Here is a 72,089-nt window from a genome sequence, read left to right as displayed (position 1 = left end):
AAACTCTACAAGAAGGAAGAGGAGAAACTGTAGGACTCCTTGGCACTGGAAGAAACTTCCTCAACAAAGACCAAAAATGCAACAAATCAAACTGTATCAAACTACAGAGCTTTTGTAGGGCAAATGATATAGTTTCCAAGATAAATAGAAAGCACACAGGGAACAGATCTTCACCAGCCATAAAATGGACAAAGGCCTGTTATCTAAAATATACACAGAAATAAAAAAGTTAAATTCCCCCAAAGCAAACAATCAAAGAACCAACAGCACTCTCAAAAAATGGGGTAAAGTCCTGAAAAGAGATTCTCGTGAAGAGGAAATGAGAATGGCAAAGAGTCACATGAAAAAGTGCTCTACATCACTGGCCATAAAATATATGCAAATCAAAACAACATTGAGATTTCACCTCACCCCAGGAAGAACGTCCTTTATCAGGAAATCTAATAATAACAAATGCTGGAGAGGATGTGGCCAAAAGAGATTTCTTCTACATTTTTGGTGGGAATGCCAACTTGTTCAACCCCTCTGAAAAGCAGTGTGGAGGTTTTTAAGAAGGCTAAACATAGAGCTCCCCTACGACCTAGCAGCCCTACTTTTAGGTGTCTACCCAGAAGACTACAAGCAAGGCCACATTAAAGCCACCAGCACAACAATGTTCATTGCAGTACAACCCGTCATTGCAAAACATGGAATCAACCAAGATGTCCCTCAGCAGATGAGTGGATCAGGAAAATATGGTGCATATACACAATGGAATTCTATGCCTCCGTCAGAAGGAACGACACTGCCACATTCATAAGGAAATAGAAGCACTTGGAAAAAATCATACTAACTGAAGTAATCCAGACCCAAAGAAACATAAACCCTATGATGTCCCTCATCGGGAATAGCTAGTACATGAATATGCTAGTCATGGTAGAAGATCAAAATAGTCCAATAGACCAAGGACAAAAAGACCAACCATTCCAAAAGCAATACTTACAAAACCATTTGGTATAAATCAATTACACAACTCGAGGGGAGAGGTAAGGCAGGAGAGGGGGAATGAGGGATGAGGTAAAACGTAGAACAACAAATGTACCCACTGCTTTACATATGGATCTGTAACCCCTCTATACCACACTTTGACAATAAAGAAAAAAATTAATTAAAAAAATACACCAATAGCTACACCCATGTAAGAAGATGCCCAATGAAATGAACTCCATGTTATGGAAACAAGAGTTATACCACTGTTGTAATTATTTTCAACATGCCATATGAACTCGTATTACTTTTTTTTCTCTTTTTCCATGTCTGTTTGTTTGACTGATTGGTTTGTTTAGTTTTGTTCCTCTTGTATCCCCTTCCTGTGCCTGCACCCTTGCTATCACTGTATCACATCTGAGTACCCTGGATACTGTTTATACGGGTATTAGAACTGGGGATGGGAGAGGAAATACCAAAATCGAGAGACAAAGAAGAAAAAGACAAACCTTTCAAAATTCAACACTTACAAAACCAATTGGTGTAAACCAACCTCAAAACTCTTTGGGGGAGAGCAGAAGGGGGGGGGGAGGGGGGAAATGAGGGAGGAGGTAACAAGTAGAACAAGAAATGTACTTACTGCATTTTATATGTATCTGTAACTTCTCTGTATCACACTTTGATAATAAAGATAAAAAATATTAGAAGAAGAAAGACAGCTGAATGGTCATCTTCTGTAGTCAGAAAGTACAATTAAAGGAGGTTGCATAACTTCATATTAAGGACATATAAGAACATAAATTTGAATCCAGAGTACTTTGCTTTTCATTATAGGTAAATTCATTTTCAGTGGTATGCCTCAATACTCATCTACAAAATGAGGATATATATATATATATATATATATATATATTATATATGTATGTATATATGTATGTATATATATGTATGTATGTATATATATATGTATATATATACATATATATATTCTGTACACACACACACACACACACCACCACCACCACCACCACACCATACCACACACACACCCTAGCTTGTGACTCCACTTGGATACAGGCCTTGGTAAGTTAAAATGATGCAGTGAAGGTGGACTTGAATAAAACTGAGTGGAAACCAATTTCTGTTAAGATGCGCACTCTGTGTTTTTTGTCATGGCAGCTCTAGGAAACTAATACATTGTCGTATGGTTGGAAGGCTTGGGAATAAAGAATGATTTTATATACAGAGCTTCCCTCTGTGAAGCATAATGTGTTAATGAGGGAGAAACTTTTTGTGATGTTAAAGTTTACTATGTTTTTCATTTATTGTTAAAGTGATGTACAGAGGGGTTACAGTTTCATACGTCAGTGAATAAATTTCTCATCCAAAAAGTTTACTATTTACAATTCTCTAAGTGAGGTTATGAGTATGATGTTTTCCTGTCAATTTCACTTTTTCCTTTCCTTTCTCCTATTTTCTCCTCCCATTCCTACTTTCAAGTTATGTCATTCAGTTTTTACCTAATGTACATTGAATTCGCCTTTGCTTACCTTCTCCCTTCATTTCTATGCCTCCACTTGCCCTCCCCACTAAATATGTAACATGTTTCTGCTTCCAGATATTCATTTTTGCTCATTGAAAAAAAGTTTATAGAAGTCATATATATATATAATTTGTTTTTTGTTGTTCCCGTTATGGAGCTTGAATTCATAGGTGTTGTCACTGAGCTTTTTTGCTCAAGGTTAGCACTCTATCAATTGAGCCATGGATCCACTTTCAGCTTTGTTGGTAGTTAATTGGAGATAAGAGTCTCACAGACTTGCAGACTTTCCTTCCTGGGCTGTCTTCAAATCCTGATCCTCAGACTTCAGCTTCCTAAGTAGGTAGTATTGTAGGCATGACCTACCAGCACTTGAAAAACTATATACTTTTATAACATTGACCAAACTGCGCATTTACACACACAGAGAAGTCTATATTTAATAAATCAGGAATATCCATTGTGCCTTTCACCTGGGCAATTAAATTTCAGAACAGAGTCTTTCAAACATTTTGGACATTTGAGTGTTTATATAAATTGCCATCCCATAAGGACTCACTGCACTCTGAGCACTTATGATCAATTTGAGATGAAAGCGGGTAGTTAATATACAGGTCACTAATTGAGACTCACTGTTTCTTGGGGTTGGGAGGGACTGAATTCATCAGTAATTTAGAAAGAATTGTGATGACAATACCATGCTCTTATAATTACGCAGGATGTCATGAATGAAATATCTTTTTTTATGTTTCAACATATTTTCCTTTGAATGTCTTCTACATCATCTCCTGTGGTCCTTTGTACATTTTTACCTTAGAGAAGATAGTATAAATTAGTTTGCTTTTGGCTGTGTTTGTAAAATAGAAACAAATGGCTCTAGGTAGGCTCTCTATCTTAATTATGTTTTGACATAATTAAGGACCAGGTTTGTTTTTTCTTAATTCTTGGCTTCCCCACTTAACCTGTTGGCTATTCTCCTCCTAGCTGCAAAACAGCCATGGTTACAAGCCTTGTGTCTCATAAACAGTATCCAAAGTGTGCTTGATGAAAGTGGATGTCTATCTTCAGGTCCCTCTTTAAGGAGCCCTTTGCCAGAGCCTGACCATGCCATTTCTCATATCTCAGAGGCCATAATGACACCACATGGATTTCTTACAACAGCTTCCCAGAGTAATGGAATTTCCATGGTTTGCTTAATTCAAATTATATTTCACTTTCTGAAATTGCAGCGGGGCTCAATTTCCACATTTCCGCGTGGCAACAAAGTTGTGATTATGTTATGAGTTTTCAGGGAGGTGAAGGCTACATGCCACATGGAGAAAGAAAAGAAACCCGGGGCATTTTAGAGACAATTCTGGTCAGAAGGACAAAGTAAAGGAGACAGATAAAAAGAAAAGATAGAGACTATGTTCTGGATCCCTATTTATGATATGATCCTTGGGTAGAGCACTGTAGTCTAAGTGTGAAAGAAACATCTAGATTGCTAGAAGAGACTTTTTAGTTTGAGTTTCTCAAGACATAGCTTGTCAAGTTTTAAATATTTTAGAGGAATCCTGAAATTAAAAGAAAGCATGTCTCATATAGCATACAATGGTGGAGGGATGGAGCCAGTTGAGGGGGTCTTATGTGATGTGCGGTTTTATGCTATCTGAAGTTTCTACTGAAGTAGACTTTGTGCCTGGATAGTGGAGGACAAGCACTGTCATGACTGCATCGAAAAGAACTGACAAATCATTCCGGACCAAAGAGGCTCCTATTGTCTTTGTTTGAGGACATGGAAAACTTCATTTATCTGGTTCTACTCTTGCCAGCCTGGAAAGCAAGGTGAAAAAACAGTTCTAACAGGGACTTTGGGCTTTGAATTGACTGAATAGTTATGGTGTTATGTATAACTGACAAGTTTCTGGTGGAATGGAATGAGATCAGTTGCTTAAAAAATTACTGTTTTTCCTCATCCCACATTACTTGCATTTTGGCCTTGAAATAGTTTACATATTTCACTATAATCTTTTTTTTCACCCTTTGTGGATTATTGTGGGAAGGCAGGAAAAGAAAGACATGCGAAGATGGAGCTATAAGAAAACCTATTGATAATGTTTAACATTAGCTTAATATGAATTCTTTAGGATTATGTAAACAATAATATGAAATTATTTAGCTAATTGACTTTTCCCTAAAATTTTAATAGTGATAATGTACTTTTATATAAACAAACAAAATATGAACTCATTTAACTGGGATTTAAAAACACATGAATGAAAATGGTTTTTTTTTTATTATGTAAAGATAACCATGATTCACACAGAAACAAGCAGCAGGTTACATATATTTATTTAGCTTGCACTGTGTTTTCTCTTTCCTGCATATGCTTCAGATGGAGAACAACAGAAATTTTCCATTTTTGAGACAAATATAACCTGGTCAGGGATGAAATTTACATTCATTGCATAGGAATGTTTTAGTTGCATTTAGCACCCAATTAAAACTCAACCACATGTATAACAATAATAAGAAAATTTGTTGTCCAAAACATTGTAGTAGCTACTAAAATACGTGACTAAAATTTAATATCCAGACAGGAAAAACAACCAAGACATGCAGAGTGTATTTGAAGCACATGCATCATTTGAACAGGCGCTAGAGTTATGAGCTAAAGATTAAAGTGTGATTTAGAAATATATTCTGATTTGTGTGCATGTGCATGATCTCCATTAGCATTAATAGAACTTGCATGCACACAGCTAGAGGAAAGAGCTGAAATTAGTTGAAAGCATAGGAGAAATGATTTTAACTTTGCTTATATTTCAAGGAGTGCAGAACTTTATTATTAAAAGCTCTGTGAAAGGCCTTAACTTAAGAACTGAGATATAAAAGCTCTATATCAAGCTACTACATGCATACTTCGTTTGTATGATTAGAGGAAAAATGAGCTAGGAAGCCAAAGGCTTTGCAAAAGGCTGTTGTGGGCTTATAATACTATGTAGAAATGGGAAACAATGCAAGAATTTGGCATGTGGATTAATTGGAGAAATATGAAGTTTTTATTTTGGTACAAAATCTGATTAATATTATCCTGGTCTCTAGTGTTCATGTACACACACACAGGTATCCATCTATGAGCATGCATTTTGCAACTAGATTTTTGAAAAGTGCAAATGTGTTTTGGCCTATTTAGTGCATTTCTCCTAGCTTCATGATTATCAAATAAATCAGTAAATCTTAATTTCCTAGAAAAGCATTAGGAGAATTGAAACTAAAAGTAAGCTTGTATTTTTTCATGTACTTCTCAAGAAATGGATTCTATTAAATATATCTGTTCTTTTAGTAGCAGTAAGAAATAAATCAGCTAAATAATGAATCAGACCAAGATGTTAACAAGTGATAAACTTAACTTTATGTAGGAATAATTGTATTTTTAAGTGGAATATAGTTTGAAAAGCCGGTGGGCAATGTGCCTCAAGAACTCTGAATAATTTGTATGTTAGGAGTTAGTTATTACATGTTTAAATGAATTTAATCTGAGACGTATTTAAGATTCACACAAAAATTAATAGATATTTAGAGATGTTCACAAAGGTATATATATGTACATATATTTTTCATCACATCATTATGCATAAGTTGAGGAAACAAACATGCATCAGTTGAGAACCGTGTACCATATGAGTGCTTCACAGATGGGGGTGGTTAGGGATTAAAGTCCAGGCCTTGTGTATGTGAGGCAAGCACACTAGAACACAGTAGCTAGGTGTTAATGTACTTGAGCCTTAAGTGATAAGAGCAAGAGTGTTTTTTCTTTATCAAGAAATATGAATTATCAGGTGTTCAAATGCAAATACTTGTGCATTCACAAGTATTCCATTCCATTTTCAGAGTGAGCTTAGTTGGACAATATATAGCAAGCATTGCTACATACCAGTATTTCAGAATGGTTGGAGAGTTGAAATTCCTTCACCTTCTGCAGTTAGGGAGACAAGGTTACATGTTTTCACTAAGGGAATCTGATCAGAAGTACTCTGCATCAACCAGAGGTCCACATGAGTGAGAAGAGCCAATATATATTGTCCTCCAAGTTCCGCTGTCATGATGCTCATCATTTGTATGTAAAGTGGAGATTGATTGTAATTGCAAGCTTGGAAGGCTTAGCAACCTAAGGTGGAAATCTCTGGATGGGAATAGTGGTACATATTACAATCCTAGCATTCAGAATGATCGTAAGTTCAAGGTTATCCTTTGTTTCATAAGGAAGTCAAATGATAAAGGATTGAAGGAATAAGATGTTAAAGATCAGTTTTAACATTAATCAGCATGGAATTACTGAATTGGTTGTGATAGGTTCCAATGTTTTGGAAGGTATTTATTATTACATCATAGTCTAGCTTTATTATGCCAGTAAAAGAAATAAGCAGAAACCATGATCTTTAGGTATCATATGAGTATATGTTTAATTGAAAAGTCATTCAGTGAATTCAAATAAATAGTCCGCTTACCTCAGATGGTTATTACACACAAATGAGTTGTGCATAATGTGTTCTTTAAAATATTAAACATAGGCTATATGTAGTTTATCCTCTCACATGTTTCCCTTTTGTAGAGTCTAGATTTTAAAAGATATTAAAATAGAAGTGGGCTACTTGGGAAGAGGAAGGGAACCAGTAGGAGGGAGTGGGAACAAGAGAAAGTGTTGAGAGCAGAATATATGACCAAAGGTTATTGTGTACATTTATGAAAATATGATTCAACTCACTATTTTGTGCAATTACAATACACTACTAACAATAACAGTAGAAAGTATTTGTTCCATATCCATCTTTTCTAAGCAGCAGAAGTTCATAAGTTTTCATGTTAGCTTTCTTGGAGGGTCCTAACAGTCAAATAGAAGTAGTTCCAGTAAAGTCTGTTGCACATAAGCCAAGATGCTAGTAGGATGGCAAGGGAATATTGTGGGTTCTTTTGTAGTTCAAGCCACTAAAGCCATGTACAAACAGAATTTTTTATTTAGATTTGGACAGAGTCTTTGAAATCTTGGAGAGTATTTTGTGTTTCCTTCCGTCTTTTCTTCATTCGCTTGTTCATTCCTTCCTTCCTTCCTCCCTCCTTCTCTTCCTCCCTCCCATCCACTCTCTCTTTATTACTTTATTTAGTAAATCTTAAACTAGAAGCTACTAAGTAAGATCTGTGACTCTTTTTTTTTTTTTTTTTTTTTTTTTGGCCAGTCCTGGGCCTTGGACTCAGGGCCTGAGCACTGTCCCTGGCTTCTTCCCGCTCAAGGCTAGCACTCTGCCACTTGAGCCACAGCGCCACTTCTGGCCATTTTCTGTATATGTGGTGCTGGGGAATCGAACCTAGGGCCTCGTATATCCGAGGCAGCCACTCTTGCCACTAGGCTATATCCCCAGCCCGATCTGTGACTCTTAATTTACTTATTACTCTCAAATACTCCTCTTCTGTTTCAGGTAAGTTGTGATGAACTGAAGAAACATTTCCTTATTAGCCTGCAAAGTACTGATTGTAAAGGAATATCACAAGCATGTAGAAAAGAAAGATTTGAAGCACTTTTTGAAGATAGTGCACATTTTGTTTATCATATCTGATTTACTGCTTACTCAGCAGATAAATTTTTTTTCTAAAGTAATTAGCCCAAAGTTCCAACATTTACATAACCTCAGTTTTCTTTTATTTTTCTTGTGATTACAGTTTTGCTGCAGCAGAAGGATGTTCATCAGAATCAGCCAAAGCAACAAAAAATGAGGTGACATATGGGTATCTAGTATCCAGTATTTCCTTCCTCTGCAGTCAGGACCACCCCAGCTCAGTGTGATGTAGAATACACACAGGAGAGTGGTGAACTATGAAAGTACACACAGGCTTCCATGCCCAAAGTTTTTACTGGGACTGCATTATGCAGGCATGATTAATTGAGTCACAGGCCACTGATGGAACTGGAACTCACTTTTTCGGCCTCTTCCCTTTAGGCTAATCTCATAGGGTTAGAGCACCATCTCTCAAATCACCAGGTTGGTTTTCATGGAAGAGCAATTTCCTTTCCTGACTACTTAGAGGCATATCATGAGTCATCTCATTAGAATAAATTGTCAGGGCCCAAAGGAAGTAACAAAGTCCCTCTATCACTTGGAAATTTTCCACGGTAAATGCTCAGGAAGCGAGGAAACAGATCAAGTAATTCTTTATTATACAGAATTTCCCCCTTCTTATTGCCCCTCTTTCAATCATACTGTTTCTATTCTTAATTATTGGTGATTGTGGTCATGTGGATACTTTTTTAACATTCTTGTCTGTCAGGTTAAATTTTTTTGGTTTTAAAAATTGTGCTAGCAAGAGGAAGGTGGCACTGTCACAATAGGGAGGCACTCCAACTTGCTCCAACCAAATAGTGAGCTGGGAACTCCAACATCCAATGCCCCATCAAGAACTGGGCAAATCCAACAACTAGAACAAACAGAGAAACACAGGAAATGAAAACGAAAAAAAGAAAGAAAAGCCTATAATGTGCATGGAGCCGGAAAATCTCCGGGGTACCCCCTGACACCCTGGCCCAGGCAGAGTCAGGCTGGGAAAGTGGCCCTGGAGCCAGTGAATGGGACCACAGATCCTCAGTGACCACAGAAGCAACAGTAGAAAAGACCTGCTGCGAGTGCAGAGACCAGACAGCAGGCGCTCCATGGGCCCCAGATTGTGTACAGGCCAGACCAAGCCAAATGGTGCAGGACTAGTGGCACAGGACCAGACAACAGCATGGGAGCTGGGCGCCAAAGATGTGGAGAGCTGGGGCCGCTGCCACCACCAAACAATTGCCACACCCCAGCCCAGAAAAGCCTAAAGCAGGGTGAGTCACATACAATCCAGGACCAGTAAGGCCTCATTGTCCCCCCCCCCCCCAAACAGGAGATTAGCTCTGCCAGAGACCCAAAACCTGATGTAGAGTTCATCACAAGGGGACAAAGAAACTGGAGCTTCCTCCCTCCCCCTCCTCATCCCCAGGGAACAAAAGAGTCCCATATCTGGTGGCTCTAGGACCCTACAGCTCCTGGGAGAACACAGGAGCTAGCAGTGGGTGGAGAAGATCCCAACAAAGTGGCCAGGATACACATTAGGCCAGTGTCCCCCAAACCCCAGATGAGGAGAATGAATCTGCCTCTACCAGCCCCCCAGCAGGGACCCGGAGACTGGTAGGCATTTGATCTCCAGTTGAGGTGTCCTGGTTTCCACGGACTTCTTGAACAACAGCCGCAGGCTTGCTGGTGTGCAATACCAGCCCAGCAGGGTCACCTGGGCCCAAGCAAATGCCTCCCTCACAGCGGAGGTGAAGAGAGTCCATGGGCAACAAACCATGCCCAAATACTGCAGCCTGAGGGGGCCATCATACTGCCTCCGAAGCAGATTGACAAGAGGGCACAAGCACATTCCAACAATCTGGGGCAGTGCGCTCCCCAAAAGAAGCATAAGATCTCACCTGCACGCCCCCCAGACGACGGCCAGCCTGGGTCAGTGTTCTAGCCCTCCAGTAAGAGGGTCCTAGATCCACCTCCCTTGCACACAAGTGGGCAACCTGACCCTCAGTGGCAACATCTGCTCTGATAGGAGCACTCTGCACAGATGGGCAGGGTATACCTCAACATCAACACCTGCTCTGACAGGAACACCCCTCACAGGTGGGTGAGCCGCCCCTCAGCAGCAATACCCAATATGTGAGGCCAGCTCTCTTGACCCACAGCAACTGCTTCATTCAAGATGTGTAAATCACAAAGAAATATTACAAATTTTATGAAAGGCCAAGCCACCTCACCAGCTCCAAAAAGCAGTACAACTGAAGAGGAGATGGAGAATAAAAAAACAACTGAGGCTAAGATAACAGAAATGATCATAAGCCTCAGGAATGAATTCAAAAAACAATTCAAGGAATTTAGAATGGAACTCGAGAAGGATCTTCAGGAAGTCAAGAAAGAAATGGAAGCAAAAATATGTCGGGCTCAGGTCACCTCCCCTGGTGTGGAGATCAAGGCTCAGCTACTCTTCTCACAACTCCCTTTCTCACCCTCTCCCCTGGTCACCCGGCTGGCAGGTAGGGCCAGGATGGGGCGGGGGAGCCAGCACTGACCTTACGTGCACGCGGCCGAACGAGAATGCTTACCCACCTCCTTACCAGTAAAGAAAGCCAGGCATACTCGAGTCTCGGAGAAGCTTCAAGAGCTATCTGATTTATTAAGGCGGGGGTAAAGGGAAGTGATAGGAAGGGAAGGCGATCGGCCAGGAGGCTGATAGGCTGGGAGCTTATCACATGACCCCCTCATGAGCTAATGTCACTCTAAAGGGCAGCGCCAGGGAGAGGCTGGGGGCGGCTGGGCTGGCGAGAAAGTTGGGGGCTGGCTGCAAAGCCGGTTCTTCTGGTTCCGGACCCAGAGAATTGTGGCCTGCTTCCGCATTCCCCCAGGGCTGGGGGAAGGGTGGCATCAAGTCCCCCGTCAAGTCCAAAGGCTGGATCCCAACAAAAATAGATACATCCTACTCCTCCATTAAAGAAGCCCTTAACATTCTGAGAAAAGAAATGCATGAAAAAATAGATTCAAAACACAACTCATTAAAAGAAGAAATTACCACAATGAGAGCTGATGTGGCAACCATAAACAGCTCACTTGCCTCAATGCAAATCACACTCAAAGCCATATCACAAAGAATTGATCACCTTGAATCTCGAGGCTCTCTTTTGGATGATGATTCACCTGATTAGGACCAGAAGATTACCACACTCCAAGACACTGTCAAACACCAGGGCAGACTAATCCAGTAGATAGTGGACAGGGAGAAGAGATATAATCTGCATATAATCAGAATGGATGAAGGAGAGGAGTATCAGAGCAGAGGTATACAACACATACTCAATAGAATTATTACAGAGAATATCCTCAATCTCAAAAGGGAAACCATCACCCAAATAACAGAAGCATATACAAAACCTGGCAAACTGGACCCTAGAAGAAACACCCCCAGACACATCATAGTCAAGGCCTCAGTTTTCAACAGCAAGGAACATATTTTGAATGCAGTCAGAAGAAAGAACGAACTGTATTAAAACAGAAAAAAGATCAGAAGCATGGCAGACCTCTCCACACAAACTTACAATGCACAAAGAGCCTGGAAGAACACAATGCAAGTGCTGCAGGCGAACAATTGCCAACCCAAAATTACATACACAGCAAAATTAGAATTTTCCTTTGAGGGAAAAAACAGATCTTTCCATAGCAAAGAGGAACTAAGGAAATATATGAACAGAAAGCCAGCCTTACAGCGAATATTACCACCATCAGAAAATGTACAGGACCTCCAGACAGAAAGAGAAAGAAACTACAATACCCAGAGCCCAACAGGAAGGAGCAGCTCTCTAAAGACAAGAAAGAAGGCAGAGGAAACACAGCCTAAGGGAAAAATGGAAGGTAAAAAACCACACATATCCATGATCTCTTTGAATATAAATGGTACAAATTCTCCAATAAAGAGGAGCAGACTGACAGAGTGGATCTGTAAAAAAAAAAAACTGTTATCTATTGTCTTCCAGAGACCCATCTTACAGCAAGGGGCAAAAACAGGCTCCTAATGAAAGGATGGAGCAAGATCTTCCAAGCAAACACACCTACCAAAATAGCAGGGGTAGCCATCTTGATTTCAGACAAGCTAGACTTCTCATTAAAAGCAGCTCAAAAAGATAAAGAAGGACACTACATTTTAATACAAGGAAAAATACAAAATCAAGATATCACAGTGATAAATTTATACTCACCAAAAAAAGAGGCCCTAAATATGTCAAACAAATTCTTCAGTCCTGCAGAACAAGGTAGATCCAAACACAATCATAGTGGAGACTTTAATACTCCACTCTCTCCAAGAGACAGATCCAACACACAGAGGATTAGCAAGGGAGCCAAAGACCTAAGTAATACCATATCCGACATGGATCTGACAGATCTGTACAGAGTTTTTCACCTACAGAGACCCAATACATATTATTCCCAGCAGCCCATGGAATATACTCCAAAATTGATCATGTCATAGTCCACACAAAGAACCTCAGCAAACACAAGAGTACTGACATTATCCCATTTATTCTATCTGATCAAAGTGGATCAAGGTAACTCTCAATAACAAAGGGTAGCACAGAAACTACACAAATACTTGGAGGCTAAACCCCTCACTTTTATCTTACACTTGGATCACAGAACAAATTAGGGACAAAATTAACGAATTCATAAGCCACAACGACAATGAAACTACATCACAAAGAAACCTACGGGATACACCAAAGGCAGTGCCAAGAGGCAAGATCATTGCCTTCAGCGTGCACATTAAAACAATTGAATCCGAATTGGTAAATAATCTCATGTTGTAGTTAAAACAACTGGAGAAACAAGAAAAATATGAATCTAAAATGACTAGGAGGAGAGAGATCACAAATATTAAAGAAGAGATAAATCTGATTGAGAGTAGAAAGACCATCAACAAATAAATAAAACTAAAAGCTGATTCTTTGAGAAAATAAATAAAATTGACAGACCCTTTGCAAGACTTACAAAGAAAAGAAGATAAGAAACTAATATCTGTAAGATCAGGGACTCCACTGGAAAAATTGCAACAAATACACAGGATATTCAAACAACCATAAGGAACTACTTCCAGAACCTTTACTTACGACATAATGAAAATTTTACAGAAATGGATCAATTCTTAGAGAAGTATAAACTGCCCAAACTGAATAAAAAAGAAATAAATCAACTAAATAAACCAATAACATACAGCGAGATAAAGGAGGTAATCAAGAGCCTCCCAACAAAGAAAAGCCCAGGCCTGGATGGATTCACCAATGAATTCCATAAAACCTTCAGTGAGGAGCTAATACCAATACTCCTCAAACTCTTCCATGAAACAGAAACAGAGAGAGAAATCCTAAACTCATTCTATGAAGCTAATATTATATTCATCCCCAAACAAGGCAAAGCCCCTCCTGCAAAAAAGAGAACTACAGACCAATATCACTAATGAACAGATACAAAGCTCCTCAACAAATATTAGCTAATAGGATCCAGAAACTGATCAAGAAAATCATACATCACGATTAAGTAGGGTTCATCCCACAGATGCGAGGATGGTTCAACATCCACAAATCAATAAATGTAATTCACCACATCAACAGAGCTAAAACCAAGAACCTCATCATCATCTCAGCTGATGCCCAAAAAGCCATTGACAAAATACAACACCCATACACGTTAAAATCCCTGGAGATAACAGGAATAGAGGGAACATTCTTTAAAACAATAAAAGCCATATACAACAGACCAACTGCTAACATCATGTTAAATGGGGAGAAACTAAAACCATTTCCCCTAAACTCAGGAACAAGACAAGGATGCCCACTCTCCCCGCTTCTGTTCAACATAGTGCTGGAATCCCTAGCCACAGCAACAGGCAAAGGCCTAATATCCATCATCTACAGAGAACTCAACAAACTAATGCCCTCCAAGCCCAGTAAATCAATTATTAAATGGGCAAAGGAGCTAAAGAGAGACTTCACAGGAGAAGAGATAAAAATGGAAAAGAAACATATGAGGAAATGTTCAACATCCCTGGCAGTAAAGGAAATGCAAATAAAAACAACCCTGAGGTACCACCTCACTCCAGTAAGAATGGCCTATACTTTGAACTCACCAAAAACAAATGCTGGAGGGGATGCGGGGGGGAACCCTTCTCCACTGTTGGTGGGAGGGCAAATTAGTACAACTATTTTGAAGAACAGTATGAAGGTTCCTCGAAAAGCTCAGCATAGATGTACCTGATAACCCAGCCATACCACTCCTAGGCATCTATCCTGAACAACAGGTCTCAGGATATCAAAAAGACATCTGCACATCCAAGTTTATTGATGCACAATTCACAATAGCCAAAATATGGAAACAACCCAGATGCCCCTTTACAGAAGAATGGATCAAAAAATGTGGTACCTATAAACAATGGAATACTACACAGTAATTAGAAATGATAAAATATTGGTATTCGCAGGGAAATGGTCAGAACTTGAACAAATAATGTTGAGCGAGACAAGCCTAGAACACAGAGAACAAAGGGGCATGATCTTCCTGATATATGACTGTTAAGAATGGGTGATGGAGAGACAGTAGAGACCAAGTCTGTGAAACAAAAAACTTCTTTTCAAATGGTATTTCCATAGGTTTGGGTCAGCGACCTTACATTATGTATAAGCAAAAACAACTCCAAGAGAAGGACACAGGAGGATTCTATTGTTGATGTTACATTTAAAATTCTAGGTGAATTTCCTTTGGTGTACGCTACGTGGTTACTGTATATGATTTTGGTACAGAGGTATTGTATATATGCCTACCTGATCTAGTGAAGGAAAAGAAAAACATATATAATGGTATTAGAACTAGGAAAGTGAAAGGGAATATCAAAATCAAGAGACAAAGGATAAAAAGACAAATGACTCCAAAAGCAATACTTGCAAATCCGTTTGGTGTAAACCAACTGAACAACTCATGGGGTGAGAGGGAAAAGGTGAGGGGGGTAGGGGGGAATGAGGGAGGAGGTAACAAACAGTATAAGAAATGTACCCAAGGCCTAACATATGAAATTGTAACCTCTCTGTACATCACTTTGAAAATAAATAAGAAAAAAATTGGAAAAAAAAGAAGAAATGTACTCACTGCCTTACGATGTAACTGTACCCCTTTTGCACAACACCTTGTCAACAAAATTTAATTAATAAAGATATATTTTAAAAATTTTTCTATAGGTCTGGGACTATGGCCTAGTGGCAAGAGTTCTTGCCTCATATACATGAAGCCCTGAGTTCTATTCCTTAGCACCACATATATACAAAAAGTCCAGAAATGGTGCTGTAGTTCAAGTGGAAGAGTGCTAGCCTTGAGCAAAAAGAAGCCAGGGACAGCACTCTGGCCTTGAGTCCAAGCCCTAAGCCTAGCAAAAAATAAAATAAAACAAAATTGTGCTATAATACACATGTTTTCTCTAATATATGGAAGCTAGATCTAAAATACGGGGACATAATAAGTTACACAGGGGGCTGGGAATGTGGCTTAGTGGTAGAGTGCTTACCTAGCATATGTGAGGCCCTGGATTCAATTCCTCAGCATCATATAAATACAAAAAACCAGAAGTAGTGCTGTGGCTCATGTGGTCCAAGACCTAAGACTGGCAAAGAGAAAAATAAATCACACAGGATTCTAGCACTCATACACAAGTGAGAACAAAGAAGGACACTTTTAGGAGAAGCACAGAAAGGTACAATGCCTATGTTCATTTGCTCACACAAAATAATATTTATTGAATAACTCCAGGAAATGAAAACAAGAAAGTTTTTCTTATTTGCTCTTCTTTATTTTTTGTTCTGTATGTTCATTTATATGTCTTTGAGAATGTAAGGGGAGGCACAAAGGTGGAGGGACAGAGTGAACAAATGTAGCAATGGTACTCACTACATACTATGTTGAAAATGAACTCTATACAAATTGTGGATGGGGATGTGAGGGAAAAACTGGGAGAGAGTTAGGGGAGGTGTGATATATTTCACAACAATGTACTCTTTACCTGACTTATGCAATTATATCCTCTGTATATCCCCTTTATAACAACAGAGAAAGGCTAAAAAAAATGATTGTGCCTAAAGTCATTACCAATGTTAATTTTCATAGGAATACTTCAAATCTTGATCAGTAACTGCATTCTCTACAATTTAGGTTAATGCATCCTGTTCTGCAAACATCACTTCCTCTGTCCTTAGCTGATATCAGTCCCTTATATGTACCTTTGCTGCCATTAGCTCCTTCTTCATTTATTGTCCTGTTGAGCCAAAATCACATTTCTCCTTAAATCCAATCTTCCCCCTATTATACGCTTGCATCATAAGGCTGAATGTGGTAGACAAAAACACACAGACTTTCAAATGTTTTTGTTTAAAGCTTATGATTAAAAAATGCCATATGAAATTGTAATGTTGCCAGAAATAACGATACATATCATTAGTCTAGTAAATGGGAAAGTAAATGTATGATTATTAATGCTTTCTATTCTTTTGCTCAGCTAATGACCTTCATTTCTGATATACTAACATTTTTGATAACTTCTATAGAATCCTAGGTTCCATCCACCACCATTTTTACACATGATCTTTGTTTTCACTACCATCAGAAACTGAAATTTGATTCTTCAATATTATACCTTCTTCGAAAAGAATCTGATCAGAGAAGTTTTTTTTTCCTGATTATTTATTTATTGTTGAAGTGATGTACAGAGGTGTTACAGTTTCATACATAAGGCAGTGGGCACTTTTCTTGTACAACATGTTACCTCCTCCCTCATATCCCCCCTTCCCTCTTCCCTTCCCTTCTTTCCCCCACCATGAGTTGCTTACTTGGTTTACATAAAATGGTTTTGTAAGTATTGCTTCTGGAGTCATTTGTCATTTTATCCTTTGTCCCTCAATTTTGATATTCCCTTTCCCTTCCCCAGATCCAATACAGCAATAATAAAACACTCATTTCCATAACATGGAGTTCATTTCACTTAGCATCATCTTATGTGTTCATTAGGACATAGCTATTGGGCTCTTGTGATCTTCTGTTATGACTAGCCTAAACCTGTACTAATTATTCCTTATGAGGGAAACCATAGAGTCCATGTTTCTTTGGGTCTGGCTCACTTCATTTAGTACAATTTTTTTTCCCAAATCCTTCCATTTCCTTTTGAATGGGGTCATGTCATTCTTTCTGATACAGGCATAAAATTCCATGGTATATATGTACCACATTTTCCTGAGGGGCATCTGGGTTGACTCCGTATTTTAGCAATGACAAATTGCGCTGCAATGAATATTGTTGTTTTGCTGGTTTTAATATGTTCTTGCTTGTAATCTTTTGGGTAGATGCCCAAGAGTGGGGCTGCTGGGTCACAGGGGAACTCTATGTTTAACCTTCTGAGGAAACTCCATACCACTTTCCAGAGTGGCTGAACAAGTTCACATTCCCACCAACAATTTAGTAGGGTTCCCTTTTGGCCACATCCCCTCCAGCATTCATTATTGTTAGTTTTCCTGATAATGGACATTCTTACTGGGGTGAGGTGGAATCTCAATGTTGTTTTGATTTGCATTTTGTATGGCCAGTGATATAGAGCACTTCTTCATGTGTCTCTTGGCCATCAGAAAAGCTTTTATCTAGCATTTATAAACTGTCCAATTAAATGTGTTACATAGCACCAAGCTACTGGTTATTTCATGGCTGCCATGACCTCTCTTTCCATTTAGTGGACTATTTGCTCTAAGAAAAGGTGACTGATACATTAGTGTTTGTGTGTGTGTGTGTGTGTGTGTGTGTGTGTGTGTGTGTGTGTGTGTGTGTTGTAGGTGGTGCCTACAGCACTGGAGTATGATTTCTTTGCATAAAGCAGTTTGAAGTTTTTTCTTAAGATTTTTTGAATCAGAATGAGCCTTGAAGTCTACCTTTAGACATACAATATTTAAAATAGATTCTCATAAAATTGAGCTAAAAAATCTATTATCACATGTTTCCCAAGTGATTGTTCTGTACAATAGAGTTTTCTGTGCTTAGAATTGGAGTTGGAAAGATTTTCAAGTGCAATCTTGTTTTACAAAACAAGATTCTCTCATTTGTGATTAGTGCATGGTTTGCATTGGAGCAATCTATATAATTGGTGGATTCTGTTTTGAGGATTGTATTTGTGCATTTTCGTCAGACAGTAAATAAGGATGAATATCCAATGACTTTTTTCCCCTGCCAATCAGGGGGCCTGAATTCAGGGCCTGAGCACGGTCCCTGGCTTCTTTTTACTCAAGGCTAGCACTCTACCACATGAGCCACAGCACCAGCCCTGGCTTTTTGTTGTTAAGGAATTGAACTCAGAGCTTCCTGTATATGAGGCAAACACTCTACCACTAGGCCAATAACTTTTGAAAAAAATCACTTAAGCTTTATGTCCACAGTGTAAAGGTAGATAAGGTGCATTGTATAGTATGGAACCAACGTCTCCTTTTAGTCTAGTATTATTTGTGCTAGTTTTGACTTTCTAATATATATATATATATATATATATTTTTTTTTGCCAGTCCTGGGCCTTGGGCTCAGGGCCTGAGCACTGTCCCTGGCTTCTTTTTGCTCAAGGCTAGCACTCTGCCACTTGAGTCACAGCGCCACTTCTGGCCGTTTTCTGTATATGTGGTACTGGGGAATCGAATCCAGGGCTTCATGTATACGAGGCAAGCATTCTTGCCACTAGGCCATATCCCCAGCCCCCTTTCTAATATTTTTTGGTTCTCTATTCTGTTTCTATTTCTCATATAATGGAAAATCATGAATCTTCTTTGATATTAGTATTTTAGTATTTCTTGTTGTAGTGTGGTAGAAAAGATATTAACCATAGAATTAAAGTGATCATGCATTCTATTTCTACAATCTAATAACCAAGTGCCAGCAAATTCATTGAGGTTTTGAGCCTCAAGCTCCTCATCTGTTAAATGGAGAGAATGATGTTCTCTCATTGTTATTGTAAGGATGAAAAAACCAGATATGAACATTTTTAGTTCCTTGGTGTTTTTTACCCCACAACTTATAACTTTCTTTGCTTAGAACAAATTTGAACATTTATCATGTTCAAATTTCCACTTGTGTTTACGTTTTTGTTTGAAGATGATTAAAGTTGTTTTTCTAATGAATAGGTTGTCTTTTCTATTCCTAGTGTGTGACACTGATCCATCTTTATATGTAAGAAAATCATTCATTTGAGCTGCCAAGTAATGAAGATTCTTACATTCTTACAGTCCCTCTTTAAGCCAGTGCTCAGGCCCAGAGTGGCAGAGAATAGAATTACAAGGCATGACCTTGGCCCTCAGGTAAAGATCATTGATAGAGAAATTGTAAACAAGAGGAAAAGTAAATAAAAATAGATGATGTAATAACACTTGAAGTGTCTATAGAAGAGATGTCCCCAGTAAAACCTGACTAACCTGACTCATTGTCAGACCAGAAATATATAATAATGTAGTTCTCTGAAGAATGGCCAATTTTTAGATAATTTAAAGGTAAACATCTGAAGCTGACATTGGTGAGAAAAATTACTTACCCTCTTCTTTTTCCATGGCAACCCATGGAGAGAAAAATGCTGTAGATATTTACTTTTCTCTGTTGCAAGGTCATCATATCGAAAATAGAACTTTTCTTCTTAGAATTAGAAATTATTCCTGAGGATAGCATTGAGTTGTTTGATAATCAATCTTTATTTGTAATCATCATAAAGGAGACCTGTCTTTAAGTAAGTGATGAGTTATTAAAATAATTGACATTGTCAGATTTTTCCCTCCATCTTTTCTTTTGCTATTAACTAGTGTTTTTTTTAAATTCACCTAATTGCCATTATTTTATTTTACATAGGTCTTGTGATGTGGGTGTGTGTGTGTGTGTGTGTGTGTGTGTGTGTGTGTGTGTGTGTGTGTTCCCTATAGAGGGCAATATGAGGAAGGGTTAGGGCATTAAGTATTCACCACAAAGGGGTATAATTTAGAATAGAATTAGAAAGAACAAGTATAATTAATTTCTAAAAGCTGATTTTTGACTTAAAACTTCTGATTTACTGTAATTGTATTTACTTAGAGAAAAAAAGTGAGCTAAAGGAACAATAAAGAGTGCTAGCCTTGAGCAAAAAGAAGCCAGAGACAGTGATCAAGCCTTGAGTTCAAGCGCCAGGACTGGCAAAAAATAAATACGCAAAGCCATTGCAAAAAATAAATAGCTTTAAAAAAAGAAGTTGTTCATATCAGGTTGACTCTGGCTCTTTCTCAGTTGTAGCAGTCTTGGAAAAAAAATTTGAAATTTATCTGAAAAATTATGTCCAAAAATCTATGACATATTCACTTTACTACACTTCCAATTCCTATCTCAAATCATGAGTTACTATTTAGAGTAAATACATCTTTTGGGTTAATATGACTTCTTAATATAGAGGACCTTTCACATAATAAGAGGTAGACAGTGGTGAAGAGGGAAGAAAGGAGAGAGGGTGAGCTGTAGACATAACTCTGTGTGGTAACATTCTTTAGTGTTGGAAGAAAAACCTTTTGCTCAGGAATTGCAGACTTAGAAGGACTGGGATTTAGACTTGATATGTGAGACACTCAGAGATGCAGGCTTTGAGAGAGGTACAGAGAGATACAAGGTTCAAGAGATGGGTTGAGAATTTTAGATTTCAACCAGAGATAAAAGGAAACATGGCAGTTTTTCAAGCAGAATAGTATTGTGCTCATGATTTTCATTGTGGGAGTAGAATGTGTTTAAAGACCTTGAGATTTGTTCTTCAAGAGTTAAGCTATACCTTCTACATAAAAATATGCTAAATTAGGTTAAAAGAGGAAGGATCAGTAGGCTAAGAATTGACTGTAATCTGAATTCATGTAGCCAGTAAGGTAAAATGTCAACAAGGTAAAACGGGGAGAGAAATATTACAGCAAGTTTTGCTTATGCTGTAGCTGGTAGTGAATTCTTGTGTGAGAAAGGCTCTGTGGTGAAAAACATTAGCAAGACACGTGCTGTGGCTCACAGCTATTATAGCCACACATCTTACAGCTTAAATCGACATGACCTTACAATTAATATCATGTTTTTGATTTCACTGTCTTCAACAGCTTGATTCTATTGTTCCAGAAAATGATTGCCTATGAAGATAAAATTGTCAATAATTTTGTTGTTCTTAAAAATCCACTTAAGCAAATAGTGTACTACACCAATTAAGGCAATGTCAAACAACCCTTTAGTCTTCAGTAATTGTTTGAAAGCTCTTTTGTGTCCATATGGCTAACGTAGTAAACTAATAATTAAACATTTACTCAATCATAATCAGGCCTCCTTTTCCACAGCAAAAGATTGGCTTTAAACTAGACCATCACCTCAGTATTCTCCATCTTTGCCTTTCCTCTTTGTGTCAAGAAGGTAGCTGCTCTACCATGAAGAGCAGAAGACTTAGGTTTGCTTTATGGAGAAGTTATCTTAATGTTTAGGGAGTAAATAAGAGTCATAACTTACTTGATCATATTATATATTTTTTCTAAGTGGTTTGAAACCATAAGCCTCCATTAGCAGCCAAAGAACATCTTACTTAACTTTTTAATTGACTCAGGTCCCTTCGAGGTGACACATGGAATATATAGTCCGAGAGCCCATAAGGAATGTCATTCCTAAATTGGTCAAAATTATTGTTTGTCCAGTTAGTGCATTCAATAATGTATTGTGAATACAGGAATAAATAAGGGAACTGTGATTCCAAGCCAGTCAGCCTACATCAACCAACATAGTCTTTTGAAAAAGCTATATAGATTTTATGTAAATTTGATATTTACAAGCACCAAACTTTTCTCACTGACATCTGCCTGGGAAGAAACTTCATCTACAGCAGGGGCAGACATGAAGTTTCTTGTGAACTAGTTTTGGATACCATATGCTTTAGCAAGCTGAAGAGAAGGGAGAAAGAGGCATTTTAAAAACAGATTTTTCTTGCTCTCACCACGGATGATGTTGCACGACAACATTATGACATCATAACTGACGCTATTTTTTTTCCTGGCTGTTGCCCCAAATGGAGGGGGAGAAGAAGCACCTGAGATGCCTTCCTTCCATGAAGCTGAAGGCTTCACAGGCATTTTCCTTCTCAACCTCACATCTCTCTAAGGTATTGCCAAACTGGAGACAAATTTCACAGTTTAATCATGTGGAACACATTGGTAAATATAGATGTGCCTTTTAGAAAGTTGCTTCAAAGTGTATTTTGCAGCTCACAAGACGTCTCTCAGGGTGTAAACCACTGGTGTAATGTAAAACTTTTGGCCCTCCCCCATGTGTGCTGGGAGGAGCCACGTGTTTGGCTTAACACAGTGTGCTGAAGGGAGAGGGGGGGTATGGAAAAGGCAGTTTATTTTGCTACCTGACCTCCAGCTTCTATTTTCAAGGCCACAAAGCAGTGCCTTCTGTACCTCCCTCTCATTCTTTCCAGCATCAAAAAAAAAAAATGATTGAGCTATAAGCCTTGAATTTTAATTAAGAGTTTGCTTAGATACCGAAGGACAAGTTAAAAAGCCATTTAAAATAAAGGTCTAAAACACTGGCAATCAAAACAGTACTCAACATTGTGGATAGATCCATTTCTTGCTATAATTTTACCAAGTTTACAGTAAAGGGGAATGGGATGATTTTCTGAGTATTTCTCAGCTTGGCATGGTGGTTCAAGTCCGTAATCCCATCAAGAGGCCAAGGCAGGAGGATCATGAGTTTGAGGTTGGCATGGTTTGAAGAGCAGGCCCTTATGGAAAACAGAACATCGAAACAAAGCAAATAAGCAGAATAGTTATCCAACTCATATCAACCTCCTTCCAAGACCCTGACATTTCCTAATTCCCAAGAAAAGATACAGAGCAGAGACTTAGATATGGAAGTCCTGTTGCATCAGGTAATAACTGTCAGAGCCCCAAGGAAGGTATTAAACCTCTGTGTACCTGTGAATCCTCTTTTCTAATTTATAGAGAGTACTTAACACAGAGTTGTGAAGATTCAATAAGGCCATCCATGTATGTTGTAAATTCTAAAGTGTTATGCAAGTGAATTTTTCCCACCAGTGTTGAAGGGCTGTCCAGCAGCTCATAAGGTCAACCAGACACATTTGACTAAACAGCTTTCTGAAGATTACTTACTTGATTCTTTGTTTTTTTTTTGTCTTCTCAAGATTTCAATGTACAGATCCAATTAGTGACTGCTACATTTTAGCTCCTTCACGTAAAACCTGGAGGCAGGGACTGCTTCAGCTTCTCTGCCTTCTCCTTGTCTGTGGTGACCAGAGTGTACAGGTACCTGCTGCAGCGGACATTGAACTTCACGTTGTCTTTGTTTTTGTTGATCTTGACAGACTTGGCATCCTTCCTCCTGGCCGTGAGCAGAAAACCCTTGATCTCTTCGATTTTGCGAGGCATGGGCACAGGCAGGAACCAGCAGAGACACTTACAGCAAGCGGCTGCAGCCAAAGAGAAGGTACAGTACTTACTTTATTCTTTTGAACATTATTCAAATGATGATGTGTCTGACAGTGAGAGGCTGGAAGTGTGGATCCAGCACATGATTAGGAAATCTTGACTTCTAATTCCATGTCTGAGACACACACACAAATGTACTCCAGGAAAATTGGAATATTTGTTCAACTTGTGTATTGAGAGGAGAAGTAGCAGATGGCATTATAGATAGGGATGTTTGTGTCTCATGAATGAGACATATTTGTTACAGTGCTTTCCATCTCTGAAAATCACCTATTCCCACTATACCACTTTAACATGGCGTACACATCTCCTGTTCCCATATTTCTTTGTATACCTTACATTTATTTCCCAAACTTTTGTTTAGTAAACAAGCATTATTTGTCTTCAAGCTATCAAATCTATAATTTTGCAAGCAACTATTTTAAAATAAAGTTAGTTAGGGGAAATTGGAATTGATTTAAAAAAAATCAAGCAAATCATATATTAGATGAAATACAGATCTGTGAAAGTTGACCTAGGATGACTGAGAAGTGAGCAAACTTGTTTGATAAGCTGCAACCAAAATGCAAACCTATTACACTTAGTATTTGAAGAAGCTGTATAATAATGTGTCATCTTTTATTCAATGGACAGTTCTCTGCCAGGGTGGTTCCAGGGAAAGGATTAGAAATGGAGAGATGGCAGTGGAAATTAGCCTTGGACGCACTTCCTGTGTCCAAGGGAAGCCATCACATTTTGCACATTATTAATATATGAAGAATTGACCCAAAATGGCAAAATTTTATACACATGCCAGCAGACTTGCAGTAGAGGAATTTAGTGCATGTTGACTTTTGAGTGACATTATTTAGGACAAAGGGAGATGGTCTTGTCTTGAGGATTTCAAGAATAGAGATTCTTCAAACTCTGGGTAGCTAATAAAAGGTCTGGTAATTAAAAAAAGACTTCTTCCATATAGTTGGCTCTAAGCTCCTCTACTTTAAAGACAATCTCTAAAGAAATAGAAAAATTGAGAAGATTTTGCAATTCTACCTCTCCATATTTGGTTAAAGGGACAATTACAGCAATATACTTTCAAAATCAACCTTACTTTGTTTAGACTCCATTTTCTTTGTGTTTGTGATTTCTGTCAATGGGAAATAGGAGTGTTTCCTATTGTTTCTGTTTGTTTGCTTAACATAGAGATAATTGAAATAGTGGTATGAATGATCTGTAGTCAGTTATTAGCAATTATCAGCCTTTCCCTGAATACAACAAAATATTGGAGAGATGGCCATGCACAGGTGTCTCTGTCCATGGGAGCTCAGGGTTTGCAAAGGTTTCTATGTATTTATGCATAATTTTATGTATATTTTCAGAGGTTCCTTTTCTTGTGGAACTTTGAAAAACGAAGAGAATTAAGTTGTTTCTAAAAAGCCAAAGCATCCTGCCATCTCTTTCTTTTCTGGGCTACCATCCAATTTGCACAGCAGTTGCAAAGAAAAAGCAAACGCATCACTAGATTCAGCGAGAAATATTGTAACAGTATGTAATCTCTGTCAAGATAAAATTGCTTTGTGATTTACATTACAATAAATCCTGACCTTTAAGTGCTGCAGACTAAGCTAATCTGTGAAGTACTTTATTCCAACACTGAATCAGCGAGTGCAGCTAAACCAAAGTGACTGTATTAGTCCCACTGTGGTGTGGTTAAAGAGCCTATATATATATCAAAGCAGAGCATTGTTCTATGTGTACTATAATAAGTAGAATAATTGAAATATTCAGTCTGTTTCATCACTGTGAAATAATAGAATTATTTTAACCTCCCTTTTGTTTGCCTATTATGGGAATTACAAGTAGCTACATTTAAATATCATTAGGGAGGCCCTGATTTAGATTGATTAGAACAAGGAAATTCAGAATTAAGGTGAAAATACCACAGGATATTTCAGCCTTAATTCACTTTTTAAGGCTGTTATTTCTATTCTCTCTCTCTCTCTCTCTCTCTCTCTCTCTCTCTCTCTCTTTGTAAAATAGAGAATAGCATGTTGAACTTCTTGTTTCCAGTGTTTAGAATTTTTGGCTTTCTTTTCTGTCCAAGATGAAGATTAGATTCAGCAAGCACTGCAGTATGTTTCAGAGTTATCATGATGTTAAACAAAGCAGAATTTATCAGATTTGGGAGGTTTTAAGCCACTGTTTCATCCATTTTTTCCCTCTTCCCTCTTACTAGGCTGGGCAGTATGACTCATACCTGTAATCCTAACTACTCAGGAGGCTGGGAACTGAGGATCATGGTGCAAAGTCGGCTCAAGCAGAAAAGACTATGAGACTCATCTCCAGTTAACCATCCCAAACCCAAAAGTGAAGGTGTGGCTCAAGTGGTATAGTGTCAACCTGAAGCCAAACAGGAAGCTAAAGAATAGCATTCTGGCCCTGAGTTCAAGCTCTACTACCTGCATACAAACACATATGCATGCACAGCATGGTACACACACGGACACACACACACACACACTAAACTTATTAGAACAAATTTTAGATGAAATAAAGTGTCCTAAGTGTTAGTTAGCTTACTGTCTAATTCCAAAGTCATATAAATGACTCTATAATGCTCTTTAAAATTTGTATTGTCAAGGTAATATACAGAGGGGTTACAGTTACTCATATAAGGTTGTGAGTACATTTCTTGTCAAACCTGTTACCCCTTCCCTCATTTTTCTCCCACTTCCCCCCCCCCCACCGCCTCGAGTTATACAGTTGGTCTTGTGAGTATCGCTGTCGCATTGGTTTGCCCTATGTCCTTTGTCTCACCAGGTTGTTGTGCTTCTCTTCTTTAATTCAGCTAAATGTATATACAATACCCAGTGTAACAAAATAAAATACAGTGACAACAGGGGATAAAAAACAAGGGGGAAAACTAGAAAAAAATTAAATAACTTCACAGTAAGATATGTACCCAACCCATATGTCCCTCAGTAGTTGTATGGATCAAAAAAAATGTGGTAGATATACATAATGGAATTCTTTGCTTCCACCAGAAAGAATGACATTGCCTCATTCATAAGGAAATGGAATAGTTGGAAAAAATCATTAAATGAAGTAAGTCAGACCCAAAGAAACATAGATTCCATGGTTTCCCTCATTGGTAATAATTAGTATATGTCTAGGATGGTACTAACAGAGGATCACAATAGCTCAATAGCTCTGTACAAATGATCATATAAGATGAAGATAAGCTGAAATGAACTCCAAGATATGGAAACAAGAGGTTTTTCTTTATTGCTGTTGTTTTTAATGTTCTAAAACTCTTCAATGCTATAAAAGATGGAAAGTTTGACTTGAGTTAGACAAGAAAGTGATTGGCAGTGTGTAAAAAGCCTCTGCTATTCTTTATTATGATATCTGTCGCTCTGCTCTACTTAAAAGTTACATTGAGTGAATGGAATAGATTTCGTGTTAGTAAGACAAACTTTTTTGTTTTGTTTTGTGTTTTTAAAGTTTAGATTGTAGTAACAAGTTTACAAGGTGCCTTCAGGGCAGCTCAATTTGCATCGTAGGGGGACACCTGAGAAACTCACTAGGGAAGACCACTAGGTTCTGCCTTGGAGCACTGCTGCCTGCAACCAGTATCATTCATGAGATGCTTCACATTATAAATAGAGAGATCCTCAGGGCACCCTGCCAATTTGAACTGGGTGGGGGCTCTCCATTTTAGGGGTGAAAGCAGCAGTTTTCACATTCCCAAGAAGGAGCTGAAACATCAATATGGAAAGGCTCACTCCATAGTTCCAAGCTGTTTTCAAATTAAATGCTAGTGATTCTCATTTGTTTTGTGGCAAAAATAACCCCAAGGAATTGTTTTTATATGAAAGATAATATGAAAATTGTTGATCCATATAGATAAGGTTATATGGCTCTTATTAATTAAAAAACACTAATATCAGTTTGTAACATACCAATATTCAAATATTCTATGACTTAATCATCAAAGTAGCCATAAGAATATCTCATATTTTTTTGTGTCAAACAGGACCAGACATTTAAAGTGGTAATTTAATTTTCATTAGGAAGAAGTTCTATTTTTTTTGTGATACTTTTCAATGATTTATAATTTTTCTTTCCTCATGTTTTGTCAGCTACCCTACACCTACCTCATTACACACCACTGTTGACACCACACAAGCCTGGGAGTTGTTGACATTTTGTCTCCTGTTTAACTTGGGAGTTAAGTTGGTTATTTAGTCTTAGATGTTGGGTGTGTGTGCATACACATGGACATGTGTATGTATTTACCTTATTCTCAGAATTTAAATTGTTTCAAAACTCCCATCTGCCACCACAGTCTCCCAGAATTCCCCCTGCCCAAAACTTGATTACATAACATTTTTGTGTTTTTACTGATTAACGTAAGGACATCTGAATGATTTTCTAAGATCCTTTCTAATACTGAAGTCTGAATGTGTGAATTAACTCTACTGGGAGCCTAATTAGATCCAAACTTACAGAGTATAAGTGGTGCCTCACTATCATGTTTTTTAATTTTCCATGTTGACATTTAACTTGCTATTTGTTATATTATATTTTGTCTTTTGAGTAAATATGCATATTCATCCACCCACCCATCTATATATTCTAGGAACAAATAATTCTTGGTCTTCTATGTATGAGCTGTCATTCTCGGGTACTTATTGAGTTTATTGTGCTCTTTGAAAATGCAAGTTGCTATACTATAAATATCAGAATTATGTGAAGAACAAATATGAGCTTTGTCTGCTTTGCTTTTTAACATGGAGAATTTCTTGCCTGCTAACAATCCTATACTAATTTGCATAATTAAATTAAGGCCTGAGATTTCTCTAAGATGTAATCATCAGTTAAAAAAGCAAATGGAGGACTGGAGGTATGGATCAAGTGGTTGAACACCAGTTACGAGTAAGCAATCTAAGAGTCCAAGGCCCAGATTTCAAGCCCCAGTTCTTCCACATGTAACAACTAACGAAATACATAAAACAGGAATCCAGGGCCCCACAGGTGTCAATTCACCACATTTCTTGAGGTCAGGGAGAAGGGGAGACAGAGGATAAGGGGAGGGAGGAGAGAGGAGGGGATGGGAGAGAGGGAGAGAGGGGAAGAAATGGAGAGAGGAAGAGAGGGGGAGAAAGAAGAGGAAGGAGAGCAGGAGAGTTTGAGAGAGGGGGACAGATAGAGAGGGAGGGAGAAAGAGAAAGAGGGAGAGAGAGAGAGCGACAGAGAGAGAGAGAGAGTAAGAGATAAGAGGAATCTGATTTATTCTAGTTTACAGCACCACAGGAGCCATTAGAGACAGTTCTGCTCTGGGTTTCAGCAGCAAGTGAAGAATGCTGCCATTGTAAAGTTCAGAGGGGAGGAATGGGTATGGCTGGTGTTGGATAAGGTATACCATTGCTATACCATCTCCAGAGCAGACTTCAGTCTTAAGTCCAGACAGGGAGGAGATAGGTTTACAGTATTCTCTGTGTACCTCTTCACACCCAGACTCAGTGTGGTTTGCAAGCCAACTCCTGAGAGTTTCTAGGTTTGATGGCTTACCTCAGTTGTTGACTGTGTTGTATGGTAGATTCAGTTTCAAGAACAGAGAAGCCACCACTTAAAAGGCCAAATAAGGAATCTTTCTGAGGTGCTAGCAGGCAGTAGAGGGACTCTAGTCACAAAGCTCCCACCCCCCACCCCCCCACCCCCGCCCCCAACTGCCCCGCCAGGCAATACAAGGAACACATGGTTTATATAGGCCCCAAACCATACAACTTACATGGAATTCATCTTAACACATTCAAAGTAAATTTAAAAAACCAGTGAACATTCAAATCTAACAAAAATGTTAAATATAAGCCATAACAAATCAAATGTGGACACAAAGCAAATCAAGACTGATCATCTAAGTAAGACATTATTAAGGCCTTTTGCTTAAAGCCAATCTGCTTACTTCAATAGTTTCTTTGTCTTTCTAATGTTTATTGGTAGTAACTTTTTGTAAATTTATTGTAGTTTTACTGATATATTTTTCACTATTTTTTACATTTCAAATTAGTAAACCTAAACTCTGGAGAAACTGTTTTCTAATTGCCATCTTAAGTCAAATTAATGTTTATTAGTAGACTATACTATATGCTTTTCATTTTATAGAAAATAGGAATCCTTGTTTAATCTTTTACTTTATTCTTTGTTAAAGTCTGACAATATGTAAGTATTTTCTTGTTCTGTTTCCCTTTGGGCTATTGTGGAATTGTCTTCTGCTTCCTCTCAGCATATCATTGGCCCTGTTCCTGGAAACAAGTTTCCCCATGTCCTCAACACAGTTAATTATTTAAGCTTTCTTATAAGAAACAAAGATCTGTGTAGAATAAGCAAGAGCTTTTTCTGAAAGACAACTTACACATTTAACAATAAATTGAATATAATGATTAGAAAGTTTCTGAAACATTTATATTTCTAATAAGACTAGAAAAGGCACTTGTTTTTAAAACAGCTTCATCTAAACAAGTTGATCTGTATATGTCATTTTCAAACACCTTTGCTCCCTGAAAAGTATAATGAATAATATTCCTTTTTAAAGTTGTAACCTAGTTTTAGAAAAAAAAAAACAAAAAACACCTGTGTTTAAATTTCTTACCACTTTCAAGAGGCGCATGGCTTAGATCTGCTAAACACAAAATGTCCATACTTTTTCTTTTGTCTGTTAGAATAAAAGCTAGCATGGCTTCCTGTTGACCTGCCTGTGTAGCATTCTTTCTATCTTAATCCAGACTTGTGGGACTGAAATTTAATATTAAACACAGTACTCTAGAGATCTCAGCAAAATTGAGAAATGGCATCTGGTAGCTCAGATGATTAGACTAAGACATGGGGAGATAAGTACAATCAGGTTACTATCAGATAGCAGAATCCAACAAATAGATAATAAAAGAAGGAAAACTATTATGGATGCCGGATGAAATTGTTCCAGATTTGATTAGTACATCCACATAGATGACAATGCTTTTCCAATCCAATTCCCCCTGCCAAACACTAGGCATTTTGTATGTATTTAATTTATAGAACATCTTTAGAAACGAAGTATTTTCTTCAGTTTACTGATTAGTAAACAAAGGGCTAATCCAGGAGCTCTCAGCCAGTAATCAATGAAGACAAAACTGGAATTCCTGTCTTTCCAGCCACAGAACCTGAGATATGCTGCAGCATCATGCTCCCTCTTCTCCCTGAACCAAATGAGCAAAGTATGTGAAGAAGCCTAAAACTGAACTCAGCTGCTTTCACAAATGCTTCTGCCATTTTTCTCTTTCATTATAGATAATGAATCTACCCAGAAACCTGTGAATATTTCTGTTCAGATGGAGGCTTGAATCCTGGGCTCTCTACTGTATGAAGTCAGGTCCCCTTTCTCTTTTTCCTTCCTTCCTTCTCCTTTTCCTTCCTTCCTTCCTTCCTTCCTTCCTTCCTTCCTTCCTTCCTTCCTTCCTTCCTTCCTTCCTTCCTTCCTTCCTTCCTCCCTTCCTCCCTTCCTCCCTCCCTTCTTTCCTCCCTTCCTCCCTTCCTTCCTTTCTCCCTTCCTTCCTTTCTCCCTCCCTCCCTCCCTCCCTCCCTCCCTCCCTCCCTCCCTTCCTTCCTTCCTTCCATCTTTCCCTTTGCTCAAGGCACTTTGCTCTATGCCTCGAGCTACAGCTCTACTCTAGCTTTTGCTGGTTAATTGGAAATGAGAGTTACACCAGGATAATATCAAATTATCATCCTCAGATCTCAGCCTCCTGAGTAGCTAGGATTACAGGTGAAAGCCACCAAAGCCTTCCATGGATTCTCTTTTTAATGCCTACTGAAATGCCACCATCATCTCACTTTCTCTCTGTGTTACTTCAAGGTTTGATTGGTTTTGTTTCTATCTTCAATGCAACCTCAGCATTGCGGTGGGAATAATTATTCCTGCTTTAAAAACTGCTGCCTTAAGGGAAAATAAAGTCTCATTTGCTTTTGCAACTTTGTTTCCCCCCTGTTCAGTACTGAACAAACATATCTCTAGCCAGGTTTGTCTTCAAAGCTTATAAATAATGCTTTCAACTTGATCTGACTTTCCCACTCTGACAAGCACATCAGTTACCATTTCTACCAATTCTTCCTGGATTGGCCTCATTTCTGTCAATTTTCATTCTTACTGCTTCTATTCTGGCCTAGTCTTGTACTTCTGTAACAGACTGAGCCCCTAAAGCAGCCTTGACAACTGCTTTCTGACCAGTCATTCTTTACTTGTGCTTTCTCACTTCTAATTCATGTTCTTTGCACACACATTACAGTTTCCAAACTATTTCACACTTCCTTTTAGCATTCTTTTCACCTCTGACATCAGAGTGCATCTTACCAATTTTATAAATAGTTTTATTAAGTACATTTTTGCATATGATTATACGTCTTATAATTAATGGCATTTTAGAGCTACTGAAATATGACAGTAGAAAAATATCGTTCTGCCTATATTTTCATGCATAAAAGCTTCAATAATTTCACTTTTTCCTTAGACAGTAATTCAACACTCTTAACATTTCTGTAATGCCCTGAAGATTCTGCACTTTTCCTACTTATGCAGAATCACTTTGTTACTGCTCTCATAGTTTTCTCTCTTTTAGCTACATACATCCAATAAATATTTGTTGGGTGGCTACTATACACTATAATGACTTGTCAATGAGCCAAAGAAATAGACAGGGTGGTGCTGAATGTACAAAAGAAGCCTTTTGAACCCATCTGGAATTTTTCATGTAATTTTTTAGTTGCAGACCCATAAATACTTTCTTGAGGGAAAGAAAGAACTCTTTCAGACTTTATTTTCCACAGAGCTTCTCCCCATCCATCTTGTTAAATACTTTATAGTTCTTGCATTGCTGTGCATGGCACTCAAAGTGTTTGCATTTGTGTTATCTTTCTTAATCTCCACATCTGTTTGGGAAGGCTAGAATTGCATCCAAGCTTTCACTCCAGCTCTATTCCAATTCATGGTCTACAGTAGGTCCTTATATAAATATTCATGGGATGAATATATAATGGATCAAGAACTTGAATTAAAAATTTAACTGTTCTGAAGTATTTTGAATTTTCTGCCATTTGAATGTATTATTAAAACAAAACAATGCATAAAAAGGTACATCAGTTTATGGGGTTATGTGATAAGTTCTAGGTTGGCCAGTAAGCTGAGATGAAAATATATCATCAATCTGTGATGTGCAGTCAATGACATTAAATATCATAAAACGCTTTTCTTAAAATAATCTTGTAATGTATGTTTCATTATAATCCTACATTGACTAAAATCTTTATTATAACATTTATGTTCTGACAAATTAGATCATATTCCTTCTCTGCTGGATTTAAAAGTACTTTTTCAGAGTGAGTAGGACTGGCTCATGTACCCAATCTTCTTGGGAGGCTGAGATTGGGAGCCTCACTGATTGAGGCTAACCTAGGAAAAATGTTTGTGAGATCACATTTCATTACTAAAAGATGGGCATACATTTCTGTCATTCCAGACAGAGTAAGAAGCATAAATAGTAGGATTATTATTCTAATATCTACATAGAAAATGCAAAGCTTTGTGTTCTATAGCAAAAACAGAATCTATAACAAAGACAAAACAAACCTTTCCCTCCTCTTGGACTACCCTTTGGTCTGAAGATGAACTGCCCTTGTATATCATGGTTTGGCTCAATGGGTTTTTAAAAATAAAATATTGATTCCATTCCAAGTGGTAACTCGTCAACAGTTAGGAGTTGCCAGTTCTTTTGTAAACATGAGTCTAGTTATAGCCCAAGAAAGTAATTAAAAATGAAGCTCATTTCTATCATCTTTAAAAAAGTTTTTTTACTAAAAAATAATCTTTTCTGTTTGCTCTTGGTGTAGATATGTATTTTTCTTCAGTTACATATACTGTAGTCCGCTATGCAATAGTATGTTTTTTTGTGATTGTTTCTGCATGTATGAGTATAATCATCTGTGTTACCAAAAGAAAACATTGACAAATTGTAAGAGAAAGAAATCATATTCTTAAATTTCTCCACAATAAGTAAAGAAAACCACAACTTCAGCCTTTTTAGTTGTTGAATTTTAGCTCTCCTATTTTTGGTGACATTTTGCCAAATTCTGGGATATAAGAGCTATAGAATTTGAAATATTATTACTACAACCTGTAGCAACAAACTACCTCAACATAGGTATAATCAAAAGTAAAATTCTTGTAAGTATATTCATAATCAAAGATCTTGTGATATAAGCCAACCCCTGTGGGGGTATTATTTTCAAACATAAGAGGTTGACATTATATAATTACACACTGCGGGATATTGAAAAATCAAAAAGGAAAAAAGCGCTTATAGTAATACTTGCAGCACATTGTTATGAGTATTCAGATTTATCCACACATTTTTAGAGAATTATTTATAGTTACATATTGCTCAGTTGCTAAATAGATACTTCATATATGTACATGACCTGAGTATCCAAAATTTGAATTGAATATAGTATCATAAACTTGAATTGAGTATTCAATTATTCTTATAATTTCTACTTCAATTGTATTCATTTTTCTATTTATTGTTCTTTCCATGTTTAATAGTGGCATTGCTTATTTTTCAGGTAAATTCTTTAAGCTCCATTTTACCACCAACTTCCATTCCATTCATCTCCCACAGATGTGATGATTTCTTAGATTTTCTCCTGTTTAGCTCTTCTAAATTCCTTTGTTTTCACCTTTGTGCCATTGAAAGGTCAGGTTTCTAATGGTTTCAACCGTTCCCCTTCACATGACCTTTTTGTTCTGACTGGGTGGTACACTGTGAAATGTGGTTCCATTGACATTCTGGCCCAAATGACATAATTCTTGGAATTTGCTTTCATGAGGTGAGCAGTTTGATAGTCTTGAGGCTCCTTTCTACTATGTTAATCAAGAGTAATCTACTGAGTGCTTTTGAATTTCTCTTCTATCCACCTTTTCTAAAATAGAATATATAATTTTAACCACAAATTATAAAAATTCATAATATTCTGGGCACTTTTTCTAAAGTGGGTTACTTATGGAGTGAAGGGATAAGTTAGAACTGGAGTAAGAGTTTGATGGCTATAATCTATTTTGGGGAAACTGTTAAAGTAGTATATAAGAACTAGCATGTATAGGTGTATAGAGAATAGGGCAACCACCACCACAACAAAAATCAAGACATCAGTGTATCATTCAACCATGTAAGAACAGAAGGCTTAAGCAGCTATTTCCTCAATAAAGTTGAATTTAAACTCATCTTGGTAGTTATGAGATGAACCAAGAGGCCCAAGGTTTTACTAGACTAGTCCTATTTATTAACTCTGATATCTCTCTTGGACCTTCCTTACTCTTACTCTTACTATTATTGGTAGGAGCTAAGGAACCATATTTTAGGATAAGATGAAAATCTTTAATTGTGAATTCTTTAACTCTACTTCTAAGCTCTACTAGAGCAGATTGATAACCACCATAAGGCTTGTTTTTGTTTTGTTTTGTATTTGTGCTGTTACTAAGGCTTGCACTCAGGCCCTCACAATCTCACTTGACTGTTTCACTCATGGCTGGCACTCTGCCATTTGATCTATACCTCTACTTTAAGTTTTTCACTAATTAAATGGAAATAAGTCTCTTAGATATATCTGCTTAGGCTGGATTTGACCTTTGAGTAACTTAGATTATAGACATGAGCCACTAGTGCCATGCTCACAATAGATATTGAATAATTCTTTGTGGATGAGAATAGGGACTTTCAATAGAATCTCAACTTGTTTATTTGATTGGTTGCTTATAATAAATTATAGTTGGGGAGTCTTTTATTAGGAGAACTTCTACTTCTCTTTTAAATATTCTGTCACCTTGAGATATGCAGCTGAAATTGTCTTTTGGCAGAAGTAAAATGGGAGAATCTTGTTATCACTAGGCAAGTAGAAAGAAATGAAACTAAGGACAAAATGAAAACCACATGGAAATATGGAAATGAAGTGTAACTATTCTGCTTCATCTCTCCCAAAATCTGCTCTTCACACCCTTTATTGCCTCTTTGGGGTGTTGGTGTTCATGAATAAAAATATTACTTGAAAAACAAAACAAAAATTTCTTTGCTCTAATTAGGCAAAATGAAAGCCTTATGTTACAATTTATATTATTAAAATTTTGACATTTTCTAATGGCATAAAAGAAATTCTAGTTTGAAAAAGTCCTACATTAGAAAAGTGTTTTGAAGAGACTTTCAAGTTGTAGAGATACTTGAATTTTTGTAACCAGGACTTGATGTCAAAAATTAGGGTGTAACAAAATGATTGTAATAGTTTTATTTTAAATAGGAATAAATGCCTCAAATGGTAAACATCCAGAATATGTACCTAGTGACTAACGTTTAAAAGATAATAGTCAGTAGAAGTCACATACATCACAAAATGACTAACTGTAGTTTTAAGTAACAACTTGGCCATACAGATGGACAAGAATGAATTTATTATATATATATATATATATATCAAATTGTTTACATCTACTTAAAAGGCTACTCAATAATAAATTGCACAACATAAAATGAATTTGGAGGGAACATCATTTTTAACAAGTTAGAGTGTTTTGGTGTGTTTTGACAGAAAAAAACCAATTCACTAGGTAGCCATGAAACTTATTTCATAAGCTGGTTAGAAATATGGCTGGTTTCTTGGCACACCATTGCTGGTGTGAAGTTTTTAGATCCTGTGGAATCAGCTTTTTGTCATTTGACTCAATAACAGAGGGGAAATAAACCTCAAGTTACAGATGTTTATTTTGGCTTATGGTTTCAGATGTTTCAGTCTGTGGTTAGCTTGGCAGCATTGCCAGGAAACGTCATGGCATAGGGGATCAGAAACTGCTGCTCACCTATTGGGAGCCATTTATGATAAAAGCTTTGGAGAAACTAGGATTCCAGGGACATTCTTGAATATAATTAAAGCTGTCTATGACAAACCCACAGCAAACATTACTCTTAATGGGGAAAAGTTAAAGCCATTTCCTCTAAAATCAGGAGCAAGACAAGGTTGTCTGCTCTCCCCTTTCTGCTTCAACATAGTACTAGAATTCCTACCCAGAGCAATAGGCAAGAGGAAGACATAAAGGGGATCCAAATAGGAAAATATGAAGTCAAACTCTCTCTCAATGCAGACAACATGATCCTGTTTCTTTTTTCTATTATTAAATTTTTATTGTCAAACTGAGGTACAGAGAGGTTACACTTTCATACATTAGGCACTGGATACATTTCTTGTACTGTTTGTTACCTCCTCCCTCATTCCCCCCTCCCTCCTCGCCCTTTCCCTTCCCCCCCATGAGTTATTCAGTTCATTTACACCAAACAATTTTGCAAGTCTTGCTTCTGTAGTCATTTGTCTTTTTTTTTTTAGCTTGTGTCTCTTGATTTTAGTATTCCCTTTCTATTTCCTAGTTCTAATACCAGGATACACGGTTTCCAATGTACTCAGATAAGATACAGAGATCGTGCAGGTAAAAGCATAGGAAGGGGATACAAGAGGATCATCAATAATAGAAGATATAGTTTCACAACACATGTTGAAAGTAATTATAACAGTGATATGACAGTCATTTCCATAACATGGAGTTCATTTCACGTACCATCATCTTATGTGTTCATAAGGGCTATTGGGCTCTTGTGATCCTCTGCTGTGACTAGCCTAAATCTGTGCTAATTATTCCCTACGATGGAGACCATAGAGTCCATATTTCTTTGGGTCTGGCTTACTTCTCTTAGTATAATTTTTTCCAAGTCCTTCCATTTCCTTACCAATGGGGCAATGTCATTCTTTCTGATAGAGGCATAAAATTCCACTGTGTATATGTATCACATTTTCCTGATCCATTCGTCTACTGAGGAGCATCTGGGTTGGGTCCAAATTCTCACTATGACAAATTGTGCTGCGATGAACATTGTTGTGCTGGTGGCTTTAGTGTGTTATTTTTTGTGTTTTTTTGGGTAGATGACTAAATGTGGGTCATAGGGTAGCCCTATGTTTACCCTTCTGAGGAATCTCCATACCATTTTCCAGAGTGGCTGAACCAGTTTACATTCCCTCCAACAATGAAGTAAGGTTCCCTTTTGGCTACGTCCCCTTCAACATTTGTTATAGTTAGTTTTCTTGATATAGGACATTCTTACTGGGGTGAGATGAAATCTCAATGTGGTTTTGATTCACATTTCTTTTATGGCTAGTGATGTAGAGCACTTTTTCATATGTCTCTTGGCCATTCTCATTTCCTCATCAGAGAAGTCTCTTTTTAAGTCTTTAGCCCACTTGTTGAGAGTGCTCTTGGTTCTTTGCAGTTTTGTTTTGGAGGAATGTAATGTTTTTAGGTCTGCATATATATTAGATATGAGGTCTTTGAACATGCTCCTGTTTCTAAATAACTCCATTATTCTCTACTCCCAAGGCACCTGAGCTTATCCAAAACTTTGGCAAAGTAGCAGCATATAAAATAAACCCTCAAAAATTAATTGCCTTTCTATATGCCAATGACCCGAAGACCGAGGCTGAAATCAGAAAAGCAACTCCTTTTGCAATAGCCTCAAAACACATAAAATGCCTAGGAATAACCTTAACCAAAGAAGTGAAAGACCTCTTTGATGAGCACTTTAAAAATTTGAAAAACAAAATTAAGGCAGAAATAAATAAATGGAAAAACCTCCCATGCTCCTGGATTGGGAGGATTAATATTGTCAAAATGGCAACGTTGCCAAAAGCGATCTACAAATTTAATGCAATACCCATTAATATCCCAACACGATTTTTTAATGAAATAGAGGAAGCAATCCAGAAATTCATATAGACGAATAAAAGACCCCAAATAGCAAAAACAATCCTAAGTAGAAAGGACAGTGCTGGAGAAATTACAATACCAAACTTCAAGTTCTATTACAAAGCTATAGTAATAAAAACAGCTTGGTATTGACACAGGAACAGGCTTGAAGACCAATGGAACAGAACTGAATACCCAGAAATGAACCTGCAGAAATATGCCTACTTAATATTTGATAAAGGAGCTAAAAATGGGATGGAAGAAAGGAAACAATGCACTGCAAGAGAAAGTATTCAGATAGATAATAAACATAATTGCAAAATCAGAGACAGGAATTGTCGTGGCCTCATGCTCTTAGCAAGGACAGCACATGAGAAGGCCAAGCACTTCCCACAGTAAGACGAACCAAGAGAAAAAAGACATTTGTACAGATGGATAAGACCCAAATACATTCTGATGCAGCTAGGCGTCGGTGGCTCATGCTTGTAACCCTAGCTAATCAGGAGGCTGAGGTTTGAGGATTATGGTCCAAATCAGGTCAGTTCTGAATAGTTCTTGGAACTCTTATCAATTATACAGCAAAAGATGGAAATGGAGGTGTGACTCAAGTGGTAGAGAACCATCCTTGAATTTAAAAAAGCAAGCAAGAGTACAAAGCCCTGAGATTAAGCTCCAGTAATGCACTTTAAAAGAAAATTATCTTCTCATTGATGGGACAAGAATGGTACTCCTACTGAATTGTTTCCATTTTCTGCATTACAACTTTCCAGAACTCTAAGGATTATGATTCTTTTTGCTTCTTTTTGCTCAAGGCAAGCACTCTACCACTTGAGCCACAGCACCACTTCTGGCTTTTTCTATATATGTGGTGCTGAGGAATTGAACCCAGGGCTTCATGTATGCGAAGCAAGCACTTTACCACTAAGCCATATTCCCAGCTCCCTCTTAGGATTATGAAAGACAAAACTTCATTCATCCTAAATGTATCTAGTGGAAAGTGAGGGGTGCATTTCACTCTATTTAATAGCAGTTCGTCCCCCAAACAAAAGGCTGTGTAGTCAGAAACCCAATAAAGTTTTTCTTTAAAAAAATAGGATGGAAGAAAGATAGCCTCTTTAACAAATGGTCCTGGCAAAACTGGTTCAACACTTGCAACAAATTAAAACTAGATCCTTATATATCACCCTGCACCAAAATCAACACCAAGTGGATCAAAGACCTTGAAATAAAAACAGATACCCTGAAAACACTACAAGAAAGGGTCAGAGAAACACTTGTCTCCTTGGCACAGGATGAAACTTCCTTAACAAAGGCCCAGAAATGCAACAAATCAAAGAAAGGTTGGACAGATGGGACTGCATCAAACTGCAGAACTTCTGCAGGGCACAGGACATAGCTTGCAAAATAAACAGAAAGCCCACAGACTGGAAAATCTTTATTGGCCATACAACAGCCTCACATCTAAAATATATGCAGAACTAAAAAAAATTGATGAATAATAATTATATACCTTTACTGGATACAATGTGATATTTTAATATATGTTTTCATTGTGAGAGAATTATATAAAGCTAATTAACATCAATCACCTCTCATGCTCATCATTTTCTAAATATCCTTTTAAGTTGTATTCTCTACTTCAATATCGTTTGCAGTAATTAAATATAGGACACATTAAACACTATTTTCTGCAATAGATCCATAAATCTTATTTTTCTTGTCTAGCTGGTATTTCTGGGTTTTGAGTGGTTAATTGGAGATAAGAGTCTCATGGGGACTTTTCTTTTAGGGCTGGTGTAAAACTGTGAGTCTCACATCTCAGCTTCCTGAGTGGCTAGGATTTTAGATGATTAGGATCTCCTTTTGCCTAACCCTTTCTCTATCTAAGCCTTTAGACATATTTCTGTCCTCTACTCTATAAGATTAACGTTTACTCTATAAGATTAACTCCACATGTAAGTGACATCACATAAATTTCCTCTCTACATTTAACAGTGGAGAACCAGACTCCCTATCCCCACATAGAAATTACTGCCTTCAGTCCACCTGGGGTAATTAATGCGTGACTCACCTGGACAGAAAAGTTTTGTTTGCTCAGTGGAAATGTAAAGAGAGTGTGAGGAATCAAGTTATTTTCCCTGAGTCCCTGAGAAGAGGCATAGATAGCTGAAATTCATAACTTTATTGGGAAGGATGGAAATGGAGATGATGTAGGCAAATAAGTGTGTCTGAACACATTCTTTGTTGTTTCTTCATATTTGGTAAATTGAAATGGAAAACAATTTATCAACCCAGTGGGAGAAATTAACTATTTCATATCACTGGGAACTCAAGGATGGGATTCTAATGGTTTATAATTCTTTCAACTACGTGTGGATTGGTAATTAGGGATAGAAGAAGTAAACATTAGGAACTGCTGTTTTATCTTTCCTTCCCTTAACTTCTTGAATTGCAGTTATCTACATGGGTTTCTGTGGTCCATATTTTTCAAAGAGTAGAAAGAAATTGCAAGCATTTATTTTGCAGTGAAATATTTTTTAGATATTTTCTGAGCTGTGTACCAATTACTATGTGATATAGAATTAAGGAAGGGATGTGCAAAATACATTTATCAGCCTTTATTTTTAAAACATTTGATTCTGACATACATTTATAAATATGCAGGTTAAATCTTCAAATGGTTACACATTAGGAAATCTACAAAATAAAAACATAAAACTCCTTAACAAAAATGCTTTCTTTGTTTGTTTTTGTTGCCAGTCCTGGGGTGGGGACTCAGGGCCTGAGCACTGTCCCTGGCTTCTTTTTTGCTAAAGGCTAGCATTCTACCTCTTATGCCACAGCACCACTTCTGGCTTTCTTCTATATATGTGGTGCTGAGGAATCGAACAGGGCTTCATGTATATGAGGCGAGTACTTTACCACTAGGCCATATTCCCAGCCTCAACAAAAATACTTTCTTAAAACACAGACTGATAAAAATTTCCCCAGATGAAAAATACATTGTGGTTGCTCCGGTTTTTGTTTTCTCTTCTTCTTACTTATTATTTTTGTACTTTCTATATAAGTGTAGTTTTGAGGGATATGATAATAGAAACAGAAGATGGGAATGTCAATTGGATGACTGACCCTTATTTTTTATTTACTAACTTTCCCTCTGGCCACACAGAATAGAGTGATATGCTTGCCAGAGGCTGGGCAAAGATAAATACATTTCCTTCTGAAAGGTGCAGAGAACAACTGCATAAACAAATGCAAATATTTACAAGTTTGTGCATGACAAACTTTGATGGACAAAAGGAGATGAACAAATATTAGAAAATACTGATTTGTAGCTTTTTGCACAGTGTCATAGTTTTTCAAAGTTTTTACACCTTATTCTATACAATGGAGTGGTCCTGCTATGGGGGGTGGATGTTGTTATAATAATTTTCCAATTAGGAAATCCAAATGGGTAAGAGTTGAATGAAGCGGGGGGGGACCTATTTCAAAAACTCAAATGTTTAGTTTCTTTCTTCCATGTGTGATGATTAGCAAAATATTTCACTGTCTCCTCTTTCTGTTTTAAGAGAACAAAACAAAATACAAAGAAAACAAAAGGAAAAACAGCAAGTAGAAAACAAATAGTGGCAATTTTTAAAGAATATACATTTGCTCTATTAGGGGTTCTTGCAGAGTTGAACTTGTGGATAAGTAGAAAGGAATGACTTAAAATTCTTTAAGAAATATCTTGAAACTGATTTTCATCTTTTGCTTTCCTTAGAAGCAGAGATTAACCTACCCAGTTCCCTCAATATATTTCATCTGTCTTTGCTTTGATGTTGTCTTCCTCCCCAACCACTCACTCCAAAATTCACTCCACTCATGGAGTGAATTAGGGCTCAGATAACTTGAAAGTCTTCTCCTTAAGGATGGGGGCCCTCTCCTATTATTTTAGCAAAAACATGATAAGACAAAGAGGTATTTTCCAGGTTTCCTTGAAAACTTCAGTGTCACAGTGGTCATCCATTCCTGGATTACTCCCACATAGATTATTCAGAATGTCTGATTGACACGTAGTTGGCCCACAAAATGTAGTTATAGTAACTATTGTGTTTGCTGCTTGTAGTGACTGTTATGTAATTTTGTGCTTTCTGAATTCAAAATAGATGTTTGAGTATAGCGTGCTTTTTGAGAGCTGTTGATAACATCTGAAAGACTATTTAATTTTTTTGCAACCAGAGCATCAGTAACTATGAGTGAAACTCCTGAATGAATTCATAAGAGCCTATTTAGCAAATTTTCCGTGTGCAGACAATGGGTACACTGCATGATTATGTTTACTGAAATAAAAGAGCGCAATATATAAATGGGGAGAATGAGGATGAAGTTTCAGTGACAACATCATGTAATACTCATAAAGTGCCTGTCATATGGGTGTTTGAAAGTGTTTTAAGTGTCTTTATAATGCCCTTCATCTGCTAGTGGGTGGTAAAGAAATATCAACTCCATTTGAATTAAAATGGACTCTGTAGAGAAAATTGGATCTCAGATACAGAGGCTGTGTCTATCTGTGGAAAGTCTATTGTGTCACTTGTCCCCAAACAATTTTTTTCTAGATATGTATAAATTATTTACCTGGCAAAAAGAAGTCTGAAGCTGGAAGCAAAAATACACTTCCGTGGGTGTAATTGTATTCGTGGCCAAATAGAATTTGGACTTCTTCCATTAGCAGGAATGCCTGGTGGTAGTACTAACTTTAACACCTAAGTTGTCAGCAAACAGTAGACTGGTTGGGTAGCATAAGAGAAAAAGAAATGTAGAGAGTAAGTAAATTTATAGGAACTCACAAAGATTGAACCTATAACTCCCTGGAGGAGGAAGGATATAAAGGAGGAAATTTTTTTCAGGACTAGGCTCATTCCTTTTCCTTCCTCCTCCAACTATAATGCCTCTCTACCTGCTTTTAAGACCTTTTTTTCAGAGGCTGGGAATATGGCCTAATGGCCTCACATACATGAAGCCCTGGGTTCAATTCCTCAGCACCAAATGTATAGAAAATGACCAGAAGTGGCTCAAGTGAGAGCCTCCATGTTGCTGAGAACACTGAAGTGCTGCCACAATAGATGGCCCAGAGACAGCATGGAAATCTCATGTAGTACCCACACTACAAGTTTCTCTCTCTGTTCCTCCCTTCCATTTAGCTATTGTGTTCTTATCCTTTATAATAAACCAGCCAATGTGAGATATCCTCCCAATGTCAGTATTCTATTAAATTATTTATTTATGTATTTTACTTCAAATATTACAAGTTTAAGACAAGTTAACACATGAAATTTTATTTAAGGACTAAAATGATGTGATCATGTCTATAGATACTGAGAAGACATTTGACAAAATTGTTTTCAGCTCTAATTTATTAAAGAGAATACAATGGAAATTTATGGTCCAATTATACCATGTGCACTGTTTGAGACATATATTTACACATATATGTGGACACCTTTCAACATCTTCTTCCTCCAAATAAAACTTTACAAAGTATGTAAGTTTTGCCACTGAAGCTAGAATAGTACAAAGATAATTTTTCTTCAAGTATTTAAATATCCAGTAGTAATGTCAATTAATGCTATTCAATAAGAGAAAAATACATTATGAGACTAAGAAAGGAAAAGTCAATTCATGAATAGCCAGTTAACATGATAAAAAATTAGAATACACAAATAAATAACTGATGTTAATTAGTTTCAAGGTAATTGAGGACAAAACCCTGCTATTTCTTGCTTGTAAATAAAAATAAGCAAGCAAAAGATGTTCAACAAAAGTTCAGCACTGTTTTGTTTCAGGAAAAATCACAATTTTTTTCTAAAAGTTTTTGCTCCAATTATATGAATTTGTCATTTTTCAGCACAAAAGTTATTATGTTTTTTTGAATCTGTGGATTCTTGCAATGTGTAATTTTTAATGCCTCATATATTTACTGATTATTTAATTTTTACTTATAAACGTAACCTTGTCACTGCAAGCAAGACAACTTGCAAAATATACTCCATTGTACAGGTGAATCTGGAGACTGCTGTTTAAATATGCTTGGCTTTATCAGATGAAGCATTTGGGCTTCATCTTGCTCTGCTAATGGAGGAGGTGGCAAAAGATGCTAAGAAATACCCCTTTCTGCTCCATTAGATTGTGCTGCATGCAACTAATGTTTTGGACAGGTAGAGATTTTTTAGTATCTTACATAGAATGATCTTTATTCTTCAACTCAGAGTCAGAGACATCAAACTGGAACAAACAAAAAATTACCAATAGAGGGGCTGGGGATATAGCCTAGTGGCAAGAGTGCCTGCCTCGGATACACGAGGCCCTAGGTTCGATTCCCCAGCACCACATATACAGAAAACGGCCAGAAGTGGCGCTGTGGCTCAAGTGGCAGAGTGCTAGCCTTGAGCGGGAAGAAGCCAGGGACAGTGCTCAGGCCCTGAGTCCAAGGCCCAGGACTGGCCAAAAAAAAAAAAAAAAAAAAATTACCAATAGAATGGTAATTTGGCAATTTGGGGCCTTTTCTGCATACAGGTAACTGAATGTAGGTAAGGGTAAGGAGTGCCCTGCTAATCTCTGCTTGGCACTGGTCATTCCCAAATGTACCATAGCTTGGTTCCTGGTCTGTTTCTACAAATGTAGGTCAGCTTGTTTCACAGTTGTGGACAACTTCTGGGATGACTTGATATTTAAAGCCCTGTGCTGAACTATAAGGGCCAGAATGAGCAGAGAAAATGTCATCGTGGTAGGTGTACATGTGCTAGTGTTAGCCTGTCTTGAGAAGCATTCATGTTCCCATTTTTACTTTTCAGGGCAATTACAGTACTGGAGGGTTATTTCAAACAATCATACTGGGACAGAATAGCCCAATATTCAGATTGCTTATCAAGTATGAGGTATGTATCTTTTTAGTAGTTCTAATTCTGACTTCCTGCCATTAGACTTATCACTCATTCTCATCCAGAAGGAGACAGGTATGCAACAATAAAAAGTCAGAGTTGTAAAATAAATTTTCTTTAACAAGAAGAGTCAGTAGCTGCCGAACTCAGTCTTTCTCAGTATTTCAGTGAGCATTTTATCTCTTTGGAACCACTTTCTTAATCATCATTATGTAATATTTTTATGTCAAAGGGATTCTTTTCACTACTTTTCCGAAGACAAAAGAAAAAAGTGGCAAATAACTCTCTTGTCTTAGAGAACACAAAGTTTCTTACAGTGTTGCAGGAACAGGTATTTTTTTTTCTCCCATTTCAGGGATTCAAAGAGTTCAGAGCCTATGTAACTCAAGATACTATAGATACCTCTTGTCTTCCTATCCGTTCTAGAACTGAGGACAGGTCATGAGAGTATGAAATTGAAGCGAAGTAAGAAAAGCAAATAACTTAACAGAACAAGTAGCAATGTTCTTCAAACTATTCCATAACATGAAAAAGGAAAAGATTGTTATCAAACTCATCCTATAAAGCCAAGAATATCTTCGTATAAAAACCAGGTAAAGATCAAGTTGGGTTTACTACAGGGATGCAAGTATTTTTCAACTTATGCAAATAAAAAGATGTGAAGAAGTACATAATATAAGCAGAATAAAGGAAAAAAATCACATGATTATTTCAACAGATGTACAAAATAACTTTTGACAAGACTCAACCTCTCTTCACAATCCAATCAAAGCTCTGAATAAAGTAAGAACAGAGGGAATGTACCTCAACATAAGAAAGCTGTGTGTACATGATACATAGCTAAAACCATCATAAATGGGGGAAAAATGAGCATCATTACTCTGTAAAAAAATAATTCAGTGTGCTCATGGGGGAAAGGGAAAGGGGGAGGAGGGAGGGGGTATGAGGGAGGAGGTAACAAACAGTGCAAAAAAATGTATCCAATGCCTAATGTATGAAACTGTAACCTCTCTGTACATCAGTTTGATAGTAAAAATTTGAATAAATAAATAAGTAAATAAAAAGGAGAAAGCAAAATAAAAACAATTCATTCTTCATGTAAAAAAATAGTAATTCAGTGTGATCTAAATGGAAGGCAGGCAACTCTGAAATATCTAGAAGAAAACAGAGTGGTACTGAGAAGTCAGTATAGCCAAGCAACCTCAATCCTTGTGTCTGGCCACAAGAGAATCCAAGCAAAACTTGACCTTAGTGAAAATCATCAGAAAGATTATTAGATAAGAAACATGGCAGAGTAAGAGGTTGCATGTTATAAACATGCCACGGGAAGACAGTTCATCTTTAGGAGTAGGGGATAAAGATATACATAGCTTGAGTCTTGGTTACAGATGCTGTCTGGCTGCTAATTCTCTGACTTCTGGTTTTTTTGGTAGGTTATGAGGAAGTTGTTGCTCATCACTTGAGGAAGTTACCTGGTTCTCATGGGATGACTTTACTGGCTACACGGTGAATTCTGTTTATTATAGGCATTAGGAGTTAATCTCATACAAGGCTCTGTTGTTTCTATTAGTTTTAGTCTTGTTTACATAAAGATTTTATTAATCACTCAAATCTTTCTGAAAACTCAAGGTGACTTCTAAATGATTGAACTAAATAGGTTTTAAATGACTAAACTAAATAGTTTTTAAATTAAAAGTTATAAACAGTAGAGGTACCTGCATGCCTGTGTTTATAGCAGCACTATTCACATTAACCAAACTATGGAACTATTAACTAATGAATGGATAAAGAAAAGATAGTACATATCTAAAATGGAATGCTATTTAAGCAACAAAGAAGAATGAAGTTATATCATTTCTAAGATAATGGAATGACCTGGAAAACTTAAGTGAAATAAGCTGGACTGCGAAAGAAAAACATCATATGTTTTCTCTCATTATATGGAATTTAGACCTGAAAGAAAAACGAAACAGACATAATAACTTGGTTGTAAAATGGGGGAACTGTTTAAAGGTGGAAATCATTGAGACAAGTAGAGTGAAAGGAGAGTATGATAGGGGATGAATATTATCAAAGGCTTTCATAGACATGTATGAAAATACAATAACTAAGCCTGGTAAAACTGTGTTAAGGAGGGATTAGAGGAGATGAGCTTGACTTGAATACTATATATATATATATATATATATATATATATATATATATATATATATATTATATATATTATATATATATTTGTAAATACTAGAGTGAAATCCCTTTGTACAACAAATAAACACCAAGAAAATAAGAGACAAAAAGGGAAACAAAGCGAAAAACCATGGAGAGTTGACAACCCAGTGGGTGTTAAGACAAAAATGCTATTCTCTGTTAGACAATTAACATTTTGCAAATTGTGCCAAAATATGACTCAAAATAAATGCTCAGAATCTTTAATAAGAAAGAGGGCCCTAAAAAGAAGGCAGGGACAGTGCTCAGGCCCTGAGTCCAAGGCCCAGGACTGGCAAAAAAAAAAAAAAAAAAAAAAAGAGGGTCATGAGCCACATTGCCATTCACGTCTGTAAATGGCAGAATGGTGCCAGTGAAGAAAACCAAGTCATTTTCTAAAAGTCAAGGGAAAACAGCCAAGAATAGAATGCACACTAGTGAGAAACCTTATTGAACAAACAACTTCCTTGAAAATTGAGAATTTTTTTAAAAAAACCTTTTAAATTTCTAATATGAAATTACAGAAATTTTGACAAGTAGATTTGTTTTGGAAAGCAAATTCACTGTTACATACTCAATAGCATGCTAAGCATTTTAGACCACTTAATTTTTAACATCACAACTCATAATTTTATATGACTATATCAGTTCAGTTTGTTTGAATTTTTTAAAATCTAGAATCTATATCAAGTTTTATAGGAGAATCTCTGTGTGTGTGTGTGTGTGTGTGTGTGTGTGTGTGTGTGTGTGAGAGTGTGTGTGTGTACATTTAGTGTTGGAGATTGAAGCCAGGACCTTGTGCATGGTCACAGTGAGCTGTATTTCCAGCCTCAGAATAATTATTTTTTAAATTAAGTTTTTTTAAAAAAAAATAATTAAGGAAAACTTTATGAGAATTGTTGAATTTTACTGGAATCAATTCTTTTCAGTATGGATTTCTTCCTAAACTTTCACATATGGAAATATCTCTACTCTGCACTGGCTAGGTGTGCTTCTGTGTTAATTCATGGACTAGATTTTGAGGCGGTTATCTATCCCTATTGAAAATGTGACAGGTCCACTCCAGAGTTTATGTAAAAGACATAGGCAGTTCTGTGTCTTTTTTACTTACTTTACTTTCTTCCCCTAGTTTCACGCGTATCTTCTCTGGTGATTTGTTTTCCCGTGGTAAGAGATTTAAGGAAAACATTTATGGTGAAGAGTGCTACAAGACCAATTTCTCATACAGACAAAGCTAACATTCTTCCCTTTTCTTTTCCTTCTGTCATTTTCCTACTCATTTGCTAATTGTGTTATTCATCCTAAGTCTATTACATTTAATGAAGAGTACACTGCTATTAGAATGGTCCTCATATAAGAAATATCAGAGTTGGTTCTCAAATCTCACAAAGAGATGTTACTTAAAACAAACACATATGCAACTTTTGGTAACAATAATAAGACACATGCTAAAAGAAGACTGGCCTCCTGAAGTCATTCTGTGACTACTTCTGCTAGTTTCATTAATTTTTTACAGCTTTCCACTTCATAGCAGTTGAATTCCAAATACCAAGGCCATTTGTGTGGAGAGGATTTTTTTTTTCTTTTGTTAAAGAAATAGACTGGTACGCAGTACATAGAAAGACAAAATATAGTCTCTGGGTGGCAGCATGTATTCACCAGCAAGAAGCCCTAACTAAATCCCCTTTCACTTTTTTTTTTCTGTGTTGGTGGTTCAGCATAATTTCATGGTATAGAGAAGCTTGGTTATTTCACAACCCCTAACATGTGGAATCAGTGGTCACACAAAGAACTGGGACTATGTATGATTGCATAGAGAAAACTAGGTGATTAATGGCTGTATTCTTTTTAAAGGATGCTCATTGGAAAAGGGATTAAAACCAAATAGTTAAAATACTCATATATCACTTTATGATGTTCTGTAAGACTCTAATATTCAAAATCAAAAGTGTTACATATCAAAAATATTTCAACTACTGATAGCCCTTTGGGTATAAAATGTATTAATAGGACAAGTAAAATATTGTCAACTATGACAGACCATAGCTTTTATTTTGTGAAAGCATCATTTAAAAATAAATCTAAAATAATGTATAGAAAAATAAAACATAATAAATTAATTTGTGACAGCATATTTCCATCTGGTTTTTCACAGGGCTTTTCATGCATGTGATACTTCATAAGTTATTTGGAGAGGCTCCAGCTTTCCCAAGTTCATTTTGCCTAATTAAAAAAAAAAAGTAACTTCATTTCCAACTGAAAGTGTTTTAGTTGAATCATAATGTGGAATTATATAGTGCTACAGGAGGATATTAGACCTCTATTACATAGATTTATATTCATAATTAATGCCCTATAAACAAAAATGCAAATGTAATATTGCTAGCTGGCTTATCAGTTTAGTCAATATTAAATATATATCAATATATTAGTCAATATATTTAGTCAATATTGAATATCAGTGGCTATTTTTAAAAGCATTCCTTATAGTAATGGTAAAATAAAAGCAATATAACTCAGTGTTATTGCTTTGTGATGTTCTTGAAGGAAAAAAGATAAATATTGAGAGAGAACTTAATATATATGTAGCTTTTATTTTTCCAGCTACCATACATATTTTCAAAAAAATTGAGAAGGAGTTCGGCTTAGGAAGACGGCAGAGGAGAGGCAGAGCCCTTGCAGAGCTCCCTCCGATATCGTAGTTTTCTCACCCCATAGAAACTGTTACTCCTAGAAAGACAGCCAAAGTAAGTTCTAACAGTACAGGGATTCTGAACAGGAAGGAAAAATCGACTTTGCTGGTATGAAAACACAGATTTGAGCTCCGGGCGGCATCCCGCTGCCGCGCCAGCGCCGGCTCCGGCACAGTGCTGGGCACAGCCCCCCCGCACTCCGCACAGCTGAAGTGTTAAATACTCCAGACGGCAGCTGAGCACAGAGGACCTGACATCGCAGAGACAGCGTGAGTACCCCACAAAAGTTATCCTCACTTGTGCCCACAGTCCAGCTTCTGGAAGGCATCCCTGTCCCCACCGCCAGAGCAAAGCACCATCTTTGCCACTGGCATAGGGTCAGACCAGACTGGAAGTGAAGCAGGCCTGGGGAAAGCGAGGTCAAAAAAGCCATCTTTGAAAAGGGCAGGAGGGGCGGAATCAGTGAGAACCAGCCCCGCCCAGAAGAATGCCCCCTGTCCTGGTGGAAGGTGAGTCCGGGGCTTAGCCAGAGGTGCCCCGCCCTGCCCGCCGGAATTTCTAAACTTAAAGCAAAAGCTGTGAGCAGCTACCAGGGGCATGGAAACACCAGACGGAGGAGCAAACAGTTCCTGGGACAGCTAAACGGTCCCGTCACAGAGGAAGCCCAATTCCCAGCCCAAAACGGAGCTGCATTCCATACCCACCTATGCCAAGGAGGCCGCCTCCCTCAGGCAAGCAACTCTCAGCAGAGCAAAACAGGCCAGAGGCGCCCCGCCCTGCTGAGTTCACAGCCTAGTCAAGACCAGGCATCAAAGGCAGCGGCCCCACAGCAGACAGAGGAGCCACAGTTCCTGAGACGGCTCACCTCCCCATCTACAGAGGACGCCCAAGGCCTGCCTGCTAGCTGTGCGAACCTCAGAGAACCACTATTGCACCAACAGGGGAGAAGGTCAGAACAGAACCACGCCTTGCCAACTGAAATCAAGTCAAACCAGCCAATCAGGAAAATAGACTACAGTCCATTGCAGGGAAACCAGAGACTGGGGAGAAACCACCCAAACAAGGAGGACCCTTTTTTTTTCTCTCTCTCTTTTTCTTTTTCTTTTTCTTTTCAAACATTTTTTTAAACTTTTTTAAAATTTTCTTTTTAATTTTTTCACATCTGAAACATCATTGGTTTTTTTTTTTTTTTTGGTTTGTTTGTTTTCCATTTTTACCGGTTTGTTTTATCAAGTTTTTTTTTGTGTTTGTTTATTTATTTGTGTTGTTCCTTTTCTGTTATTTTCCTTTTTATTTACGTATGCTTCCTTTTTAAATAATTTTTCTCTGTTTTGTGTATCTGTCTTCGAGTATTTTTACTTTATTTCTCTCGTTGCGTCCTCTTCCTTTAAAAATTACTTTCCTATAAATAACACCTCCACCCTTCTCTGCTAACTCTCCAGTGTCTGTCATTTTAACATTGTTCTTTCTACTGATCTACGCTTCTCCACATTTCCACGTCACTGAAACTAAACCAAAATCACCCCCCCCCCCAATACATTTTACTCTATTCTCTTTACTACTTCCAACTTACCCTCCTGACTTACTGCCTGGACCTCCAGGTTCCATTGACTCCTGGTTATTGGATAGAGGGTATCCCAGCTTAATACGAGTTAATCAAAGGGGTTCATAGAGAAAGCCAGTCCTAAAAGAACTTAATATAAAAACAAGAATTGCATATAGGGTTGTAACAGTAAATAAGTAACTACTGAATACAGGGCCCAGGATCGGTTGTTATATTGAAATTGTATTCTTTAGGAACACCAAATCGATCTTTATAGACAGGTATACAAGTTATCTGTATATAATTGTGAAATTGTAAGATTTACACAACAGTGCTTGGTAAGGGCTGCTTTGGGTCTTAAACGGTGCTCACAGGTGCTGGTAGACTGTCATTCCCAATTCAAATGGGCAGAAGAAACACAAGAAAGATGGCAAACAATGAAGTCTTATGCCCCACTCAAAACAAGCAGGAAGCAGAGCAGTCAATCAAAAACATAGAAGAAAACCCCCAAAATGCTCTACAAAGTCTACTGGTAAACTTGATAAATGAAAAATTTGAATCTCTTCAGTCAATTATGTTAGAGCGTGAGGAGGCAAAGCAAAAATTAATGGAGAATTTCATGGCATCCACAAATAGAAAGATAAATGAGCTTCAAGAGTCAAATGAAAAGATAGCTACCCAGCTTAAAGATATGAGAGACAAGACTCAAAACCAAAGTAATGAAGTTAATGAAGTAAAGAAGTCCATACAGGACCTAAGAAATGACATGCAAATCATCAGGAAAGACCAGTCAGAAGGAAAAGAGATTCGAAATCAAGTAGCTAGCCTACAGTCCCGACTAACTGAAGCAGAGGATCGAATTTCAGGAGCTGAAGATTCCTTAGATTCTATGGAGAAAGATCAAAAATCAATACAAATCCAATCCAAGCAACAATACAGATTGCTACAGGAGATTCAAGACACGATCAGGAAGCCCGATTTAAGGATAATAGGTATTGAGGAAAACTTGGAGAAAGAGGTTAATGGGATAGGCAACCTATTTAACAGAATATTAGCTGAGAACATCCCAAACATCCAGAAGGAAAGGCCTATACACATACAAGAAGCATTTAGAACCCCAAATCGACCAGACCAGAATAGGACTTCCCACCGACACATTGTGATAAAAACAGCTTCAGCAGAGTGCAAGGAAAAAATACTCAAAGCTGTTAGGGCAAAGAAAACAATCACATATAAAGGAAAAGCAATCAGAATTACCCCAGACTTCTCAGCAGAGACCATGAAAGCAAGGAGAGCCTGGAATGAAGTATACCAAACTCTAAATAAAAATAACTACCAACCAAGAATTCTGTACCCAGCCAAACTCTCCTTCATAGCCGAAGGTCAAATAAAAGTGTTCCACAATAAGGAAAAACTGAAACAATATATCTCCACCAAACCAGCTTTACACAAAATCCTTAAAGATGTACTATACAGGGAAAATAATCAAGATCCCAACACAGACAGAGAAATGAACCCTAATTAGTAAACACTAGATCAAGAAATGGGAAGACACAGCTTTAAACAAGATAGTGATAATGAAAGGAACAAACGATCACCTCTGAATCCTAACTGTCAACATTAATGGACTTAATTCTCCAATCAAACGACATAGGCTCATAAGTTGGATCAAAAATCAAGACCCATCTTTCTGCTGCCTCCAAGAGACACATCTATCCAGCAAAAGTAAACATCTTCTAAAAGTGAAAGGCTGGAAACAAATCTATCAAGCAAATGGCCCCCATAAGCAGGCTGGAGTTGCAATCCTAGTATCAGACAAAATTGACTTTAAATTAAAAAAGGTAAGAAGAGACAAAGAAGGTTACTACATACTAGTAAAATGATCTCTCCAACAGGAAGAAATAACCATCCTAAATATCTACACACCAAATGCAGGAGCACCCAACTTCATCAAACAAAGCCTACTGGCTCTAAAAACATTCATAGACCCAAACACAATGATAGTGGGGGACTTTAACACTCCACTATGACCTCTGGACAGATCAACACGCCAAAAACTGAACAACGAAACCACAGAACTAAACAATTGCATAGACCAACTAGACTTAATCGACATCTACAGAATATTCCACCCAGCAAGGACAGAATACACATTCTTTTCGGCAGCACATGGAACATTCTCCAAAATAGATCACATCGTAGGGCACAAAGAAAATCCGTACAAATTCAGAAGTATCAAAATCATTCCCTGCATTCTCTCAGACCACAATGGAATAAAATTAGAGCTCAACTCATTCAGCCACCACAGAAAATCCCACAATTCATGGAGACTAAAGAACACACTGCTGAACCATCAGTGGATCATTGAAGAAATTAAAATGGAAATTCAAATGTTTATGGACTTCAACCAAGTTGAGGACACAAAGTACCAGCTCCTTTGGGACACAGCAAAGGCAGTACTCAGAGGAAAATTTATATCTCTGAGTACATACATCAACAAACTGGAGAAACAGCAACTCAGTAATTTAAGGAAGCACCTTAATTTTCTGGAGAGAGAACAGCAAGCCAAACCCCAAGTCAATAGACGGAAGCAAATAATTAAAATCAAATCAGAATTAAATCAATTAGAGACAAAAAAAACATCGAAAGAATCAACAAAACAAAGAGTTGGTTCTTTGAAAAAATCAACAAGATAGACAGACCCCTGGCAAACCTGACCAAAAAACGAAGGCAGCACACTCAAATAAACAAGATAAGAGATGAAACAGGTAGCATCACCACAGAAATAACCGAAATTCAGAAAATAATAAGGGACTATTTTGCAAACCTTTATGCCAACAAATTCGAGAACTTGGAAGAAATGGATGATTTCCTAGAAAAAATTGATACCCCCAAACTCAACCATGAAGACTTAAACCTTCTAAACAGACCCATATCCAGTATTGAAATAGAAACAGCAATAAATGATCTCCCATCCAAGAAAAGCGCAGGTCCAGACGGATTTACCGCAGAATTCTACAAGGCCTTCAAAACAGAACTCACTCCAATATTTCTCAAACTCTTCAATGAAACTGAAAGGGAACGTTCACTACCAGACTCATTTTATGAAGCCAGTATAACCCTCATCCCAAAACCAGGCAGAGACTCATCACGGAAAGAGGACTACAGACCAATCTCCCTGATGAACATAGATTCAAAAATTCTCAACAAAATTCTGGCTAATCGACTTCAACAGGTCATCAATAAAAATCATACACCACGATCAAACTGGATTCATCCCAGGGATGCAAAGCTGATTTAATATACGCAAGTCAATTAATGTAATCCACCACATCAACCGGAGCAAGGTAAAGAACCACATGGTTTTACCTCTGGATGCGGAAAAAGCTTTTGATAAAATCCAGCACCCATTTATGCTAAAAGCCCTGGAAAAACTGGGGTTCCAGGGAACATTCCTGAATATAATCAAGGCAGTTTATGACAAACCAACAGCAAGAATAACTCTAAATGGTGAAAAACTAAAGCCATTCCCTTTAAAATCAGGAACAAGGCAGGGATGTCCACTTTCTCCCCTGCTCTTCAACATAGTACTAGAATTCCTAGCCAGAGCAATTAGGCAAGAAGAGAATATAAAGGGGATCCAAATAGGAAAAGAAGTTAAACTTTCTCTCTTCGCAGATGACATGATCCTATATCTAAACAATCCCATAGACTCTAACCCCAAGCTACTAGAGCTGATCCAAAACTTTGGCAAAGTTGCAGGATATAAAATAAACCTTCAAAAATCAATGGCCTTTCTCTATGCTAACAACCCAAAGACTGACCCTGAAATCAGGAAAGCAACTCCTTTTGCAATAGCCCCCCAAAACATAAAATACCTAGGAATAACCTTAACCAAAGTAGTGAAAGACCTCTTTGATGAGAACTTTAAAAGCTTGAAAAATGAAATTAAGTCAGAACTAAGAAAATGGAAAAACCTCCCATGCTCCTGGATTGGGAGGATTAATATAATCAAAATGGCAATATTGCCAAAGGCTATCTACAAATTCAATGCAATACCCATTAATATCCCAACACCATTCTTTAATGAAATAGAGGAAGCAATCCAGAAATTCATATGGAACAATAAAAGACCTAGAATAGCAAAAACACTCCTAAGCAGAAAGAACAGTGCTGGAGGAATTACAATACCCAACTTCAAGCTGTATTATAAAGCTATAGTAATAAAAACAGCTTGGTATTGGCACCGGAACAGGCCTGAAGACCAATGGAACAGAATTGAAGACCCAGAATTTAACCCACAGAACTACGCCTACTTAATCTTTGATAAGGGAGCTAAAACAATAGTATGGAAGAAAGATAGCCTCTTTAACAAGTGGTGCTGGCAAGACTGGCTCAACACATGCAACAAACTAAAACTAGATCCTTATATATCACCCTGCACCAAAATCAATTCCAAATGGATTAAAGACCTTGAAATCAAAACAGGCACCCTGAAAACACTAAAGGAAGGAGTAGGAGAAACACTTGGGCTCCTTGGCACAGGACAGAACTTCCTTAACAAAGACCCTGAAAGGCTACAAATCAAAGAAAGGTTGGACAAATGGGACTGCATCAAACTGCAGAGATTCTGCACGGCAAAGGACATAGCTCTCAAGATAAACAGAAAGCCCACAGACTGGGAGAAGATCTTTACCGGACATTCAACAGACAAAGGCCTCATCTCTAAAATATTTGCAGAACTAAAAAAATTACCTTCTTCCAAAACAAAACCGCAAAGAACCAATAGCCCCCTCATCAAGTGGGCTAAAGACTTACAAAGAAACTTCTCTGATGAGGAAATGAGAATGGCCAATAGGCGTATGAAAAAATGCTCTACATCACTGGCCATAAAGGAAATGCAAATCAAAACAACATTGAGATTCCATCTCACCCTAGCAAGAATGTCATATATCAAGAAAACTAATAATAACAATTGTTGGAGGGGATGTGGCCAAAAGGGAACCCTACTTCATTGTTGGTGGGAATGTAAACTGGTTCAGGCACTCTGGCAAGCAGTATGGAGATTCCTCAGAAGGCTCAATATAGAACTCCCCTATGACCCAGCAGCCCCACAAACAAAATCATAGTAATGCCACCAGCACAACAATGTTCATCGCAGCACAATTTGTCATAGCGAGAATCTGGAACCAACCCAGATGCCCCTCCATAGATGAATGGATCAGGAAAATGTGGTACATATACACAATGGAATTTTATGCCTCTATCAGAGAGAATGACATTGTTCCATTTGTAAGGAAATGGAAGGACTTGGAAAAAGTTATACTCAGTGAAGTGAGCCAGACCCAAAGAAACATGGACTCTATGGTCTCCCTTATTGGGAATAATTAGTACAGGTTTAGGCAAGTCATAGCAGAGCATCACAAGGCCCAATAGCTATACCCTTATGAACACATAAGATGATGCTAAGTGAAATGAACTTCATGTTATGGAAACAATTGTTATATCACAGTTGTAACTACTTTCAACGTCCTATGTGTATGTGTAGTTTCTATTATTGATGATGTTCTTGTATCACCTTCCTATGGTTGTACGTACACTATCTCTGTAATCTTATCTGAGTATATTGGAAACCGTGTTTACTGGTATTGGAAGTAGGAAATTCAAAGGGAATACCAAATTTGAGAGACACAGGGTAAAAAAGGAGAAATAACTACAAAAGCAATACTTGCAAAACTGTTTGGTGTAAGTGAACTGAACACCTGGGGGGGGGAGGCAAAGTGGGGAGGGAGGGGGGCATGAGGGACAAGGTAACAAACAGTACAAGAAATGTATCCAATGCCTAACCTATGAAACTGTAACCTATCTGTACATCAGTTTGATAATAAAAATTTGAAAATAAAATAAAATAAATTTCGGCTTGTCCTTAAAAAAAAATTGAGAAGTAGTACATAAAGATGTAACTGAAAGGTATATTTTAAAGGCTGTTTTAGGCTTTCATTCTTTGGCTGGATTGTAATTCTCCACAACTGATTTTGCCCTTCATGGCACACTTTGCCTTTCTATGATGACAGTGCCTATGGATAAGACTATCTACACATTCCATAATTAAAACTATTACCTACATAAATGGACCAGAGCGTAGAAACTCCCGTTCATTGTGGAAGATCCTATGTTGTCACTCACCTCTACTTCTTGTTTACAGTCTCTGAGGACACAGTTGGGGTTTTAGCACCAATCTGACTGTATTTTTCTTCCTCTAAACTGTATTCAGCTTTTTGGCTGTGTAGGGAGGAATAATGTGTTGTACACTCATCTATTTTTACCTGCTCCATTTTCTGAAACTTCAATCCAGCCAGCATTGCCTTCCTTTTGCAAAGATTAGAAGAGAGTATTTAAAACATCATCCTAAAGTAAAATTTTTTTAATGAGTCTTTAATTTTAATAAAGGCTTAAAAGGGATTCAACTTTCAATACTCATAGCATTCCAAATTAGAAACTATGAACAACTACATCATGGAAATCAGTCTTATGTTCTGACTGTACACATGCTCAGTTCCCATTCTCCCCAGGTAGCTACTGTGAAGAATACAGACTTTTTATGCATATATTTGCTGTAAGTATTTTTCATTATTAGAAAATGGGCATTGTATTTTTTTTAAATTTATCAATATGCCACTCAGGTTTCTCATTATTAGGTAAAGATGTTTCCTTCTCTCTTAACAGCTACATAGTATTTTACTGGATTGGTGGGCTTCCTACTCAGCCTCCTTCTTTCTGATGGCCATTTGTACTGTTTCTATTCTTCCACTGTGATAGCACATAGGAACTTACTTATTTTTGCATTTGTTTGATACTTAGATGATGATAACAAAAGGTAAATTTCAGCTAAGACAAAAAGAATGTCAACAATTATACCGGTTTTTCTCTTTCTTTTAAAACTTATACATGAGAAGCAAGAAGTTTTCTGTCCCTATTATGCAGGACTGGCCTAGCCATACACACTCCCCACCCCCCAGTGTCTGCCTGTCTGGGGGCCTCTCAGAGCAGAACCCTGGCAGAGTCCAACTGAGTTTCCTACATTGTGAAACTTACTCTTTCCTGTCTAGGAAAGTACTTTTACAAACTGACTCTCTGCTGCTACTTGTCTCCTTTAATTTCCATTTCATTGTTTAAGAATAGGTCTCTTCTAAGCGTAAGAAGAGGGAGTTCTTTATTCTTTTGCTAAATTGGTCAGCCAAAGAACAGCTTTTGGTGAATAAAAGATATTCTCATTTTAGTAAATGAAGGGGAAGTTCTATTCCCTCCAGTCCAATGCAAAATGTTGTTATTCCTTAAAAAATGTTCTAAGTGCTCAAAGAGCTGGAAACTGTTCAGAACATAACACAGAACCCCGTTCTTCCCTACATTCAACATGTTTACATTCTAAAAATGACAAGAGAGGGAAGGTTGGGAAGGTAACTAGATCCGGAACAGATGGGCACATATGCCCTCTCTTCTTACCAAATGCAGTCCTGCCTGTGGATGGCTCAACAGCTAATGTAGATTTCTCTTTTACTAAGTTTTGTGAATAACTCCATTGTGCACAGCCAAATGACTTGAAATGTGAAGATGTAATGCCTCTTTGCTGTGCCCTGCTGTTCAAATGTTCTCAGCTTTGACAATTTATTTGCTGGAAAATGTCTTCAGAATGTCAGTCACTTCAGTTGCCTGCTTGCCATTTGCATGTGGCACACCTGCTGGTATCTTTGAGGTTGCTCTATTGTTATTTTTCTGTGGGGATGAGGCAAGTACAATATTATACTTGGAAACTTGGAGTTCAGTTTTTGTGAGAATTTGGAAATGATTCTTGTGAGCCTGGCTATTCTTATCAACAATATTATCACCTACAAACAAGTCCTTATTGAGCGTTTTGTGAAATTTCAGTGCTATTTGAGCACTGGGGAAGTAACAAGAAGAAAGGAAAAAAACTATTTCCCTGAATGATTGCATCCTACAGGAGATCTACACAGAGACATTGCACTCAGATTCACAATGGCATCCTCACAATAATATCCAGCAAGGATAGGTGCTGATATTGCTCTAACATTTGAATCAAAACATTGCCCCATTTGTAATGTAATGGAAAGACTCGTAAAAATTCATCTTAATGATACTAAGTAAAGTGAACTCCAAGTTATGGAAACAAATTGTTTATCATTTTTTCTCTTATTTTCAATATACCATGCAAAATTATGCCCTTTTTTTGTCTCTCTTTCTCCTGGTTTTACCCCTAATGCACTGTAACTGATTTTGTATATATGTATATTGGAACTAGGAAAGGGATGGGGAATATAAAAATAGAGAGACAAAGGATAAAAAGACAAACCAATGCATCAGCAATAGTTACAAAACTATGTGGAATAACCCACTGCATAACTCACAGGAGGGAGAGAAGAGGGGAAGGGGGAAGGCAGGCCAGGGGGAATGAAGAAGGAGGTAACAAGTTGGATAAGAAATATACTCACTGCCTTACATATGAAACTGTAACCCCTCTGTACAGCGTACAGCATCGCTTTCATGGTTTCACTCATTGGTAATAATTACTGTATGTTTAGGATAGTTTGGCAAGAAAGGTACTTACATATGTAACTCTTAACTCTGTGCATCCCCTTGAAAATAAAATTGAATTTAAAAAGCATGTTAAATAATACTGGCTACCTCTGATGAAGAGAGGAGGCTGGAAGTATGAAGAGTATGAAGGGAAGCAATAATCTGTGCCTGTACATTATTCTCTACTGTTGTTATTTTTAGTGAGCATATTGTAACTTCTTTCACTGAGCATGTGATTGTTTAATCGAATAATGTTAAAAGAATGACATAGTTCTATATAACATATAACGTTTGCAAAGGAAATTAAAGTGTTACAAGTAGTAGTTTTGACCAAAGTAGCTTCACTTCTCATGGTTGAGTAAAAGCCATATTTGGGGGAAACATAGATCTCACTTTGGCAATTTTGGGTGCTCTTGGTAATGAAAACAGAAATTTCCAGTGGGTAGACCAGCAAAGTGCATGTTAGAACACAAAGTTTTTGAATATTTATGCTCACATTTTAGCTAAAGACATCACAGCTCTTCATTGTATATCTACCATAACATGTCAGTACAATTTCCCTCAAGGGCCCACCTTTGTAATGACTTTATGTCCGGACGCCTTTTCTGGGACAATCAAAGTGTACTGCTGATCTCTGTCACCCAAGGAACTACAATACTACCTGAAATGTCTTTGTGGGAATTGAACAAAAATTAAAGTAGAGAACGCAAAAAATGGCATTTTTAAAATCGAAGGTAAGTCCAGTTTTAGAATATGGGATTTTTGTCCAAAGTTAGCTTCAAAGGGCCTATAATTTGCACAAACTTAATAACCTCTTTTTGTTTCAACTTTCTTTTCTCCATCACATAAGAACTTTTATCTTGAATGCCTACACTACAGCCAGTTTTCTCATTTTTAATTACATTTTTGAAGTAATAAAAGATAACTAAAATATTTTTTATTATATATATATATTTTATTATCAAACTGAATTATAGAGAGGTTACTGTTTCATACATTAGGCATTGGATACATTTCTTGTACTGTTTGTTTACTCTGTCGCAATAACTGGGAAAGAGAAAAATTGGATCTAAGGAAAAAGGAATGTACATTAGTGTTCGGGAACATGACACCAAAATATACAATTTAAGGGAAAGCTAAGATTGTCTGTCTTTCTATCTATCCGATCTATCTATCAATCAATCTATCTATCTATCAACTATCTATATATCATGTAGCTTTCTTTTCTATCTGTATATATCAATATGAATAGCTATTATCTATCTATACAAATATATGTTGTCAAAAAAGCAAAGATTACTATAATTTCAGAATATATAGCTGCATACAAAGAGGATTGGGAAAACAAACTTATTTGACTATACATTTATCAATTTATCATAGACAACCCTGTGATACATAAACATCATTCTTTTTTTTTTTTGCCAGTCCTGGGGCTTGGACTCAGGGCCTGAGTACTGTCCCTGGTTTCTTTTTGCTCAAGGTTATCACTCTGCCACTTGAGCCACAGTGCCACTTCTGGCCTCTTTCTGTATATGTGGTGCTGGGGAATTGAACCCAGGGCCTCATGTATATGAGGCAAGCACTCTTGCCACTAGGCCATAGCCCCAACCCAACATCATTCTTTTTTTATCCAGTTAAGAGAATTTTAGCAGAGAATAAATCACCTGTTTAGAGTCATAAAGCTAGTGATGTAACTTGATGAGTAAATATTATAGTCTGGGCCTATAACTCAAACCAGTTATGTTATTTAGTCTGAACTCAGAAAATTTGTGATAGGAATTTGACTAGTTTATCAGCTCAGAAGGCTATATCACTTGACATTGTCAAACGGTAGGTCAAAACTTATGGTCATGAAAATATGTAAATTCCATAAATATACTTTACCTTACTGAGCAGTTGCATTCACTTAAAATGTAATTTTCCTGCACTAGTTTCTGCTTATCTATCTATCTCTACAGAAACATCTGACATCTTTCAGCTATGAAGACCCTCTCCTTCCCCACTTCCTAGAACACACTGAACAAGGTACAATAATTTTACTTGGACAAAAATTGTAAGAATAATGTCATAAGCAGTTATGAGAATTTTCTCTCATAGAGTTAAGAAAAGGAAATGGTTGAAATGTAAATAGGGAAGTAAGAGTAAATAAGAAAATCAATTCTCCTCCTCCTCCTCCTCCTCCTCCTCCTCCTCCTCCTCCTCCTCCTCCTCTTCCTCCTCTTTCTTCTTCTTCTTCTTCTCCCCCCTCCTTCTCCTCCTTCTCCGTCTTCTTATCTTCCTCATCTTCTTTCCTCCTTTTTACTCTTTCCTCTTCCCCAGTTATGCTACTCAATGGAATGTTCTTCCTATCACTCCAACATTGGACACAGATATACAGACTGTGTTGCTGTCTCCTGCTTTAGGAAGTAAACATAAATACTTCAACTTTGTGAGAGTGCAGAGGATACCAGGGTAGGTCTTATACTTTTGAGTTTGATTGGCCTTGTTGGAACAGCAAACTGCCACATTCCATGTTGTTCAATTCTGAAGGGTATCATTCACATGTTTACTTATAAGTTAAATAGGAATTTATCATCTGGTGTTGAGCAATATGAAGACCCTTGTTCTAAATTAGACCTGCTAGACTGTCTGAACCTCAAATATTGAAAGCAAAATACAGAAAAATGAAAACTTTAGATATGGTAAGGAAATGTTGGGTAACAATTGGTACATCTATTTCAACTAAAAAACCTGCTTACAAATTGAGACATATCTATAGGGTTGAGGGTTCTATTTTGAAAATTTCACACCTATTGATCATGAAATTTTAATGATATCAGGGTGAGATAGCTTTCACTCTTCCTAGGCTCAAAACAATAAAGACATGAGAAGATATTTGTAATATATATAAATAAGAAAATTTTGTATGCATTCCAGGATATCACCTGAAATGCTGGGAGAAATAACCAGTAGGAAAAAGGTGAAGTGCTAAAAGGAGTAGGAGGAGATGTGGGAAGTTCAGCTTCTGCCTTCTGGTTTCTCACAACTAGCACCCAGATTAAATCTGTGATAAAGTTATTCCTTCTGAATACATCCAGTTTTAAAGTCTTACCTATAGTTAAACTAAAAGGAAATGAATTTTTCAAGTAGGAATGGAAACAGTTTTTCCTTTAAATCACCTTCAGTCCAAATTTTAAAGACTTTTATTGATAATAACATAATTGCATATATTCTAATTGTAAGGTCTTAAAAATGGCTAAGATCTCACTTAAACTTTTCAACAATCCATAATAACTATGTGTCAGATTTGACCTAAGCAGAATCTGTAATTCAGACTTTAAGGGACTACCAACTGGTTTAGTAGTGGAGGAACACTGAAATCCAGATCTCTGTTTGAAAGCCAGAATTAGCAAACACAGCTGTTTGTTTTTTTTTTTTCTCTCCATCTTTTGGAAATTCTCTTCCTTAATGACTCCTTAATGTCCCATGTGTATAGGTTCTTTACTTATCTCTTTTTGTGTCACTTTTCCAGGGTATAATGGAAATCTCAACTTTCCCATTCTAACAAGCAATGGTAGCGTTTCTAAAGTAAGTTAATAACCATTTCTTTTTACCCCCTCAGTTGAAGCATGTTTCAGCTTCCTGATACTCCTTTTGTTAAACTGTCAATTGTTCAAAGGGATTTCATCATGCCATCTCACTCCTCTGTATATACATTTCAGTCAGTTTGCATATATATGCATATGATTCTGTGTGAACTTTCATATTTTTATATTGTAGGTCTAACTTCCAGATATGAGACATGTTCTATTTGTCTCTCTGAGGCTGCCTTACTTCACCTTTTCCAAGTCCATACATTTCTTCGCAAATGACCTAATATTTTTATTCTTAAGGAAAAAAAAGTGTGTGTGTGTGTGTGTGTGTGTGTGTGTGTGTGTGTGTGTGTCTTTTTATTGATTCATTCGTCTGTTGTAGGACACCTGGGCCATTCCTATAACTTGGCTACTGTGAGTAGGGCTAAAGAGAACATGAATTTGCCTGCTCTATATCATATCCTCATTTGGAATCTGTTGGATAAATGACCAAAGGTGGTATCACTGGATCAGGGAACAGTTCTATGTTTAGTCTTTGGAGGAATCTCCACTCTGACTTCCATAGTGACTGCCCTAGTGGTTGCGCACTGTGGTTACACACTTCCACCCACAGTATAATAGAGTTTCTTCTCCCCCTCTGTATCCTTGGCAGTGTCTGTTGTTGTTCATATTCCTTGTCATTGTCCCCTTTTCTGGAGTGAAATGAAACCTCAGTCTTGCTTCAATTATTATTTTCTTTATGGTCAAATATGTTGAATATATTTAATGTATTTCCTGGTCATTTTTTTCTTCTGATAAGTCTTTATTCACCCATTCATTAATTTGACTATTGATTTTGAGGAGTTTTATTTCTTAAACTCCTTTTATGTTATAGCTATTAGACCCTGGTTGGATGTATGGCTGGAAAAGATCTACTTCCATTCTGTATGTTGTTGTTTAATCATAGTGATTATATTTTTCACTGTGCAGAAGCTCTGTAGGTTGATGAAATCCTATTTGTCAATTCCCTTTCCTATTTGCTGAGACCCTGACATTCTATTCTCTTTCCTGCCTAGGCATAACTTGTAGTATTTTTCTTATCTTTTCTTGTCATTGTTTCCTGGTTTCTAGGCTTCCTTGAGGTCTTTCATTCGCCTCACACTTTAATTGTTTTTAACAAGAGGTAAGAGAGAGACCCAGTTTCACTCATCTGCATGTGGTTACATGTTTTCATTTTGCATTCCATAATTATTTTTTATAATCTGACGAAGCCTTTTGGTAATGGCTCTTCTAAGAACAAACCAAATTGTCCAGTATTTATTAAGTGCAAATAAAAATGTCATAACTTCCATATCATAATAAGTGTCATATGATTCTTTAAGAAATTATATGGTCCCTGAATAATCTATATACTTTCAACTTGTACTATTTCAGTTCACAGTAAAGGAACAAAACATTTTTTTGATTCATGATAGTTTTATGTTTTGATCTCAGCATTTAGTCCAATATCGGGAATATTGATGTTCAGTAGATGCTATTGGTTGCATGAGGATACATGAGATTTACTCAGTTTTTAAAGAGAAATTTTCCCTCGACTGAATAAGGATAAATACCAAGACTAGTTCCTCTACAGTCTGGAACAAGACATGAGTGTTGACTCTCTCCATATTATTCAAAGACATGCTTGGATTTCTAACTTGGTAAGAGATACAAAAGAGGCCATAAAAATAGAAAGACTATTTGAAAGAGGAGATGGAAATGGAGAAGAGCAGGAGAAACTAATGGTTTAGGGTCACATGTCATATGCTTGCATGAAAATGTCATATTGTCTCTCCTTGGGCCAAGCCATGAAATCAAAATTTGTTTGGAAACTGACTGGCTTATATGTCTCTTTGAAAGTAAACGAAACACAGGTATTTATTTCCAGCACAAGGGCTTCATTGGCCATAACTAATACATTCTTTACACAGAGACCAACTTTCCTAAGTACTGACATGGGTAGGAAATGCTCCTGGAGTGAAGACATTTCAAAGACATTTTAATACAGTGGCACCATGTGGTGGGCATTAATCTTTCTTGTGATTTCTTCTTATTGTAACAATGGAAAAAGCATCAAATGTGCAAACCTCGTTAAATCAATCATCTCTGGAATTTAGATGCATACTGTGATAAAAGCACCAACTTTCACTATCTTTAGGCAATTTCCCGTGTATTTTGGAAGTTGGAATTTGGGGAAAATAAGCTCTTTGATAGATTTATGATTCAGCTTCACATGTAATATTTGAATTTTAGTTTATTAGCCAGAAGAAACAAAAAGCCCTAAAGCAATAAAATGTGCCTCATTTTTAGATAATAGTTATTGTTTACATAGCTACTTGGACATTTTCTTTATATCTTTAAGTTTTAACTGCACTAATATCTTTAAGTTTTAACTGCACTGGTGGAAGACATAATAGAATGTATTTATTTGGAAAAAGGAACTGTTTCTTATTTATTTACAATCCTTTTCTATTTTTTTAAAAGAGAGGTTTGGCTGTGGTTATTTGACAAAGCAGTTTCATGAAGACTAAAACTTGAGGAAAATGTCTCAGACAAAACTGCCTTAGAGTATGCTGGTTCCAGGACTAGCTAGATTGTGCCTATACACCAAGTAGGGAACTCTTGCGTGTGCTCTAAATTTATGAATTCTACCAATCAATATATTCTATTGAACTGGTTTGCACACTGCTTTCTTGTCGACTCTGGTTTGGTATTTCAGGAAGTCACATTAAAGCCTTTAGAGACATTGATGCTATATCCTTTGTTGTAACATAGCATCATATGTAAGTCTATTCTTGTTTCAATTACACTCACCATGTGACACTAGGGGTTCAACACATATACAAAATAATGTACTGAAACAAACAACAGCTGACTTTGAAATGTAGCTTACTTTTTCAGGAAATTTACCATATCAAGTAAAATATTTGAAAAAAATCTATCAAATGCTTACATATATATGTATATACATATATACACATATGTATATGTATACACATATGTATATATATACATATATATGTATGCACATCTAAGAAGATATACTGAATAATCATTTGCTGATCTGAGATTACAGTGTGAAATTTCAGGAAGAGAAGTATCCTTCCAGTTATCAAGTCATACTTGCATTTAAAGACATCTTTGCGAAACACTGGCTCTAATTGCCTTGCCTTTTTCAATCACTTCTCAGTAACCCATGGTTTCAGTATGTACCCCAGAATCAAAAAGGAGGCAAACATTGTAAGCATATCTGTGTGACTAAAAAGTTTACATGACATTAGGTATATTTAAACTATGTATTAGTTGATAATCATCTCCCAATGCTCAGGAGGAAGTGACAGCCTTGGAATGAAGTAAGCTACAGAGCTAAGTGATCATCTAGGGTTTCACTGACTAGTGGTTGTTTTCAAACATGGTGTTTGTATACATGGTTTACATATATTTTCAACTAAATATGTATTCTCAAATTAAGGTGCCAGTTTATTTTTCTTCTCCTTTTTGGCCTGTTTTTGGTCTTATCTTCTCTATTATACAATTGTCCTCCTTCCATGGGATTTTTGACCTGAGAGCAACAGAGTTAGCCTACTCTCTGGCCTTTTTGCGATAATACCTTGACAAAAATATCCTAGGCAGCTATCTACCTGTTAAATTGATCAGATTATCTGTCTTTGAGGTACAGCTATGAGGGAGTGGAATAAGGTCACTGTTTTCTATTTCTTTGGCTTTTGTAATTATTTTTGAGATTTGGACAGACAAATTGATGCAACATCTCAACTTGATAGAGAAGAAAATATTCTTAAGGAAGATATTCTTGCACACAATTCCATATAGACAAGCAACAATGTGAGCAAATTAGAATCCAGCCAGTAGGTGGTTTTATTTATTATAATAATAAGTATTTTGCTGGAAAAAAAGCATTATATTCAAATAGTGTACAGATACAATGACAGGATTACTGTTGTACTATTGTTCTTCTCCTGCTGGCACCTGGGCTTGCATTGCAGCAGCTTTCATGGATAATAGAGAACACACTTGCTCTCTGCATATACTTCTGATTTAAAATAGGGCCAGAAGTAATTGTGTAAGAGCATGTGTCAATCTGCCACAATGGAATTCTAGATTTATTTAAAAAGAGAAGCACATTTCTGAAATCCCACTTAGCTAGTGATATGGTCATTATTTCCTTTTTTCCCCTCTAATGTGGGAGCAAAAGACTTGGCACTCTGTTCCTGGCTTAGTCATTACATCCATTCTGTCCTTGTCATCACATTGCTTTGCTCTGGCCTGCATCTCAGCTCCATATAAGGAGAGGAATGCCTTCTCTCACTCCCTGCCATTTGCCTTGTCACCCTGGTGTATGTGTTCTGCTCTCTCTTACTTGTCTACTCAGATCTTTCCCTAAGCCACTGATGCAGGCTTTTGAACCTTGACCAGTACTTAGATCTGTGTGAACCCAGTTTGCTATCAGAAGCCTTTCCCCCTCTACTTTATGCCATTGATATTTAATATTTTGCTTTTATTAAGTGTTTTCATCTAGTTTTCGAATAAAACCAATGTAACAAATAGATCAGCAGAATAATGGCTTAGGTTTGGAGTCCACTTTGTCTCTTGTTTGGATCCTGTGAATTGCCTCAAACACTAGGGCTATGCTATGACCTAAGCCTTTTACAAAGCCAGTTTCTGATAAAGTGCTCCTTGCATCTGAGAACTTAGGCAGGTATAAGCTTTATTATCCTTGAGGGCTTTGAACTTGGTGAGAGTGTAATATATCTACTGCAGATGTGGGGTGTGACAGTGTTTGGCAGATGTTGGAAAGAAAACTTGATAAAATTCAATCAAGAATTTATTTTAAAAAGTGTGACTGAACAGTATTGAGGCCTTCATAAGGTTGAACAATGTTTGAAATTGATTCTGCTCAGAGTAAGCCATGAAAGAAAAGCAGGTTAGATAGTAACTTCTAGGTAGGTGAAGGAGATAGAAAGACTTTTAGTCATAAGGAATAAATAGTGTATTTTGCTTAGAATGAGCAACATCAAAAAGGCAAAGGAGACACAAGGACAGTCTAGAACGTAGTTCAAATCCAAGTGGCCCCGCACAAGGAAGGAATCTGCCTAATGGAGTCAAGGAAAACAATCAACATGGCTATCTGACTAAATTGATCTTCAACTGTCTAAGGGCAGAAGAAATGGGAGGGAACAATAAATAGTAGAATTTGCCTGGCTGATAATGAGAGGAGCTGAGTTGGGTTAATTAAAGAGACTGGTGAACTAGGATGAAGAGTGTTGAAAGGATGAGGTTCTGATTTACTAGGAAAGACTGATAGGAAATAATAGTTATGAGAATAAATTCTTGTTTTGATGAGATATAATGTTTCTTTAAATTGCACTCAACTCTAGAAATCCCATCCAAAATAATTTGACCCTTCTGTCTTTGTAATGCAGTTTCATTTCTTTGTTTTTCTGTAAAGTCAGTTTTAGTATTTATTTTACCCTAACAATGTAGTGTTACTCTGTGAAAAGTTTAAAGAATATGGCATGTGTAGCTTCTACATTATTCATGAGATAATCATGAGCTTGAGGAAATCTTAACATTCTTGAGAAAGAAAGCTGGACATTCAATTTAACTACCGATATATCAGGGATCATTTCAAATATAAACAAAGAAAATAGGTTAAAAAATTTCTAGACCATGGTGCTCATGGTAACATTGCAGGTGTTGAGCTGGAATTGGTAAATTTGGTCTACCTATGTTAATTTTTCCTTCTCTATTTGTTGTTCACTGAGCTCCTCTGGCAGAATGATTTTATGTGAAGCAGAAAGCATGGTTCTCTTTGTTTGGAGCAAATGTTTATATGCAAATTTGGGGGCTATGGAACTGTCTTCTTATTTGCTAAATGAATGTGAACTACAGATAAATGGAAAAGCCACATGTCTTAAATGCTGTCTTATAAATAAGTTTTAAAATTTACTGAGCACAGCTTATGTCTACAGGACAAATGTTGCTTGTGTAAATGATCCTTAGAAGTCTTTCTTTAGTCTCTACACATAGTAGATAAATAAACCCTAGGTTGGAAAATGGTAAAGATGTCAACAGCTAAGGGTGGTTATAAGTAACAATGAACAAACTAGGACCAACAACTTTTGTGACTACAAAGAAAGCCATAAATTTTATCAGTCACACACACATAGGTACACAATTAGTGTCATCCAACTACGAACAACTCCTGTGTCACCAGCTAAATTCCTCCAGCTACCAGGTCTACGTTTTTCTGCATGGTGCAGATATGCGGTAATTCCTTCCCAGGTGCCTGCTCTTTGTGTTTTCTACAGACTCTTTATCCTCAGTGGCCACCTGGCTTATATTCCTTTTGTTGGATTCTAGCTCCCATCTACCACAGTTCTAAATAGTTTTGCAGAGGTCAGCATATTCTATCTTGCTGCATGCTTCTCTTTCTTTGAGTTACATTTGTTGTTTTTGTATTCTCATTTAATCTTTTCTTTTCCCCCTCTTTTGCATCGCTTATAATTAACTCTATCGTTGCCTTCTTCATTGCGCTTGTAATGAGGTCATTGAGGTGTTCCAAAATTTCAGCTTTTCCCATCTGCTTCAGAGTGCAAATTAGTTTTCTTGGGAAATATGAAGGTTTTCTTTTATGTTACTTCTTTTTCTTTTGTCTTGTTCTTTCTTCCTTTAAAAAATATTTGCTTAGTAGAAGCTACCAATAAAGTAAATTCCTAGAATGGCCTCTTTTCTGTCATGAGTTCAAATGAAAACATTCAAGATTATAGAGGCTCTCTGGTGTAAAAGGCATCATTTTCTCTAGCAGAGAAATGGAGTTAGAGACAACAGTTGAGCTACACAGAAAATTTAAATATATTTTGAAAGAGTGTGAAGTCTGTTCTTCCAGATTGCAAGCACATGCAGGTGAGAAATTTCAGAAAGACACTTTTCTACACACTTGGACGTGAAGGGTATGTAACTAGCACAACAAAATGAATTTTAAAGGAAATTTGCAAATAATATATTTTAAGGAAACAGTTTAACTTCAGTGTGTTGCTCGTGGAGTATTATTTTCATGTAGAATGTCATAGCAGATCATCATTTATTCTGTGCTAGAGAAGGAATTATGTCTCCACAAACTGATTTCATATATTGAGGTCCTAACCTCCCAATGAGATTCTGTATTGCAGACGAAGCTGGTACATAGGAATGAGTTCGGGGGTGGGGGGAGGGATCTCAGTTAAATAGACTGATGGCTTTATATGAAAGACCAGAACTGTCTCTTCTCCACATGCTCATAAGAAAGGCTATCTGAGGACAAAGAAGGAAGAGAGCCCTCCACCAAAGCCACAACCTACTGTAAACTTGGTCTTGGACGTTCTAGCTTATATGACAGTGAGAAAAGACATTTCTGTTGTTTAAGCTTTTTGCCCCATGGTACGCTGTTATGGCAGCTTGAATAGGTTAATAAAGTCAATGAAAATAAAAGAAGCATTCATATAGCTTGCAAAGTAGGACATAAAACAATACATATATATGTACATATATATGCACACATATGGTAAACTGTTGATTTTAGATGTATAGGTAATACAAATCTCCATACATTTCTGGTATGGATATGGATTTATAAGGCTACTTTGAAGCACTGTCATTTGCTCAAACATTTAAACAGGATTTTCATATGACACAGCAATTTCATGCCTCGACATATACTGAAGAGAAATGAAAATGTACAATTGCATAGAATCTTGCATGTGAACGCAGAGAAGCATTATATCTAATAGCTAAATACCAAAACCAAGTAAAGTGACTAGAAAATGATGAGTGGATAAACAAAATCTCGGATAGGCATACAATGAAATGTTCACACAGTAATACATGCTAAAACAGAATCTTGGAACCATTGTGCTAAGTGAAAAAAGAAAGATACAAAACCTATAAATGTATGATTCCATTTATATGAAATGCCCAGAATGAGCAAGTCCTTAGAGACCGAAAGTAGATTAGTGGTTGCCTGAGGCTCGGGGTGGGCTGTTGAGGGGAATAGGGAGTGACTACT

This window comes from Perognathus longimembris, chromosome 22 (assembly GCF_023159225.1).
Source record: "Perognathus longimembris pacificus isolate PPM17 chromosome 22, ASM2315922v1, whole genome shotgun sequence".
Classification (NCBI taxonomy): domain Eukaryota; kingdom Metazoa; phylum Chordata; class Mammalia; order Rodentia; family Heteromyidae; genus Perognathus; species Perognathus longimembris.
This window is presented reverse-complemented; position numbering follows the sequence as displayed.